This window comes from Macrosteles quadrilineatus, unplaced genomic scaffold (genome assembly GCF_028750875.1).
Source record: "Macrosteles quadrilineatus isolate MER2022 unplaced genomic scaffold, UCM_ALF_1.0 Scaffold_1__1_contigs__length_201487025, whole genome shotgun sequence".
Classification (NCBI taxonomy): Eukaryota; Metazoa; Arthropoda; class Insecta; order Hemiptera; family Cicadellidae; genus Macrosteles; species Macrosteles quadrilineatus.
Genome location: NW_026542594.1, coordinates 195,336,024 through 195,408,112, shown reverse-complemented (window position 1 = coordinate 195,408,112; position 72,089 = coordinate 195,336,024). Strand labels below are relative to the sequence as shown.

At 30.5% G+C, this 72,089-nt stretch overlaps 1 protein-coding gene across 1 annotated transcript; it reads right to left on the bottom strand.

The window, feature by feature from the left end:
- Positions 1-39,711: 39,711 nt before the first annotated feature.
- Positions 39,712-45,673, bottom strand: LOC128983459 (uncharacterized). The gene is made up of 5 exons (XM_054402756.1): positions 45,570-45,673; positions 42,426-42,492; positions 41,560-42,026; positions 40,476-40,497; positions 39,712-40,237 (listed from the first exon to the last, which is right to left on the bottom strand). Exons 1-5 carry the CDS (start codon positions 45,606-45,608, stop codon positions 39,762-39,764), a joined length of 1,071 nt encoding a protein of 356 aa, XP_054258731.1. The 5' UTR covers positions 45,609-45,673; the 3' UTR covers positions 39,712-39,761.
- Between the last annotated feature and the right edge of the window lie 26,416 nt (positions 45,674-72,089).

Here is a 72,089-nt window from a genome sequence, read left to right as displayed (position 1 = left end):
TATATCAACGATTTCCAAAATGTGGCCATAATTGTGTAACTTTTAAATACGATTGACATCTGTAATTTCCCTAAAGGTATTGTTAATGATGTCCGATCCTTAAATATTACTTACTTATCATAGAGTTTCTACTTAATCTATAGTGATGTCCTCAATAGTATTACAACATATTAGGAAGAAGTTATTGGTAGTTAAATTATTAGGTTGAATAAAACTAAAGATAATAGGTTAAAATGGATATAAAAAGTAAAAGGTAAACAGTGCGTAAAAAAGGTATATTTCAGTTTTCTATAAGAATACCCATCATAACTTTTTTTATTAATCTATATTTTCGGACGAATATTTTTCAAGTATAAATTGTTTGACAGCATAATGATTCATTATAATTGATTGAAAATAAGGCAAAGGTGAATAAAAACTGAAATAGAAAGTTACAGAGAAAGAAATGTAAAACCAAGGACCCGAAGTAACGGAATCCACTAAGGGAGGGCAATAACATTTTAGCTATTCTGGACTATCTCGATGCGTTTTACACCAAGGCCTCTGGCAACGCTTTCTTGAATTGCTATCACTTGGTTGCTATACTCATTATTACATTACATCTACAAAACTAAAACATTATTTTGTAGCAAATATATCTGCTGATAAATTGAACTGTTGGTTTTAATTTGGACTCAGTTGTAACATTCGATAGTAGGCCTGCAAAATATATTATATACATTTTAAGATTCCTAAATACAATACGTACGAAATACATTATTACAAACAATGAAATAATGAAGTGAATAAGCAAAACAATATTATTTTATAAGGAGTTAATAAAATAAAATAAAATACATTTGTTTTCATCAAAACGACCCAGAGGTTAACCCCAATGGAATTAATACAATATTTGTAAAGTAAACATTTTTTTACCATTCTATAAAGAAATAACAGTTCGACAATCGTATAGGATGTATTAATAACATGATTATTTTGTAAGACTCATAATCAAACTGTATAATAAACATTACCACTGACTTATCTTTAGGAAGAGTGTATGCATTCAAAAGCACATAGGCTACCTAACTACTTGTAAGTAACTACCGTTTCAATAAAACTAGTTAAGGTTACGAATAGGGAGACAATTGTATAAAGGGGTTTCCTATAATCCACAAGAAGTTCCCTATTTCGCTTTCATAGAATGTGGAATGCACTATAAGCGTTTCTCTTTTTATTAAGAGGAAATATTACAAGATGTGTCCTCGTGGAATCGGGAAGAAAACTTTCCTATTCCATATTAATTTTGTTGGCCCACCATACATTTTTTTTAACAAAATATACATATACTTCATGTATTGATTGCAACTCTTTGCATTTGATCATAATCGCATCGATGATATTTGTTGTGCCTATTATAGGAAATGTTTTAAGATTAATTTATGTAAATTAAACAATGTACTCAACTAACTAATGTCCTAATTTTTTCTTAAATTATACTTCAAAATCAAGTATAATTGTTTTGTAGAGCTAGTCCAGATATTAGCACCTATCTGAAAGGATAGCAGCATACAAAAATTATAAATTGGAATATTTATTGAATATTTTATACTTTGTAGTTTTTTTTTTTTTACTATTGACTAAAAAAAATAAATAAAGTGTTTTTTTGTAAATGAGTGAAATATAAGAGCAGATTTTAAGTTGTGTAAAGAGTGTTTTCTTCATCAAAATTTGTAGTTTAAAAGTCACTTAAAAAAAGTCTTATTAATTTTAAGCAAATTGGTAGTAAGTTTTAGTACTTCTTTAACCTACTAATTAACAGTATTGCTAGTAAATAAAAATTTTATTTAAATTTTAAAACAGTTAAAACCTAAGTGTTTAAAAAATCTAGCAGAATGTGTTAACATTATACACGTTCACTCACATTATCCTACTTGTTATAGTGGCACTAAACACAAATGCTGAACAATATGTTCAGCGCTATCTGACCAACGTCATGATTTTATTGTGAATGGCAGTTAATACAATCAACAGCACCTGTTCATGGCATATGTAGCTCATAATGGTAGGTTTAATTATGACCATGTTGTCGTAAATAGTCTGTCGTAAATATACAAACAATTCCACATTGTTAACACGAACAAATTTAACTTTAAAAGGAGTATTGAGTTTCATTTTTAGTATACACAATTTTAATTAGATTGCACAACCATCACTAATATATTATAAAAGGTTTGCAATATATTTTTTTGTTTTGTTATCAGTCCACTTTTATAAATTACAATTTATTTTGTATTCTTTTAACGTATTTTTTAATTAATTGATAGGCAATTTAATTAATCTTAATGAACGAACAAAATCTATGTTTGAAAAATAAACAAATTTTTTGACGAGTTAAGAAAATTTTATAACAATAATGATGTTGTTTTATAAAATGCATTATTTGTCTTAAGGTAGGCTAAAATGTTTGTGCTAATAGGTACATTATTGTAGTTAGGGAATATTTTTAAATAATTAGTAACACAATTTATAAATGTTAAGTATTGTTAATGAGAATAAACTCAATTATATTAGCAGTATAATTTAAAGTATTTAACGATACAATGTTAACATTATAAGACAAAATTTAGAAAAGTTTTAAAATTATTTGGATTTCATTTTGTGTTTTTTTTTTTATTATAAAAATAGACACAAAGCAAGTTCAAAATTGTTTGTTTATATTAGACCAGCATATCAAAATTTACCAAATCTTTTAACTTAATATAATATTAAAATCTTAAATATGATACAACATGTTTTTTGAGTGATAGTTTTAATTCTACACTTAGCAAGTCAATATCAAACAACGTTAGGTAGTAATTATATAAATTAAAATAATGAAATTAAAATATCAGTTTTAAAATAAATATTTTCTGCAAGAAAATATAACCATTGGCCTTAAATATGATAATAATTTCGTACAGTTGTCATTGAGTAAATTATTGAAAACAGTCTAAGAGTACTATAAAAAGAACGAAAGAAACAATCTTGATTTTTTTATGTATTGAATATTCAATTGGTTTTTAAACCATAACAAGCCATTCCTTTAGACAATTTACTGAATAATCTCCCCAGTGTAGCATTGTTGAAAGCTTCTGAAACAAAAAAATTGTTTAAATTAACAGACAACCTTAATTGTATGAATGCTTTCATGTATCATTAAATAACATTAATAGCAGTCCAAAATATAATATTATTCATAAACTGTTTAAATGCAAGAACTACTTTCGGCAGATTATTATTTTACAAATTGTTTGTACGGATGATACTTTAAATGCTTTAATAATACAATGATAACTGATTAAACTTTCTTTATTATTGTTTTTAAACATAAGTACAAAATGTTTCAAGAAACTGTGTGAGTTTTAAAGGTCCAAAAGTAACACCAGCCACCGAAGTTACGAAATCCACTAAGGGATGCAATAACACTTTCGCCGTTCTGGACTTTTATTCAACGGGTTTTATTCTTCTTTGCAGGAAAAGCCTGAGGTGACGATTCAGTAAGTTCTTGTTTATTTTTGGCAAACAAAAGTATGTCACAAAAGATAAAAATACAAAACTCCTGCTTCCTTAAGTTAAGGTTTTGGTCCAAATCAATGAATCAAAAGGAAACATTTAAGATTATTTAAAATATTACATTTCGAAAGTTAATAATATTAAAATATTGATTAGTGCTTTAAGGTATAAGAAAAATAGATATTTAATTCCGTTTATGTTATTTTTATATTAATTTCGTATTCATTTTTCCTTATGCATTTTTTATTGTTGCTATATTTTTAAGTGGTTTTGTGCTGAAAAGGTCTTGTCAGTTTTTTGCAAGTATTTTTATTTAGTAAGGCATTAAATTTTTTCCCCATGTGAAATTTATTTTTAATTTCTTACAATACAGTTTTATTGGTTTACATAATAAATGCGTTTTAGTTATATAACTTTTAGAATGGTAACACCTCGGTATTTATTATAAAATATTATTATAAAATAGGTACAACTTTTCCAATTGGATAATAAGACTATTATTTTATAATATCTATATATTAACACTTTTAATATCATTGGTATTAATATAAACGTAATTTAATAAAGCAATCTATTTCACCAGGTTTTGAATTAATAATTACAGAAATAAATGGCTATATTATTCAGCTGTATAGAACAAATTTCCTTTTCTAGGAGAATAGAAAGTCAGCTATTCTGATTTTTTTTACTAAGTTCTTGCAAGGCACTTAATATTCGTACATTGTATGCAAAATATTTGAATAGTTTTAAAACTGAAACACAATATTATATTTAATTATGGTAGAAAATAATTAGTTGGGTCTAAATCTTAGAACTATATCGTTTGTATATACTGCTATATAAAACAATTCCGACTTTTACTAAAATTGGCTTTGCAAAAATTTTTTTTTTGTGAATACCACGTCCCTATTTAAAACACATTTTTCATTTGAACCATTATTTCCTGCAAAAGATTTAAGGAGCTTTATTTATTTATTTATTTATTTAATGAATATAAATATAAAATACGCCAATTTAATTAATTTAGTTATTTTACTCTTAAATGAACCAAACTGCATCAAAATAAAACAATAGATGTGTTACAATTTAACTTCGTTATAAAACATGAAAAATATATTAATTATGCATATCATGTTAAATGGAACTATACTCCATACAAACATAACTTATAAGTTAAGATTTTGGACTTTTTTTATTGACGAGTTTTCCTAGGGTTTCATAATTGAATTCAGGACGTGGTAAAGATAATTAATAATTAATGAGAAAGGCCAAGCCTTCAGAGAAATTTAAAGAGCAAAATGTCGTTTAAATATGTCCTAGAAACTTTGCGGGAATTGGTATTATTTAAGAATCCTATACTTTTAAAACAATATTTGTGTTTCACACCAAGTTTTATATTACTGTTAAATTGTTATTATTGTGTACTACTTTATTTTATTGTCATCAATGAATGTATATAATTGAATATAGAATTTTGTTGTTAATATATGTTACATTGGAAATAACAAAAAATATATTAGTATACAAAGACGTATAAACTTAAACTCACTTTCTAAATGGGAACCACATACATGTTTAATTAAAAAAATATACATTTATGTTTACAGTGGTTAAGGATTAAAAGTTTCATTAAATTTAAGAAGGGAAATATGTTAACTGTTGAAAATGCATCATTGATTAATGAAATGTTCATTGTAATCATAACACTTTTTTTTACAAGCTTTAATTGTGTTTCCTTTTATTTTGTCCACACCATTCTGAAATTAGTGTCCGAACATTTTCTATTGCTCGAAACTAGATATCTAGTCTAAGCTTTGAGACCCTCCAAGAAGAATGAAACGTGCTCAGACTTGTATGTTCAGAAAGGGTGGTAGTTTATCACTAAAGTAAGTACATATTTCTCTGCGTGATCCTTTTAGAAATAGTACTAAGGAGTTCGAAAGGGTATTTGTTGTTTTAGCTTTAGTTACTATAGATATTACATGTGTTATCATTACACTTATTTTATTGACAAAAATAGGAAGATTATAAAATGACGATATGTCTTTGAGTTAACATGTTTGTACATTGAGCATATAAAGTTCATATTCACACGTTAAGCGTTGTAATGAAAACCAACTTTCATAGGATGGATTCTTTGGGAGATAAATCAATTAATAGTGTATGAGACTCTCATTAGAAAAGAGATAAGTCAGAATCAAGACGGAATTTTCTTTTCAATCTTCTTAGTTTACTTATAAGCTTGTCGTGGCCTCTTAGCATGTATTTATATATATAATCAACTTTTTAACGCAAATGATGAATATAAATAAACCAAGCATCGAAGTAATTAACAATAAACCGAGTAAAAAAAATTAAGTTTACAAAAAATATCTTACAATGTCAGATTGATTATTATTTAAACTTAAAGTTAATGATTGAGTAAAAGACTCTTTGTTGCATTACAGTGTAAAACAAAACGAAAAATGGTGTAGTGAATTTTAGTATACATTTACAAGGGTATACATATACATCTTCATTTGACGCATGAACATTTAACATTTAACATTTAACTATGAAAGTTTTACTCTAAATATAAAACCATAAATAAATAAATTATTGCATAACCGTAATATTATCAGCTTTGTAAATTATTGTGATTTAATATGAAAATGCAATGGATTAATTTTTAATAATTTATGATAAATAAATAAATTATTATAGATAAACCAGAAGGCGTCCGTGGAGACGTCTACAAAATTGAGTGAAGTTACCAGAGAATCATATCGTCACTGACACTCACCATCAAGCTGAATAATTATTTTTATCGTTAAATGGACACACAATTTCTGGATATGAAATATTAGAGTGATTGAAATTGTCACAAATTGATTCCAAATTAAGGGAAGTCACAAAGATGACATTACATGTCTTTCCAGAGACCTGAATTTGTATAAGCATAAAACCTCCAGGGTGATCCATCAAATTTTGTAGAACTACGTGGTACAGTGATAAACTCAGCTAGTGATAAACTGGAATTCAAAACAGTTTCGGCTTTTACCAGTAGTATGCTATGGTAGGCTCAATTAGTATGTGGATTTATTTATTAAAATGACTATTACAATTTTTTATTTAAGATAACATTGTTTGAAACAGTTTAACTGTCAAAATATTTAATGAATTATTAAATACAAAATTAATTATTGAATAGAGCTCGTAAGGACCCAAGGAACCCCCCCTCCATGTTTTTCCTTGCTGGAAACTTGTATCATAAATTTGTATTACTATTTAACAAGTTTGGCGTTGGAGTTGAAATTGGCCAGTAAAATATAAGGCTAACTTAAGCTTTCATAATAATAGCATTACTTATTTTTATTATAATAAAACTAATGCTTTCAGCTTATTTATGAATTTTACGTTAATTTTATAAAATATTGATATATTACAAAATGATTGGTATACTTAAATTAAAATGGTTAAAATTAGTTTACGTGTATATTAATGAAAAGGAAACTATGATATAAAGAAGAATTAAATTTCCGGAGACTGACCTGGAATCACTGTTCGGATCAAAAATTTGATATTGAAACAATAAAATCTAAAATGTTTTTTTTCTCTTTTTGAACCAGAAGGTTTGACGTGCTCAAAATTGTGACTGGGGGTCGTAGCTAAGGATCATCTAACAAACTTAAGACAAGCGATTGGCAGCATTTAAACACAGGAATTTATAAAGGAAATTACGTTACATAACTACATGATCATTTTAGGCTTTAATTATAACAACTGATAAAATATCAAAGGGGAAATATTTACCACAAATAGTAACGCTTTGATGATAAAATATGGTATTTGCTAGAATAGTTATTTGTGTAACTAGTGGTGAAAGTGGCACTTTGCTGCACACGAGAGCAATGTTTACGCACGAGCCGCAGGCGAGTGTGGAATGATCTCGAGTTCAGCAAAGGCCTTTTTCACTCATGTTACACATTATATTTTTCCTACAGTCACTATAAAGCATATAAATAATTAGTCTTTTAAACACTATGCAACACGTTTTTAGGTTCAGCTGGCAACACAAATGGTGCCCTAGAGAAAGTAGTACCCGCGGTCCATATCACTCCGCTATTTTTCCTCGGCAAGAAATGTGCTCCGCGTTTTGAGAATATAGTTCCGTATGTTTTTGTAATTTGAAGTGGTTTCCGCGCCTAAAAGAAATGCTTAAAAGGTGTTTTCTTGTTTATTAAGATCGTAGGAAGGTTTTAAAAACTTTTAAAAGAAAAGTCCAGAAAGTTCAGAAATACCGAAACTATAAACACGAAATGACAGGTTAAATCGTAGTTATAATAGCCAATCAGCTGCTCATAGTATAATTATCCTTAAGTGTTGCCAACCTATTTCCAAGCGTACACGGATTACGTGCATAATGGAACCACGCTGTTTTGTGTTGTTTCGTTGGAATCCTGATTTGCGGCAAAGTATAAACCGTACGGCAAAGTATAAACCGTACGGCAAAGTATAAATATGCAGCAATTAGCAGCTTTCTGTACTATAAACAGTACAAGGAAGCCAACTTTGTCGGGTAACTGTAGGAAAAAAAATGTTTTGTTCAAACAAAACAAAAATACGTAGACAAACAAAATGGTTGAAGGTTAATTGTAACCTTGATTTAATATTACTAATATTGACAGATGGTGCATGTATATGATTAAAAAGAAAATAAACTGTCAGAATTTAAACGGCCAGCTGAATAAATTATTCTAACTAAATGAAACAGTAACGAAATTGTATAGTCCTTGTAATCATTGGATGATTAAAGTACCTAACATTGCATTCTATCAACCAAGTAAATTTATTAGACGGCAAACATTTGTGCAGTTAATTTGTTGTTCATTAGTTTTACTGACAAAACAGTGTCACAGGGGCAGTGTTCAATAAAATAGTTATTTTTAAATATTTTTGAAGCTATAGCCATTAAGACTCCACAGAACCCATGTTAAAACGTTATTATTCTTCAGTGCGATGGCTGACTTTTAGTTTTAAAATATTTTATCTTTTGTTTTGTATCAATTACCAGATATAGTGTTAAGATCCTTTGGAGGGAAATGTGAATATTGATTTCACGTTGGGATGTCTTAAGCCCCGGGAAATTACTTAAGTCATCAACTTATCTGGTTTAGGTCAAGCTCTACACTTATATTGGTTATCTTCTTACTAAGTACACCATCTTCGCAAATGAGGTTATTCACACTTCGTGGTGTTTTTTGTGTAATAACGGCGTTTTTAAACTCTCAACACAACATCACTAGCTATCAGGTGCTTCATGATAAAAAGTACGACCAGGAGTCCTGTTTTATTTTTTACGAACAATTAGCTAATTGTAAGACATGAACAGCTATGACTATTAGCTATTTTTACAACCTATTAATGCACCAAAATATCCACTGCAATATAAGTTTTTTTCTATATTTTATTTCCAAATCGATATCATTTACGAATAACAACTACGTTAATTAAATACACATTTTAAATGAATTTTGTAAATATTACAAAAAAAGTTGAATATAACGACTTTAAGTCAGTCAATTAGTTGAATTCCATTAGACTTTGATCATAACAAAAACCCTGGGAATTTCTCATGAAACAGGAGGAATGTTCTTGCTTCGTTTGTAAAATTCCCTCTTTTTTTATTTGTCATTGGAAATTGTATTATATTCCCATTAACATTTCATAAATGGGTTTTTAACGATTGCAGCCATCAAATTTGAATTAAAAAACAATATTCAATATTACCAACTTGTAAAGTACAAATATTTAAGAATATTATATGGCCTGATCTAAGGTTAGTCTTACTACCCCCAGATTTGCTATGATAAATTTGAACAAATTAACTTATAGTGAGGTATTGGTCAAATGAAGCCCTTCATGCAACATTGGACTATTCGAAAAGGGGTTAAATGTTGTCAGGTCACTAATGCTACCCCTGGTTACGATGATGTCTAGATAGCACGTTGTAGTATTATTTTAAACAACAAAACATTAATAAAGGTGTTGTGTGTATTCGTGTGTTTTAAGACGATTATAATTCAGGTTCAGTCCCTAAATTCGTTATAATCTTACATTAACATTTTGTAGATAGTATCATTAATTGATACCCAAGCTATGAATACGTCTAATTCCAAAGTAATCCCAGTTATGGTTTAACAAACAACCCCTTTATGAAAGACTAGCACCAAAAACACTTGCCTACCTAGGAACTATGAACTAAAAACCGTCTGAAGAACAAACTGTACAGATTTCCTTGTGACACTTATATTACGTTGAATTAAACAATTATGTTTAGATAGTTAAATACATCTGTACCCACATAGCATGAATATGAAATTTTGTCCCAATTTGGTCGGATATTTTTCCAGAGACACTTAAAGTCACGTTAGTGCTTGCATGTGATCGTCAAGAGAAAATGGCGTATCGACGAGAGACGTCTCTTATCTCTTGGTTTTCCGTTCACTTGTCACCACCACCAATACCTTCATTTAACTGTAAAGATTGCTTGAAAACATCGTGGAGGAAAATGTTTTTCTATAAAGAGGAACATAGAGAATTATTTTTAGGAAAATACAAATAATAAAAACATGTATTTTACTTTTGTTATAATGACTTATCTAGTACAATTATTAAAGAAGAAACTTTAAATACGCTTGCAGAATAAGCTTGAGAGTAAAGGTGTAAAAGCTGGCATTGATTTTAGATACCTCAGAATCCTTAACTGACCCAAAAAAATGTAACATGTAAAAAAATGGAACTGTTAAGTTTTAGTATTAGTAGTCTTTTCCTACATAAGAGCAAAATACTTTGTAAATATTATATATTAAATAACACAATGAAATAGTAAAATAAAAGCATAAATTTTGAACATTAGTACTTTTTTAAGTATGAATATCGATTAATTATACACATACTAACATTAAACTAAACCATAAAGGATCTTACAGGTACTTCCACCTAAATAACTGCACTCACGTCCTAACAACATACTTAATTATTATTAACAGTTATATTAATCAATGTTTTGTTTATAAGTCCTAATTTAATTCATTGATCATGTTTTTCACTCATAGCTAATCAAATTATTATTTTATGAAAGTTTTTTTTCTAATTTAATCAGAGTAAAATTGTACGCAGAAGATCAAAACCAAGACGTAATTAGTTCAATGACACAATTAATTTATAATGAGGAGTGCAGCTTTTGATATTGGCCTCTAAAGGAAATCTCTGCTGATTGGAAAGTCGTACAGATTTTCTGTGAAGCACTGTTACCATCGCAAGTGACAAATCATGGTTGATATGGACATTAAATCATTTGGTTATCTGACCAGTCTCTTTCCATTATCAATCACAGCCTATCCTCATTGTCATAAATTGACAATGCGTATGAATGTGTCGCAGTAGCATTCGTTTATGAACAACAGTACTAATTTTATGTGTTTGGTTGTTATTGTTGTGGTGTAGGCCGATAAATTTTTATAACAATTCATTGTTTCTTCTGGAATTTAGTACAAAAAACTAACTTTACACATAAATTATCATAAGTTTAAGATATCATAGGTAATATCATAAGTTTTGAGACCCTGAATATAGGTGAAATATCACAACTATATGTAACAAAAGGTAGACTATCCAACTACTTTACATGAAGAAATTATTACACAAGCTCCTAAGTGCGAATGCAGACTTAAATTTTTATTTTGGTTTAATGATCATAAATAGTTTAGGTTAGGTTAGGTTATGTTCGCATCATAGAAAATTTCTGTTGTAAAGAATATTTTTTTTAGAAATATCAATAGGAGATTTTTTTGCCCTCTCTGTAGAATGAGTTGATGACGTTTTAGAAAATTACTCAATTAAATAAAGTACACGTTTTTTATGCAGAATTTATTGTAATCAATCATTATCATCAAATCATTTATTCCTGATTTCCCCTAATAATTATTTACTGTTTAAAATTATTAATGGTGAATAAATTAAACTGGAACTTAACTGGGATAATGTATAAATTGGATGTACAAACCAATGCAGAAATACAGTAAATACAAAAAATACTGTTGCGAGATGGAGTAAGCAGTAACTCTTTGGTAAATGTGGTCATCGATTTTGTGTCAGACCGTCTTGGCCCAGGAAATTACTTCTCTTGTCATCTTAATGGGTTTGGCCAAGCTTGACACTTAATTTAGTTTATGTTCACAATTAATGATATTACAGTGAAGGGTATGGGTAACTATATAATCTGTTAAATAATATGAACCACTAGATGAAAAATTGAATAAATGGATATTTGAAACTTCTCAAAAAGGTGTTAACATATAATGATAAAAATATAACGCTTTTATAGTTTTCAGGGAATTTATTTTTATATAAATAAATAATACTGAACAAGACCATCTGGTATGACACCTTGAGCTATTGTGACATGTATCGTATAGCATTATTTCAAAAGGAAAATTAAGCATTTTTGTTTACTTGCTGGACTTAAAAAAGTCTTTGTGACCGGAGTTAGTCAAAATATATATATGTACAATTAACGTATTTGTATTAATTCATAACCGTTGATAAATGTACATTTCCTTCCACAGACAAAATTATGAGATGAGAATTCTGTAAAAAAAGAGCCAATTATTGACCTGGATGACGATTAGGGTTGTTATATCAATCTATAATGCAATCTAAAAGTATTCAACTTTACATTGTAACACAAAAAAATATAATTCCGTCAAAAACATACATTTAATTAAAATTATGTTATAATCATTCGGGTTTTGTTATTGATAAGCATCAACAGTATACTAGTTGCATATCATAGTGGGAGTAATCAGTGGTAGCATTAGTGACCTGACAACATATAAACCCATGTCAGATGTCTACGGAAGCATGATGAGCTCCATATGATCAATACCTCACTATAGGCCAGTTGTATCACAGTATCATAGTTAATCTTGAAACACTATAAGTGACCTTATAGCAGATAATGTAATCAACGACAGAACTGACAAAACTTAAACTTTAAACTTTAAATTTTACACTAGTGGTATTATTTCACATTATTAATCAATTGAAATGTACTACATGTTTACCTGTTAAGATGCAAATTGAAATGGTGTAAACGTAATATAAATGAGCTACAAAACTCATCAATGAATTTGTTATTCAGATTATTGCAAAACACGCGTAGGCTACTGCACGTATCTACATATTCTTAAAATTTAATAACATTCGTAAATGATATACTCGACATATTTCGTTAACAAGCAAAAGACGAATTTACCCTATCCATCTTCCTTCCATATAATCTCCAGCCATGGTCATTTATCTTTAAATAATAAAAGTAAAAGATAAATAAGTAGATTTTGATTTATCTTTGTATAACTACACATACAATGTCCTATCAAGAGTTAGTTTTTTTCTGGTAAACATGTTCTGATGAGCTATAAGCTATCCTTCGTAGCTAAATAGCTTAACCAATATTCCATCAAGATTCAATAATGATATTTTTATATCTTTAACTTTTTTTAGTGTGGTAATTTACGAGCAAGATATATTTAACATAAATATTATAGAAGGTAAATCATTTCAATTTTTAAGCATATCATAAATGCAATACCAACGGAAAGGGTGAAAGTCATAACATTTCCAATTACATTTAAAGAGCGAAGTTCGCAAACGACGCAAGAGCTACCTTCGAATTATCAGAGAGCTTAGCAGATTTATTTTTAAAATTCGTAAGTAATTTTATTTAACTAATTGACCATTTTCCAGTCATTGTTGTTTCTTTTTTGCTCGTTTAAATTTTTCACTATTTCGTATTTAAATTGTTTAGTTTATAGTTTTTGTGAATTGAAAGTTCTTAGTTATAGTTTTATATTTTTATAAGCCATTCATCCATTAGTTATTATAATCATTATAACATTATCCTAACTTATTCTGCTGTTTTCAAATATAATTTTGAACGATGACTACTCCTTTTAACTATGACACCAAATAATATTATTGGAAGCCTGAATACTCTTGTAGAAAGTAATAACACATTTTTTTTCAGTGACCTACTTGTAGTTTATACGTTATAGTTTTCCATTATTTAAATGTGGTTTAATCAAGTTAAATCGAACAACAAGCATTTACAGCCAGTGATGACGTAGATTTAATATTCCCGTGGAGTTATAATGCTCACAGACTATTGAGCACTCCTTTATATACAACGTGAAGATCAAGTCAAAGGAGAGGGTAAAAAGATAACATAGGAAGGGTTAAGAGAGAATGTCTAAAAGGTCTTATCGTTTCGGGTCATCATAAGGTCCTCAACTTTACCTAGTCCTAAACTACAAACTTTTATGGTAAGGGAAGCAAATAGTTCAGGAGCATGTTTGTACAGCATTCAATATATGGAAATGTATTATTTGTAAATATAAATTTCTTAAATAAAGAGATGGCACTTATAGTATTGGCGAATTATCGCATTTAAGATATATCTAATATCTGTTTGACAAGCTGGTCTAGTGGTAGAGCATGGGACTTCGGTTCGTGAGGCCCCAGGTTCAATTCCACCAAATCACCAATGGATTTTATTCAAGAGATAGTTCCACAACCCCTAGACCTAGCCTGAAGGAATGTGAAAAACAATTCTTAGGAAGCCTGCCTAGCGTCCTAGGACAATAAAGACAATCCGTTTTTAGGGGTTTTCCCAAGCCACCTAGATATAAGTCTCGTTCTAAATACAGACCAATAAGTTATCGTCAAATCTAGCTACACATGAAACAATTACTATGCTGTAAGTTTAAAGTTAACTTGCAAAGATAAAGCTACGGAAAGGTTGATGAAATTCAATAATGATAATAGCTTTCCTAAAATTAGATTAAATTATTCAATCTCGATTTGGTATCAATAGCTGAGTTCTATTACGTAGTAAAGGTTTTGGCAAATCACTCAGATCTCAAATGAATCAGATTTTTGAAATTTAACTCTTACTCACCACATAAATCACAGGATGTAATAATGTTAACGAATTAATTAATTATAATGAGGACTGCAGCTTTTGATTTGCAGACAAAAAGAAGACTTTGCTGATTAGCACTGCACTGATTTCCTGTGGAGCTTTATAATTGGATGAAACAGTTGACAAATCATAGATGTCATAGTCATTACATCATTTTATTCTCCAGTGGATCCCACTCAATAGTATTACATTTGTTGCACATTGTTAACGTGTGTTTATATGCGTCAATGTGTTGAAAAAGCATTAACTAAATGAGAAGTTTTTTTACTGTATTGATCACTGTATTGATACTGTATTGAAGCCCACAAGCTGATCAATACAATAATAAACCTCACCTAAAAACATGTCTTTAAAAATAGAAGTTTTTTGTCACGATTTGATAGACAATGATTATATTACTTTTTAGTTAAACCATATAGTAATGCTTTTCCTCTTCTATTTCAGTAGAAATACAAATAGGCTATTAGCATAGTAAATTTTAGCTCTTACAATTATAATTTTACATTTAACCAATTATAAATCAGGAAACCTAGTGACTTTGTACACTAATGTTACACTTTATATACTGTATATTAATAAACTACAATGAAGTTAGGCATTTTGCACAGTATAAAACTATCACAGGATTATTAATTGTACTGTTATAGATTGATATTTATCGTTGATTCACTTTTAATTTTGATAAATATGGATTTCAATGAATACTGAGCATTATTACAAAGAAAATGCTAGAAAATACTACGTCTATATATTAATAAAAGTACTTCTAGCATGTCATGAACAAATTAAAACTGAAGTAAAAAACCTATAAGCATGACATGCAAATAGTAAACCAAAAGGTGCCGTGAGTGAAAAGTGTTTATTGCAGAAACTATTAAATTGCATAAGCAAAGTAAATGGCTACAAATCCTACTAATATTATAAATGAGAACGTTTGGGATGTTTGTGACAAGTAAACGCAAAAATACTGGTCGGATTGGGCTGAAATTTAGGGTGATGATAATTTATAACGTTCACAAAATGTATTTGCACAGCTTGATCAGGTTAAACACACGTAAATATCAATATAAACTTAAGTAGTTAAAACAATGATTGTCAAAGTGTAAGTATATAACATTAATTGAAAAATATACATATTAAAATATTGTCATAGACAGTGATACGTAATAATAAAGCACTTAAGCACCTAAGCACTCATTTCGCATTTATTATCACATAAGATTGAAGGAGGATTTTTTTTTTGGGCATAAGGAACTTATGCTTATATAAACTTAAGTATTTAAGTATAAGCTTATGTTTATACTAAACTAAATATGATCAAAATATAAGAATAATTATTTTTTATGCTTTAGCTGACTTATTAATTACGTTTTGAATGATTAATTGTACAATCAACTGGATTTTTGCAATAGTATATAGTATATATATATATATATATATATGTATATATATATATATATATTTCTAAAGAACTAAATACACAAATATAAAGTAAGCTGGTAGCTGGTGTAAGCAGTAACTCTTTGGTAAATGTGGTCATCGATTTTGTGTCAGAACGTCTTAGCCCAGGAAATTACTTCTCTTGTCATCTTAATGGGTTTGGCCAAGCATGACACTTAATTTAATTTATTTACACAATAAATATTTAACTAATCTGTGTGTCGTTTAACTGTGGATATGGATAAGATGAAAACCTGTTAATCATAAATGTCATAAATAAATAAAGATTAGTTATAGTATTTAAATCTTTTTGAACTCAAATACAAGCTGATGTTAAAATGTTTAATGTTTTTATATTAATTTGGGTAATAAAAAAATATTAACAAAATCAGTCAAAAGTTCTACTAACTACAAGGGGTGGATGTGAAAGAAAACATGGCTTAATATTGAATTATTCATAGTAAAAAATTAAGCAAAATTTGGAAAAAAGTTACTTCATCCATGAATTACGGATTCTAAATTGTTTGTTTCGTTGAGAGTTGGTTTCCAATTCAAAATAAAAACTGAGTTTTTTATTGGCTGAAGAAGGATTTCGATGGTTAATGATGCTTAATGAATGATTTTTTTTTCGTGTCGTTTGGCTTACCAACGAACTGAAGCATGGTTATATAAAGTTGTAAAAAAATCTAAATATTTACAAAATTACTATATATTTGCAATGTACATACAAAAAACGCGTTGTTTTGCTTTCATATATACATTTTTATGTTTATGTTATGTAAATGGGTTTTTATGTGTAGTTCAATGCATACTGAAATCTTACACCTTCAAATTGTTATTTTCAGTATTTTTTTGTATGTTAGGCTAGAAGATAAATGTTAAACTATGTAAAAATTTGATAATTTTTACATTTAATATAACTGTTTGGTAGATTGTTGAGAATCTACCAACCCATTTTAGTAACAACTTCCATAAAATAAAAACTAAAACATAAATTTAAAAATAAACTCACTATACGTACGCACTTTTTCTAATTCAAAGCAAAAGTGGTACGTGAATTCTTATATGTACTTAATGTGCGTATTTTACTAGGATAAGTAAGCGTTTATACTTAGTGTTTGTAAATACTTTCATTGTTTAAATACCAATATTTATCTCGTTCTTGAAGCAGGTCTATCAGATGTTTGACAATGATGAGTTACATTACAAAGTACATTACGTTTTTCAACAAGTTTATAATTTTTTTATCTAAATCGAAAAAGATATTGGTGTGAATGATTTTTTCAAAACTAATAATCCACACACCATTTTGTATATGATACATATCTTCTTTGAAAATATTACAGAATCTCAGGAGCAGGTGATGTAGATATATTGATGGTGACAAGTGAACTGAATACCAAGAGATAAGAGTCATGTGACTTGATGACGTCATTTTCTCTTTACAATTACGTAAGTGAACTAAAGTTCCTTCAAAACATTGTCTTCGTACTTCATATAAATAAGGAATATTAAACAATAAAGTAAAAAATCATTTAACGTAATTTATCGTTACTTTTAAGGCAAGAATGGCAAAGAAATATTAAAGTTGGCAATTTGTTAGAAGCATTTGCCGTAATGTATTGTTTCATAATTTGGTGTACATTATGCAAATTATAAATAACCAGAATTTAACCTAATTTTTTTTTTACTGATTTTACTATTTTTATTCTGTTGTTGGTTGTTCTATATTTAAGATTAAAATTGTGCGTTTGTATTTTTTTGAGGTAGTATGAAAGAAATCTTACGTGAGCTGGCAATAATCTTACCCATAATACACAGTTTATATACTTGAAAATAACCAATTCTGAAATACATGTTTATGATTTCAAATTTTATGTTTTCGATAATATTTTATTTTAATCTTGACGGCTGAGACATTACTACACTTTCATCATTACTAAGTCTATCATTTAATATCATTTATAAATGATTGAATGAATTAATGCATGTATAATTTATTCCATAATATTGGCTACAGAATTTAGTGTTTCTAATCAACACAGAGTAAGACAGAGTTATACACTATTCTACATTAAAAATACATACATTTCCTAAATATTTCAATAATGTCTGAAACTTTGATTACTCTATGATTTCTTGATTTTTTAGAGATCAATCAGTATAGGCTTGATTTGTTGATAGATTCTGATCTTCTTTAACAATCTTAACTCTAAAATTATAAACAGTTTGTAACAATTTTATTAGTCTGATTTCATTGGTTCAATCTTTTTTGAGAGATTTTAAACCTAAATTTCACTGATATCTTCTTAATGTAGTCACTTAAAACCGTATTGAAAAATAACTTACATTTTGATTTATTTATTGATTTTATCATGTTTCATTCAGTTGTGGGTAGGTATACCGTATATTTAAAGGAGAAAAAGTGCGATGGTATTAAACAAATTATTATTGATTAAACTATACATAAGCCAGCAACAATCTTATACTTAATTCACAGGCTATATACTTGAAAATAAACAATTGTGGAAATAATACTTGCAAACGTGCTGATTATTTTATATTATTTCGAAAATATTTTATTTTACTCTTGACTTCTGAGACATATAGTTTCCAATTAAAATTAAAGAGGTAAGTTCCAAAACGACAGCCAGTTTCCCTCCAGTTTTCAGAAAACTTAGCTGGCGATTTATTTTTATGACTCATGTCCAACACAATTTAACTAATTGACTCTTTTAGAGTCGTTGTATTCTCCCGTATATTTTAATATTTATTCATCGTTTTTGACTTAGGTAAATAATCCGATATTTACAGTAGAACCTTGATAAATAGACTTTCATGGGGATTAACAAATAATACCTGTTATCAAGGTTGACTTCTACTATATCGAGGGTCTTGTTATCAAGGTTCCACTGTATTTATTATTTGTGAGAATACAATGAACCATGTGTTGGAGAATTTAATTCATGCGTTAAAAAGTAAAAAAAAAAAAAACAAAGTGAAATCGTTTCAAGCCGTTATGATTAGTACTAAACACTAATCATAATTCTCTATTGTATTGTGTTCAATAAAAAATAATTGCTAAAAAATAGGTAAGTAATAGAACCAGGGCATTTTATTTTCGTAACAAATTATATACATGTTAAAATCTTCGGTGTATCAATAACTAATACACAAAATGAACAATAAGTTATTTGAAAAAAAGTTCAAATAAAAAAATAAATTGAAACTATAACTTTTTCAACAAATCTGCCAAAAAATATATACCCAGTTGTATTTTAATGTTCCAAAAATGTTATCTTAGGTGAAAACACCATAATATATCATATTGGTTGCATTTTAAAAGCCTACTCTTTCAATAAATATATTTAAATAGATGTTGTGGAAACCGTATCATAAACGTATATTCAGGAATATTCTCTAGACCTTTATTGCCTTCATACACATGTATAAAAATATTTAAACGAACAGTCTTTTTTGCTTTAGAGGATATTCCGAAAATACGTGTTCCTGTAACTATATTTACTTGACAGTTACAGTTCCTTGACAGTTTGGCAAAACTACGCCTACATCGAAAGCCTTAGCAAAAACCCCCTTTCGTCTTTCTTATCAATCATAAATAGAATATTAAATATAAAATGTTTCCTGCGCGTTAACCAAATGTCGGGCTTGACCCAAACCTGTTAAGCCGATAGCCGAAGTAATTTCCTGGGATTTAAGACATCCTGACATAAAATCAATATTGACATTTCCTCCAAAATACAATATAATCCACAACAGTATAAAGGTTGAGTAGTTTTTTTATACAAAATTTTTTTAGATTTTATTTAAAACTGAAATGAAGTTGTATAGTAAAAACGTAAAGTAAAGACACGTAGCTTTTAAAGTTTTTGTTAAGTTTATTAACAATTATTGACTACGTTGGTTTAAAATTATTACAAGAATTGTTTATTAATTTAATCAGTGTATATTTTACATAAAAATAGTAAATTTTTGTAAATTTATGAACACATATACAGGGTGTTCATTTGAAAACTTTCCATATCTGTTGTGTGCAAAGGTAAGGCTTTTAACACTTGTTTGTTCTAATTTCCCCCTAATTTGGACATGCCAAATCCAATAAAATTATTTTCAATTTTGAAAAATGCCCCAAAAGGGCCCAATTTGGGGGGTAGGGGTGCTTTTTGAGAAATTTTCAAATGTAAACATGGGTTGTGTGATACATCAATTTAAAGGTCTAATCACCCCGATCATTTTGGTGCAAAAAAGTTTAATTATCTTTAACCGTATTTACAGGGTGGGTCAAAACGTTTTAAAAAAGGACTTTGAAGTTAAGTACCGTATTACCCTAACTACTGAACGGAACAGCGCCAAATTTCTTTCCAAGCTTATTCTTGAGCTACTCTTTAAGATAACTTGTAGTAAGGGCATTTTCCAAGTTATTTTCTAATTTTTAAAAAATCTCAAATTTTAAGAATAAAAGAAAGCTGAAAACTCAAAATTCTTAAATAGCAAGGTATAACAAATTTCATACCACGTGAAAGGTCCTTTTTTAACAAACATTTTACGTATTTAAGTTTTCTTTCTATCTCTTACCGTTTAAATATTGCAGTAGAAAAACATAATTTTCTATGGTAAAATTGTAACTAGTTTTCTAATAAAACAGCCAAAATTCGTCTCTAGACACATTAAATGGTGCAATATCTGAAGGAAACAATTCATAATTATTTTTAGGCAGATAGGCAAACAAGTCATTACGTTTTACTTTGTGAAAAACAAGTTTTATAGCTGATGAGAAAAACCCAAGCGTGGGCCGCTTTCTGTAGTACCATTGTCTAGTCAATGGTAGTACTAATTTCAAAAGTACCATTTCCTGTAGTACCTAATCAAATATGGTGGAAACTTAAAAAAATAGACTTTATTTTACTTATTGGTCATAACAAAAGTGTTCCAGGATAACTGCAAAGTGTTTAACAATAGATATCCAGGTATAACCTTGAGTCATATGGCTGTAAATGATTTAGTTAGGAAGTTTTCTGAAACTGGCTCAGTTACCAATGAGAAAAGAACAGGATGAAGGGTCCAAGATGAATTCTGACACACGTAAAAGTAGTCGATCAATTTGTTATGAATCCTACTACATCGTTGAACAAAGTGCAATGTGTTTTATTAGAAAACTAGTTATAATTTTACCATGGAAAATTATGTTTTTCCACTGCAATTTTTAAACGGTAAGAGATAGAAAGGAAACTTAAATACGTAAAATGTTTGTTAAAAAAGGACCTTTCTCGTGGTATGAAATTTGTTATACATTGCTATTTAAGAATTTAGAGTTTTCAGCTTTCTTTTATTCTTAAAATTTGAGATTTTTTAAAAATTAGAAAATAACTTGGAAAATGCCCTTACTACAAGTTATCTTAAAGAGTAGCTCAAGAATAAGCTTGGAAAGAAATTTGGCGCTGTTCCGTTCAGTAGTTAGGGTAATACGGTACTTAACTTCAAAGTCCTTTTTTAAAACGTTTTGACCCACCCTGTAAATACGGTTAAAGATATTTAAACTTTTTTTTCACCAAAATGATCGGGGTGATTAAACCTTTAAATTGATGTATCACACAACCCATGTTTACATTTGAAAATTTCTCAAAAAGCACCCCTACCCCCCAAATTGGGCCCTTTTGGGGCATTTTTCAAAATTGAAAATAATTTTATTGGATTTGGCATGTCCAAATTAGGTGGAAATGAGAACAAACAAGTGTTAAAAGCCTTACCTTTGCACACAACAGATATGGAAAGTTTTCAAATGAACACCCTGTATAAATGAATTTCCCCAATTTGTCCTTTATCATACAGCTTTAAAATATAACTTATTAAAACGACAAGCTATAAAATATTTAAATAAAAACACTCAATTAAGGAACATCTCTTTTGTCCTAAGACGCTAGGCGAGCCTGGAAAAAATGTACTATATGTTAAATAATTTCCTAACCTATAAGGAAGTACAAACAATCTAGGAATATGTTTTATGATTTAAGATACAACGAAGCTCAATAACAAAGTTCTTAAGAAACCCTTTTTATTTAAGTTTGATTTATCGTAATTAATATGTAAATTTATAACATATTAAAGACATATTCATGCAATTTTATATGCAATTCATTAAACCAATAGAAAATTTGTGAAACTTAATAAGTGAAAATATCGTATGGTTTCAAAATGTTGTTAATTTTAATTTTAATAATCTAAATTACAAAAAAGTTTAGTAAGCACATTATAACTAATTTGAAATGTGAATTAATAGAAAAATAAAATTTTAATTAATAGCAAACATAGTTATGAGTAACTTAGTAAAATTAAATGTTAGGGATTTAATATATTTTTTAAGTGCAAAAAATATGTTTATGATTTCACTTAATGCAATGTTTCTTTAAAAACCCAACCATATGATTAAAATTGTTAAATGTTTGAACTTTTGTTATTTAACCAAGCTTTGGACGTTGATGGAGAACGAAACAAACACTACAGAGACACTTATTCTCTCAACAAATAAACAATATCGTTCATATTTACCGCAAATATTATTTTAGTTGTTGAATCCCCAATATCCACTCTAACATCTGTCTTTATTCTAAAACTTTTTTATTAAAATATAATTTTTTTATATTTTTTATATTTGTTGTATAAGAAGTACTTTTTTCTAATAATGAGATTCAATCAAGCTTTTTATCAGTTGCTCATATAGGAGTTATTCAATAATTTTGTAAACATAGTTTTTTTTTAAATCCACACTAGATACCTCACTATTAATAAGAAGAATCAATATATGTTTCAAATCGTCCTATTAGTTCTCGTAATTATTTTATATTAGGCAAGTTAATTTAGAATGTTATATTAAGAAAAAGTAATCACGTAATATTAATAAACATTACTAAAAAAAAAATTAATCATAGATAGAGCAGTATATTGGAAAATTAGCTTTTTTAATTTGCAATTATCAATTGATTGACTCAATAGGTAAAGTTAACTCAAAACTCTAGTGTTTCTTTAAATTTAATTAACCAATCCCGTCCCTCCAAAGCCGAAGTGTCCCTCTAAAGCCTCTAATATAGCATTACCATGCCATAAATCGAAATCAGTGATTTTTTTACTCAGAAACATCAGAACATCAGTGTGTTTTTTTTTTCAAAATTGCACTAATTACCTTATTATACTGTCATAAATTTGAAATGGCTATTTCTCAAGCTCCTACTTATTGAATAAATAACAACTTGAATATATAAAAAATATATTTGTAAAATATTTTAGAGTCTTTAAACTTAAAAAATAATAAATTTTTTTCAATACTACAACAATAGTGTTGTTGATAAAAAAATTTATATAGTGTAGGTCCAAAGTTAATAGTTGACCAAAATAAGCTGTGTAAATAATAAAATAATGACTCTCTTTTTAGGTACATTGGACGTGGTTTTAGTAGCTTGTTTTATATATTTTATTTCCAAAAACCAAATCATAAGATATTTAAAAACCCATTAGAGTTTGATCGCAAAGCTATAATGTCGTAGCGACAACTGACACTACTCTTATCTAGTCCTCTTTGCTTGACGTCATCGTTATCTTTATCGCTAAATCACAAAACTGTGATGTTGTGACAAAACCTTAAATAAAATGACATAAATAGCTAATAGCATAATAACTTCTCAATAAAACTCAAATAATGACGTACACTTGTCTAATTCATAAATGTATGACAAAATTTTCTTGAAAAATTATTTTCATATTTTTATTTATTTATTTTTTTTTTACAGGTACTATGTTACTTAAAAGAAACACGTTGCTATTCTACCAAAAAAAATAATTAATTCAAATAAGTCAAATTTGTTTCATTTTCATAAATGATTTTGTCACTGGAGTAAGAAAAGAACGTAGCACAATAGATAACCAAAAACATTTTTATACGTATTATGTTTTTATTATAGAAAATATTTCCTTCCGCAAATTCAGCGTACGAACTACAATGTTAGAAACATGCGTAGCTATAAACCCCGAATCTAGCTGATTCTTTTTCACTCTAGGGTGATAAAGAGTTCTTGTAGACCAGCAACGCAAGGCATATATTTAAAACAGCTGTTTTGCATTAGAATAACGAAATAGTATACGACTAGGCTATCGACGTTGCTTTAAAAAAATCTGTAATGGTATGAAAATATGAAAATAAATTTAAATATTCTATTTTTCTCTTATGATGAACAAAGTATTTTTTCACCCGCACCATTATTTTAGCTAAATAATACTTACATAGTGCATTGTTTACCCATTCAAATTAGTTTCACTAAAACTATTACAATAGAAGTACCGGGTTGGACAGCTCCACGTACAAAGGATGTACTAAACTATTATAAGTGTATGAGAATTTAGTTTAATATGTAATGTATTCTTAATGACTGTGTTTACAAGCAGTTTATACTGTCTTAGAAATCAAACTTATTTATCACATTCGACGCTAATTAAGTTTAAAAAATACTTCTTACCATAAATTTTTGTTAGGAACTTCAACAGACCTAGGGGTTTTTAAAACTGCAAAAATAAAAAATAAGAATATATAATTTTAATATTTACATGCACAGCTGGGATTTGTAGAACCAAGTTCTCTAAACTAACTTCTGTCCTGATACAAAACTTGTTAAACAACAATACCAATTAACGACAAAAGTTCTTCCACAAATACCTACTGAGCTTGTTTGGCTTTATAAGGAATGAAAGAACTTTATACTTTAATAACAAAGTATACGGTATTATAATAATACATTCTAAATACAACAAATTTTTAATCATCACCTTACCCTTATCACTTCTAGTGCTAGGTAATTAATTTTACAGTAATTCTTTTAAGCTATCAGTGTTTACATGGTTATTTACATATTAAGAATGATTGTTATGTAAATAGCATAACAGTTTTCAATGGAACTGCTATAAACATTAAATGTAGATAAGCTTAGGATTAATCATTTAATTAATAGTTGTGTATATACAGTGTATATGGTTGGTATATTGATATAGATATTGAACAACCAACCAATCAAGTCAAAACATTATTATTCATGTTCAGTTTAAGTGTTAACCAAAATATACTAGATTTTAAAGAACCTATATCCTTGTATATTTAGTAAAATGTAATATTATTTAGTATATTTATCATCATTTAGAGCTGACACAGTTAGTTTTGTATTTTAGCTTTATTGTTGTATTGAGGCTTTTAATTTCGTAAAAATTTGTATTGTAAAATAGTTAATACCTGACTTTATTTGTCCTTTCGATTGCATTAGACAACTATAATTTTGGGTTTACAACAGTGAAGCATACTTAACCATAGACTACTTTACCTAAATTTTTAATATTAACAATAAGTATGCTAATTTACTCAATGAGTATACCAATTTAGTACAAAAACTAGTTTCATGATAAATTCTAATTTATTGCCATAAGTACCGGTAGCTATGTAGGCCTACGTGATTTTAAATATTTATTGGTAATCCAGGACCTTTCACACCATCATGAAAACAAACTTTAATAAGTAGTAATATAGATATCTTGACCATTTAAGTTGATAAAATCTTGCTGGTTTGTTTACCTAATCAAGTTCGTTGCAAATGATTCATTACCAAAAGATAAGAGGTGTAAACCACTTTCCTTAATAAGTGTTTAAGGTTCTTTAATTCTTTAAAAAAACTACTTACATTAGAACCTCAATATAAACGCCTGAAATTGCTTTTGAATTATTCAAGCTCACAAAAGAAATAAAGCTTATTCGTTGAAATCAATGGTATTGTTGAAAAGTTTAAATAACTAGCTTACGGATTAACGAGCTCAAGATAAGCCACATGTAGGCCTAGGTCAATACCAATGTCGAATTCATGAACTCGTAAAGTATCCGATAACAAGCAAAGTTTCTGCAAACATTTTTGGGTTACGACTTTAGTTTATAAAGCACAGCCAACAGTTTGTACATTTTTCACTTTCATTGACGTAAATTTCTTTAAAAATGATGATAGCCAAACCAAGTTGTTAGTAAAGGTATTGGTATTTATCTATTCCCACCTTTACATCCTTGGGCGTCAGTTTTGTCATATGTTTGTTGTTCTTTAATATTTATTTAGTTATTATTAAGATCATCTGGAGATTGTTTTAGTTTTGTATTTACAAATAATTCAGTTGGTAACATTTTATTCCTAAAATAAAAATTGTTAATCAATATAAAACTTCTTTATTTGACATGGTGGCAGCGGTTTAGTTTTTTAAAATGCCAAAAAACAATAGATTATCAATCAGAGGAAACAAATCAAATCAATCATCAGAAACACATACTGTTCTAGAACCAAGACAGCAGCAAAATAGGACTACATCAGTCATGTTTCAACCTCCTGAACCTTTTGATTCCAAATATCCAGAGTTATGGGAAAAGTGGTTTAAGCGATTTGAAAGGTATAGAATTGCATCAGGACTGGACAATGAACCTCAAGTAAAACAAGTAAGCTGCTTGATTTACTGTATGGGGCCTGATTCTGAGGACATCTTATCAACAGCACACCTCTCAGAAGATGACAAAGCCTCATATGAATCTGTAACAGAAGCCTTTGATAACATATTTACTGGCAAAAGAAATGTCATATACGAACGAGCAAAGTTCAATTCAAGATCACAACAACCAGATGAATTATTTGATACATTTCTGGCAGACATAAGCTCAATGGCCGAACACTGTTCATTCAAGAACCTTAAAGCAGAACTAATACGTGATAGAATTGTAGTGGGTATAACTGACAAACGTTTATCGGCCCAATTACAAGAAGATTCAAATCTTACATTGGAAAAAGCAGTCCAAAAATGCAAACAAAAAGAGTCTATCAGCAAACAAGCAGCTGAACTAGAAATGATATGCCAAGGAAAACATGCAGAAGTTGACCGAATCAAATCAGACCAAAAACAAAGTGCAAGACTTAACAAAACCCATGATTTAAAGACAACTAGGAAAGAATGTTGTTGGAACTGTGGAGGTCCAATGCACCCCAGGCACTTATGCCCTGCTAAAGATTTAGCATGCCATTACTGCCAAAAAATCGGCCACTTTGCCAAACATTGCAGAAGCAGATTATTAGAGACTAAAACAACGGGCAACACGAAAGGACTTAACGAAATAAGACGTTTGGACAAGCCTGACAACACTGAAGCTTCAGTTGCATATTTAGGACCTGTGAATGCTTCATGCTATGACTCCAGTTCTTGGTATGTAGAAATATTTATCCATAATCAGTTAGTTAAAGCAAAACTTGATTCAGGTGCAGAAGTTACAGCCATTCCTACAAATGTAATTCATGCAAAACTTATGAAATCTGACCGTATACTTAGGAATGCTGATCAGAGGGAACTAGATGTAAGAGGTATGTTTATAGCAGACATAGCTTACGATGGGAAAATGGTGAAAGAAAAGGTGTATGTTGTTGCAGGATTAAACGAACCTTTACTTGGAATTCCTGCGATTAAATCTTTAAATCTCATAACCCTCAGAAAACCTGATACTGCAGGACTTAACTCAATTACCTTAGACTCTGTATTAACTAGCCACCCTGAGCTTTTCATTGGTCTGGGTAGCATTCCAGGAGAATATAAGATTGAATTGAACGAAAACGCTCAACCGTACTCGGTTCGAGCTCCAAGAAACATATCAATTCCTTTACGTTCAAAAGTGGAGACAGAATTGAACAGAATGTTGGACTTAGGAGTGATAGAAAAAGTAGAGTCTCCAACTGACTGGTGTGCACCAATAGTACCAGTACTTAAGCCCAATGGTAGTCTACGTTTGTGTGTCGATTACACTGAACTTAATAGGAATGTTAAACGGCCAAAGATAATACTACCAGATGTAGAAGAAACACTAGGACAAATTGGACGCTCTAAAATATTTTCAAAACTAGATGCCCAGTCAGGGTTTTGGCAGATAAAAATATCACCTGACACAGCTAAACTAACTTCTTTTATTACTCCATTTGGAAGATTTTATTTCAAGAGATTACCCTTTGGCATTACAAGCGCACCAGAGTTTTTCACTACACAGATGTTTAAACTTTTAAATGGTATCGATGGGGTATTATGTCACATGGATGACATACTTATACATGGCCGAACACAAGAGGAACATGATTACCGGCTCACTCAAGTATTAGATCGCTTAAAAAAAGCCAAGGTTGTACTGAACAAAGAAAAATGTTCTATTTCCCAAACATCTGTGAAGTTTCTTGGAAACCTGATCGACTGTGATGGTATCAAGGTCGATCCTGATCGTATACGAGCACTCGAGGAACTTCCCCCTCCTAAAGATATTGCGGGAGTTCGACGATTAAATGGTATGTTGAATCAACTGAACAAGTTCATTCCAAACTTAGCTGATAAAACTGAATCATTCCGTGAGCTTACTAGAAAGAATAGACAATTTTGTTGGACAAATCAACACCAAGAAGCCCTTTCAGACACTATACAGGCCGTCAATGAATCAATATCTTTAACTAAGTATGATGTAAATGCTGAAGCTATTGTTATAGCCGATTCATCAGCATATGGATTGGGTGCAATGTTACTTCAGGTTGAAGATAAATCTCCCAAAGTAGTGATGTTTGCTTCAAGGACCTTACAGGACTGTGAAAGACGATATGCCCAGATAGAAAAGGAAGCTCTTGCATGTGCATGGGCCGCAGAAAAGTTTTCTAAGTTTTTAGTTGGAAAAAAATTTAGAATCCTAACAGACCACAAACCATTAGTTTCGCTCCTTGGAAGCAAAGACCTAGACACAATACCAGCTAGGATTCAGAGATTCAAAATGCGATTGATGAAATTTGACTACTCCATCGAACACATTCCCGGAAAAGAAATGTTTACAGCAGACACATTAAGCCGAGCGCCGATCCCAGATTCTACAGATGAGTTCACAAAAGAGGTAGAGGCACACATTAAGGTAATATCTTTAAACTTTCCAGCAACACAGTCAAGATTGGAACAAATAAAGAATGCCCAGATCCTGTGTGAAGAATGTCAGATGTTGGTGAAATACACAGAAAATGGATGGCCTAAATATAAGAAGGATGTGCCAGAGAGTATGAGAAAGTGGTATACCTTTAAAGACGACCTATCTATAATAGAAGACTTGATATGTTATAAAGAAAGAATTATTATCCCATTTGAACTTAGAAAAGATATCATGAATAAACTGCACGATGGTCATTTCGGGTCTACACGCACAGTCCTCCGAGCAAAACAATCTGTGTTTTGGCCAGGAATTACAACAGAGATACATAACTTGATTGAAAATTGTGACACTTGTGCTAAACACCAAAACCAAAAGTCAGAAGAAATGATTCAATCAGACACTCCTGACTATCCATGGCAAAGAATAGCAGTTGATTACTTTGACTTTGTGAAAGGCAAATACTTGGCTGTTGTGGACTATTATTCACGGTACTTGGAAATGATAAATGTGTCCACAATGACTGTAGATGAACTAATCAAGAAGATGAAAGCCTGTTTTGCTCGACATGGGATCCCTGAAATCGTAATTTCTGATTCTGGCTCACAGTTTACAAGCTCAGAATGGAGAGCCTTTGCAGCCGATTTTGGGTTTAAAACTATTTGTTGTAGTCCCTTACACCATCAGGCAAACGGTGAAGCTGAAAGAGCAGTCCAAACGCTTAAAAAGATGCTTACAAAGAACAAAGACCCCACTCTTGCATTACTGGAGTACAGGTCAACACCAGGTCCATCAGGGTACAGCCCTTCGGAATTGTTGATGGGAAGAAGACTAAGAACACGACTACCGTCATTGACGAAAGATCTCAAGCCTAAAATGGTAGATCACAAGACATTTAGAGAATTGGACAAACTATATAGAACAACTCAAGCAGATTACTTCAATAAACGGCATGGAGTGAGAGATGAAAAGCTATTCACTATTGGGTGCAACGTGTATATTCCAGATAGGAGAGAAGATGGGAAGATAGTTAATAAGGTAGCTCCAAGATCATACACAGTTAAGACAAACGAAGGCATGTTACGTCGCAACGGGGTAATGCTAAGACAACTACAATCCAAAACATCTGATGACCCTGGAACTGAGCCTAATTGTTTTTCCTCATTTGGTAGACAAATAAATCCACCAAGAAGAACATGTCTTTAAAAAAAAAGGGAAGAGAAGATGTCATATGTTTGTTGTTCTTTAATATTTATTTAGTTATTATTAAGATCATCTGGAGATTGTTTTAGTTTTGTATTTACAAATAATTCAGTTGGTAACATTTTATTCCTAAAATAAAAATTGTTAATCAATATAAAACTTCTTTATTTGACAAGTTTCTTACCCAGAACAGTTTTACACATTACTTTAGGCTAGTCCTAAATGGTTGTGGAATTACTATATGTCGAACCCATTGGTGATTTGCGGTATTTAAACCCGGAACCTTGGGCTCTCTAGCCCTGTGCTCTACCACTAGTAGCGCCTCGCACCTCCTCCCTCTTAGGCATTGGCCTTAGGTTTTATTAAGCCAAAATTAATAGCACAGTTCCTTATTCTATAAACAGATGTTTAAATTACAATGTAATGTTTTGCTAATCAAGATTAAGAACCTGTGATTTCTCTAATTTTTACTAGAACGATTATTTCTATGTCATCAATGAAGATTGAATTGAACTTAGCGATTATTCTCAAATGTAAGTTAAATATTAATACATTATGTAATATGTTCTATGTTTGTTGCTATTATACCTAGTGGTTTTTTTTCTCGAACCATTTCCCAAAAGCCCAACAAACAAGGGCAGTTGAGTCTATTTTTTAAGTATCAAACCCCTATTATTGCATTTTATCATAATCGAAATAGAAACTTTCAGATGTGAACATTGTAAACACTAAAGTATTCTGCTTCCAAATCAGTTTATACTTAATGGCCAAGAAACTGTGTATTAGGGATACAATGAATGTCTTAATATTTCTGAAATAAAAGTGTTTTTTTTTTTAGATAGACGGTTTATCAGGAAATGTATGAGGTGTGAAAAAGATTAAGGTTTTACTGGAGAGATCATTTTCCTAGAAACGCAAGTTAACCCTTTACCCTGCTCGCAAAATAATTTCATTAGAATTAGAGTATAAAAGTATAAACCTTTATAATATTGGAATGTATAGCCTATAAATTTTGAACAAGTTTACAATATTTTATAACAGAAATTTAAAATTCTCAGTTACAAAAATACAAAAATTCCTACACCTAGTACATTAATGTATTTTGTTACGCTTTAATGTGTTTACGAAACAAATTAATGTTATAACTACATAAGTTTTTGAACCTTAAAATTCCTTACATTAAGGAATGTATCCGTTTAAAGTATAACATTTTCAAATTACTGAAATTTTTACACACTTGAATAAGGTGAAAGTAAAACATTTATTTACGTACTTGTATTATTTTGTTTGATAATTGATGTAATTTTAAATCTTGGCGATGACTATGTCTTTAAGCCAATTCATTTTTTATAAATTACTTTTCATTAATTTTATAATAAAAATCATCTATAATAAATTTTTCAGCTTTAAGAATTGTTAACGAATGTAAAGAAGGAGTTGTTTACAACATTTTTGTAGTAAACAATATAACACTTTGTCTTTGTTATTTCCATACAATGGAGCTTAAAGAAACAAAATTTCTTTACAAGGAAAGGAAAACAAATCGTTGTTATATAATGAGTTACATCTTTGGTAAAAACAAAACGTCGGTTAAGAAAAACATTGTACAAACATTTCTTGGTTTTACAAAATTATATTCTTAAACATTAACCTGCATTTTAAACTAATAATTTTTTTGTTTTAACTAATATACATACTTTCTGATACCTTTGTAAAATGAAAGTAAAATGGTGTAAAGATGTTTGTAAACATATTATAACAACTTTGACAGAAAAATATTTTGAAAAGGTTATAAGCGATAGAATGTCAATTCCAAGCTTTTCAAACAACACTCAATTCCCTTTTGGGACAAAAACAATATTCCAGATATTTTATCGAATTGAAATATATAAGTTTACATTTATTTTTATATTTATAAACGTAAAGGTTGATTTTATAATATTAGTATAGTGAACAAAATAAAAACACCTCGATTGTATTCCACATTACCAATTGCTACGTTAAACTTCACATACCGTATTTTCTGTAATATTCAATACTATTTGCGTTTGTTGCATTGTTAAAATTTAAATGATAATAAAGTAACAAGTAAAGTAACAGTTTAAAGTAACAAATGAAATGATAGTAATAATATAATAAGTACTTTACTTATCGTTGAAACGTTTTTAACTCTGTACACGGTAATTCTTTTGTGTTGATAACTAAGTTTTTTCTAACTACTTAAACAAAATAATCAAAAGATGCATCAATAGACACTGCTGGTTAAATGTTACAGTTAGTTCAGACACTAGAAAAAGCATGACGTTTAAACATAATTCGATATCTAGAGATAAACATTGATGAAGCAATTATATACCTAAAAGCAATGTTCAAATCGTTTGCACATTATGAAACAATGCCTATACTGACGAATGGAAGTTCAGCATAAGTATTAATGTACCAGTTACATACTTTTTTGCTTGAAATGATATAAAGTAAACTATGTTCACAGTCTCAGTGTAGAATTCCATATATATCTGTTGGCAAAAAAACAACCAAATGAAAATATCGATCGATATATCGATTATCCTATATTTCGTTTGATTAGCTAGCCTAACCTAACCAACTAAACTATATATCGAATGAAACAATCGAATAATCGATTTTTTCATTCGGTTGTTTGTGCCAACAGATACGGAAGTCTACTTGTTTTATATACTCTGACATACATGTAGATAGATACTCTAAGCAGAAGAGTGGACTGCTGACGACGTGGAATAATATCATCCGATTTTTCTCTACGATTTCTCTCACACTTTGTTATGCTTACAGCCAAAATTTTCTTTATGCCTTGGTCCGTGTGGTTTTTCATGAAAATAAAAACACTAACGTGTTTAATTATTAAATAGTTGTTAGCACAGTTAAAACGTAGTATTAATAGTAGAATATACATGATGGTCATAAATGATTGTACACATTTAAAGATCAAATAAATAAATAACCAACAACATAGAAATATTTGAATTGTTTCATTAAAATAGCAAATTTGAAATAGTTTTATACAGTCAATACAAAAGTTATTAAAAAATTGTCAGCAATTATGAAAAGTAGTTATAAAAAGACTGTAAAAATCACCTAAACTCTTATTGTAAGTTAAGTTCTTCTGGAATGAGGACCCTTTAGACTATGTGTTGGACACATCCCAGTCGTTTGAACTGTATGTACCAACATTTTATAGAATTGTTACACGGAGAATTACGGCCATACTCTAAACAAAGCCTTCTTTCAACAGTTATTACAGATTTGCTTTAATGAAACCAAATACTTCTTTGCTTGAGTAATGTTGTTACTCAAGTCAGTTTGGTTTGATTCACCAAATGTCATACACAGCTAGTGTAGAAAGGTTTATTGTTGGTTTTGCAATGCTAACTATGCCACAACACATTTCATTTAGATCGAACATAGCTTACACTCACTATTTGAGTGATTTTTCCACACTTTGTATAACCAGTATATTCAACTACTGATACTTTTATAATTATTGTCTTACAGTTACTGTATAAATCTGTTTTAAATTTGCTATTCAATGAAACAGTTCCCATGTTTCCAATTTGTTTGGTTATTTGTTTATATGCTCTTAAAACGTGACAAATAATTAATTACCACCACATGTAAATATTTTATATTCATGGAGTTGTGACAATGTGGACACGAGAAACTCAAAAAGGAAAACATAATTGTGAAATCAGTAATTACATTGCTTATAAACTAATATATTATATTTCTGCGATTATAAATTTTTTTGGTTATCAGTTTTATTTAAACATGCAATCTATCTTCACTCTATTATTAATGTTGCACATTGTGGTAAGGTTTAGGTTTTATATTCCTGTAAATTTAAACCCAAGAGTAAAATTTATCATAGCTGTGGAGTGAACAGCAAAGTCCTGTATGAATTGTATTACGTATCAAGAACTGATTCTTGTACGTGGTTTGATTCAAGACTCTCATACTTCCATCATTTATCTTCACTGACATTCAAAGAGATAGACACTTTATGAATAGGAACGGGCTGCGTAGTGCATATGATATTAAAAGGATAAAAACATTTTCTAAATTATTTATCGAACTTTAAGCTTCACATACACTCATAATAAGCAATTCATTGTTGACCATTTATATATATTTTGCCTGGTACAAAATTTATACTTCGAGACACATTTGTGTAATAGCTTGAAAGTAAGAAAATATAAATAGTATGATAGGTGGGTGGAGATTTTTCCCATGCAACATCACAATTAAATATAACCCAATTTTAAGAATAGTTTGTGTAATTTATTTATTTGTTTATATTTTCTTCTTGATACAGTTTTTGTTAGTGTTTCTCTTATTAAAACAATTAAACCGGTAAAGCGAATAAAATAGTTTTAACCGTAAACGATTGCATAACATGTTTACCAACTGTGCAAAATAAAATTGTGATATTCATAATAAGTACTAACCAACACGTGTTATTATTATTTAAAGTGCAAGTTTCAATTCCCGGTAAGGAAGATGTGGAAGAAAACAATGCTGTGACGGTTATGCTTCCCTAGAGTAAGCATGTCAAGTCTTAACCTCAGCACTACAATGTAAAATGTATATTGAAACCACTACATTATACGTTTTGTCGAAGTACTGTTGTAGTTCTGTAATATTCTGTAAATATCTATAAAGATTGTCTGGTAGTAGAGGTTGTTTGTAATTAATTAACTTACGACAAATCAGCTGTTCTACTTGCAGCTGAAATTTTATGACGTCATTGTCGATGTCATCTCCAGTTTTGTTACGATAACAGTTTCTTACACATTGTTGACACATATCTTGGTAACTGTAAGAGATTGTCTTCACAAGTCACAAACAGACTTGCTGTGGCTTACACGCTCATTAGTTCTGTATTAATTTGATTATGTTCATCTTGAGTTAAATTTATCAAATAAACACTTTATGTTTCATTTCATTTCTATGTACTTGTAACCTAATACTTGAGTATACTAAATATCTAACGGGGTCTAAGGTTCATACTAAGATTACTGAATTCATAGAAATATTATGTTTTAGTACTTTTTTAGCATGTTTTAGCACCAACCGTAATTTATAAAACAAAATAAGAAAGTTGCTTATGCCATTCATAATCAACTGTAAATATTTTTTTATATTTAATGGGGAACGAAATTCCAACTGTTTGGTATTTCATTTTGTAATGAAAAAACCATACTAAAACCATACTAAATATCTACTTCATCCAACAAAAAAACTAAGTGTACTAAACGTACTTAGTTAGAAATAACTACAAATATATTTTTCTTATTTTTTTATACAGGGTGAGTTTTAATTGTCCCCCCCCCCAACTTTTTTCTACATTTTTTCAAATATCAATCCCAGACAATGCCGCAATCCATTTTTTGTTATCAAGTTTTATTTATGAAATATTGAAATTTGTTTGTTAAAAATGTCAATATTTCAAAATCAAAAAATGAAAATGAAAAACGGATCATGGAATTAAGTTCAGCTTAAAAAAGTAGTTCGAAATGATGGGTCACAACGCCCCCTTCATATTTAAAATAATTTATCACATTTCAAAATGGCGGATCCAAGATGGCGGCCGAAAAAAATACATCAGTCATAACCAAGTGAAAATAGGTCGACAATTACTGGTAGTGTATACTTATCTTTATTTAGCACTATTTTGAGATTATGGTCTTAGTTTGTAAATGCACAATGTTAAAATGGGCTAAAAATAAAGTTTTAAAAAGCCCTCATAACTTTAGAATGAATCAAGATTTTTTTAAACGGTTTGCGGCATTGTAATCAGGGTAAAAATTTAGTTCGAAATAATGGGTCACAACCCCACCTTTACATTTGAAAAATTTTGCATCCAATATGGCGGATCCAAGATGGCTGCCGGAAATGGCCACCTTGTCAAAATGAAGTACTTACTACCCAACAATGTTTGGAAGTGGTCTGGGATTGATATTTGAAAAAATGTAGAAAAAAGTTGGGGGGGGGGGGACAATTAAAACTCACCCTGTATAAAAAAATAAAACGGATTCTCAAAATAAACAATATTGGGCTTGTATTTTTACCACAGTTGATAGTTGTATCGACGAAGAAGTCGATTATAAAAGTAACGTTGATTTTTATCTATTCTCCTTTACTTCCAACGATGTAGTCATATTTTCAAAAAATCTTTATAAAATCTAATTACAAAAGGAGTATAACAACGTTCAACCCATTGTAGTTTTTGTTAAAGCCACGATGTCTTTTGTGCCAAAGAAAGATTTGACTTTATAAAATGATTTGAGTATAAAAAAATAAACATACATAGCTAGAAACTTGGAATAAACATTTACTGATTCTACTAAGAAAAGGATGTTGTTCCTAAGTGTCTGTTGTAAAATATTTGTAAACAATATTGTTTTAGGCTAGTCTAGTTTGGTGCCTTAATTCTGTAGTCCGAGGTCCAAAAATCCTCGATCACAAATATCTTTTATGTCCATAATAAATATGACATCCCTCAGTTATTGAGTCCATCTTAAGCTGTAGATTAGTCTACCTATTTAAAATATACAGGGTGTTCGAAAATCGTGGGGAAATTTATACAGTTGTTCCTTGGGTAAAAATAAAGAGAAAATCAAGAATAGATATCCGTCATTTTCAATTTTTTACATGACAATTTTTATCTTTGAATTCGTTCAACCGACATTTATGAAATATGGTACAGTATGTATGTTAAGGTCATGTTAAGTGCATAAGGTGACAATGTTAAAAAAAAAGGTAACTTGATTAAACTAAAAATTAATAATGGCGGCCATTTAAGTTTTTCAATGTTAAATTACTAAAATATGGCTGATTTTATGAATCACTTTTATTTAGCCTTTTTCATTCCCTATCAAACGATACCAAGTTCAAAATGATCGAATAAAAATAACAGAGATATAACGATATTTATATGTCAAATGGGGTAGAATAAGGCTAAGCTAGTCAGGTTTTCCACATTTTACAACTGAAAATCATGCAATTCATTATTTCAGCAAATTTTTAATTTTATCTTTTTTATCTTTACATCGTTTGATAGGGAATGAAGAATGGTTAGTAAAAGTGTTTTAGAATTTATTTCATAAATTTATCCATTTTTAGCAATTTCAATTAAAAGAATTCAAATTATCGCCATATTGATACTGCATTTTACATTTAATTAGGATAATTTCTTTTACTGACGCGGGTCTGTTTTATTTCAACATACATACCAAGTTTCTTAATGATCGTAAAAAATATCCAGAGATAAAAATGTTTATGTGAAAAATTTTAATCTTGATTTTATCTCTATTTTACCCATAGAACCATTTTCCGGAGTTTTGCTGTTTACTAACGGGACACTCTGTATATTTTAGACGAGTTAACATTACTCTGTATCACAGATGTTACATTACTATAAACTATGCAACAGAGTACTAGTTTTGATATTAATCACAGTAAAAATCACGATGGTTAAAACTTATGTGAACACCAAGCCTGAACTACTAAAACAAGAGATTGATCATGTGTTTGGTTATCATTTGTTACGCGTCAAATTAGGTGACGTAATGAAATGATCAGCTGTCGATGAATCATTGTTGGTGACAAAAGTCATTGTTTTATCTCTGTGACAGGCGACAGTGTGGCTTCTAATGTTTTGGTTTCAGTTTGTGCAAAACATTTAGATGGAAAGCTTTTATGGATTTAGGATTTTGTATAGCTCTTATACTTGATATTGAGTATGTTTGGTATTTGTAGTATTTGTTCAACATTATGTAGGAAGATTATTGTTTTTCTTACTTTTACACCTATAGCTTTATTTACCTTTTTATTTGTATAAAAAAATAAAGCCGTATAACAGAATGATTTTTTGGTAAAAGCAAAACAAGATAAATAAGTTGATCTTAGTAATTTTGATTAAAATTAACGAATTGTGTACAATGTAATGTTTAATGATGATACATAATTATTCACAAATGACTAGCAAACGTAGGACGGAGGACTCTTTTTGAACTAAGATTGTAAAATATATATATATATATTTTTGCTATCTAAATAATATATTATGTATATACAACATTGACTTAAATTAATAATTTAATCTGGATTAAAGGCACGGGACTATATTGTTATGTCATCTCAAACATATTTACAAAACTTTGTCTATTACTACCATAATTAGTTTAGTCCTATAATTGTCCATTTAGATACCTTTAAATGGTAATGATTTGGGTTGAGAACCATTAAATTTATATTTTAATCCTCAAAGTTTTCAAGTTTAAGTATTTATGTACATCTAATACACAAAATAAATAGCCCATTACAGGATTTAAATAGCTCAATGATTTTACTATTGGAAATTTGAAAGGTGTAAACTCTAGAAAAGTATAAATACTCTGGATGTGGGATGTGTTGCTTGAGGTAGAACTAGTCTCCAAAATACAGTTGTAATATCCGGTGTCTGGGGTTGACTGTTATTTCACGTTCTGTATACAACACTCTTGTGTGTATTTTGTAACGATTTTTATCAGTTTCAAAAATAAATGTGTCTAAAATCCCCTTCAAATTTCTTAATAATATTGTTATAGCTATCAAAAATCAGTTTTACAAAACGATTCTCCTAGCAATACATGGCAACTGGCTATAACATCCATGCTATTATAAATAAGAGGTCATTTCTGTCTGTCTGTGTGTTTGTATAAGATACACAAAAAAATATTGAACCAAAAATGGGCTCGAATTAATTATAAAAAGCTGCACCTCCGAGGATACACAACTATCCTTCCTTCAAAATTGACCTAGAATTCTGCCCCGCGGGCTTTCAAAGTTCTGAGGTGAGAGTTTTAAAATTAAATATTTATTGATCTCCACGGTAACAAAGAACAAACGCACAATGTTTAAATGTAAACAATCAGAATTGTAAACTTAATTTTGATTTCACATTTCCATGCAGCTGGTCCAAAAATATTAAATACTGCAAACAGTTTTGAAATAGTATTTTGCAGTGTCTTACCCAGGGTTCTAATTAGACGAAAAAAATCATAACATAAAAGAGATAACATAAACCAACAACTCGGTTCATTATGACTCAAACTTTACCTTCCAAATCTAAATTAACTTCAAAACACTTAATACAGTCCCAAATCAACATAAAGAACGACCTCCCATCCTAACATGCCTAAATAAGGACTAAATTCATCCCTTTAACAATTTTCTAAATTTTTTTATGTTATCTTGTTGGTTATTATCATATTCCAAAGTAAGTAGAATGCAACCTAACCTAACCTTACCGCAGTGTAGTGTGTGAAAATCAGTGTGTGAGTCATGAAAATCATACATTCGATATTTATGACTCACGAAAAGTACACCTGAGTCGATAAAATATCTAACTTATATTTAATCTAAAATATCGTTGAATCTCTTCGAACTTTACCTAACTACGCTATGGTTGTAAATAAGCCAATAATATGTCAACATGATTTTATTTAGTTGATAAATCTTTTCCATCAGATGAGTCTATCCGAAAACCCCAGTAAGTCTTTTGTACCAAGGCGCTTGGACGTCCATTGCAGCGTCACTAGTCCAATCACTTGGACAACTGACTTCACCAGGAGCGTACCGACGAATATTAACCACATCTTTTACACTGTCCACAAACTGAAACCAAATGTCCATTTTATAACAGTATCCATTAGTTAGTTGGAACACCAGTGTAAATTCTTTGTCTGCATCAGGGTATTTCTTTACTTTCTTTATGTTGATGTACATTCCTTCATCTCCATGTTTACACGAGTCTAGAGTTAACCTTTCCAAGATTATTTCTTCATACATTATAAATCCTACTGATATTTTATATCCGGCCGGGATCGTGTTGTATCGTTGGCAAATGAGTTTGAGGCCAGTTTTGAAAGTGTTGATGACAGGTGTTTCAAAAGGATCACCATCTAGGTGAAATTTGATGATTTCGTTATCTCCCCGTGGTAATAAGTATGCTATAAAACACAGTAAATTCATTATAATAAAATAAGTAAATATATTTTTTTAATTTTAGTTTTTTTTTTATTTATTGTAAAAGAAAATCTATAGAACAGTTTTTTTAGAAAGAGAATACATTTAATACACATAGAGCACGGTTCTATCAAATGCTAGTTTTCAACTATATTCTAACAACTGTTGTAGATAATAAATCTAGTTCGAGAAAAGGGTGTTATTTTAATCGTGAATACTTACCCCTTTCAGAATTTTCAGTACCCTGAAAAAAATGAAATGACAATTTTTAGTAAGAGGTAGGCTGCTGTAATAAATGTTTATCTAAACGTGATTTAAATCATAGGGAGTTACCTAAAGATATAAGATATAAGTATAGTAATACCTAAACCTAAAGATAAGTATTGTAATAGTATATTTAATCCATAGAATATGCCGATCTTGGTCACTAACAAGACTACACGATCGTGCCACTATTTTTACACTACCATTAATTCTAGATTAAAATACCTACATTGGTAGGTGTTATTGGATGTATCTTTTATTTACTTTCTGTAATTCAATAACAATTACAATGCTAATCAAGAAGTTATTCATAAATTTGAGCTTTGATAAATTTTTCGTCCCCTTTAGGGTAAATAAGTGCAATAACAATGGTAAAAAACCACATTACTGTTATGCCTATATAACAGCATAGACTAACCAACACAAGTAGACTTCTCATCCCATTGTAAATTGTGAAGCTCGTTTTTCATGTCTAGTTCATGTCTGGTGAAACTGATCGCTAGTGTTGACGAAATATTTTTTCTATTATTTTAGGGTTCATTTCATGATTGGTGCTTTACCGTTTAGTTATATAAATAGTGGACGAGTTATTGTTTATAATTAGATCGTTTTATTTAGTAAAACGTGGTTTTAAATTACTGAAATTATAAGAAACAAATTGTAAACAAGACAAAAATTGGCTTCAGTCGTTTCATAAGGATGATGAATCTACTAAGGGCGTATATTTATCTGTGTATGGTTTTATCTATGAACAGTTGCCGATATATTTATTACTAGTGGCTTGTGGGGACATTAGTTACAATTATCATACTACAATCCTTATATTAATTACAATTTGGTGTAACAGTTCGCAACGCAGAAATGTTATACTATAAATAAAGTGCAGTTGAAGCCTCATGGGTTTCTTTTAATATAAAATTTGTCTAACAATAAAATTACAGCCACATTCAAGACATTCCTGGCTTTTGCAAGACCATATGGGTTGGTTGAGATGTATTTTGTCACATTGACGTACGTATTACAGTAGGCAGTTTAAACTTACAGTCTCAGCCCCATTGCAATCCGTCATTTTTCCGGCTCCTCTCTCCAATGTGGGATAGTGAAGATAGATGACTACCGTGTATGTTCTGGTGAGACAATTATATGTCCGACCTTTCCTCCCCACAGTAAACTTGTAGATGATGTTGAATTCAAACTTAGTACGTTCGGGTGTTAAACTCCAAGTCGGATCGTCCCGTACAGAAATGTTTTCCAACAATTGATTGCAACCAAACTTTTTGCTTTTGTCTACCTTCAATCTATCTATGAAGTATCCTTCTGAGCCGTATACAAACATTATCAATTCATTGTTCACTTCTACGCATTTAAGAAGCAAAGTCTTTCCAAGTACGAATTTAATGTTTTTCTCAGCGATTCCACCACTTTTCATATTATCCTCTGGGTCGTTCTGCTTCGGCAAGGTTTGGCGTGACTCATAAAACGCATGTTTTTGTAGAGGAAAGTCCACAACTGAAAGATAAATATACGGCTTCATTAAAAATAATAATAACATTATCAAAGAAAGATTGATGCTTTAATATTGTTACGAAAAAAAACTGTAAACACCTTTGTAATGGTAAAAGTAAAAGTAAATAGACTTGTTTTGTTTGTAATAATAATAAATTTACAAACGTTTTTATGTAGCTTAGGGTTTTTGATTTGGTAGAAAATTTCAATGTATGTTAGTTGTTTTTGATAACATAAAAAAAATATATTTAATTTTGCATTTTTATAAAAATGTTTTAAAAGTCACACTCGAACAAACAAACCCACACACATGCGCGCGCACACACACATACACGCTGTGACCTAAGTTTTAAAATAACCGTATAGATAAAGAAATTTTGATTTAATAAATATCAGTGTTACCATGGCCTTTGGTTTCCGTCCCCTTCGAAAATAATCCAAATCCAAATTCAGCTAGGCTCTGAGGTATCTGCAACAGTATAATCACATTTCAGTTTGAACACAATCTTACACGTAAACATGTTGATCCTAAACATTGAAGGTAGAAAGATAAAACATCATAGTATGATCTAATGTATGACATGATGTCATGCTGACGTGATGCGACAAACACATGATCGAAGAAAAATACACAACATAACAAACGTTTGGTGCCGTTACATAGAACTAATTAGATTAACATATTTATTTTAGCAAACTTCTCCACTGAAAAGAATAAATTACCGACGAGACCTAAAACTGGGCGGTAGAAAATCGTACATGGATGTTTTTAAAATAAAGACAACGGAGGAAAACACTGTACATTCTTAATTTCCTTGCTATTTTTATACACGTTGGGGAAAAAGTCCCAGGACAATTAAATTTTTTTTAAATAAATAAAGATAGAACTATAAAACTTGGTACACATTTACTGGGTATCGTCATAATTTTAACACATGATCCAGTGATACACTACCTCTTCAGGGGGACGGCCCACTAGGAGTCAGAAGTTCGTGTTTAATGTAAACATAGGTTGATAAGAAAATCACGTTAAAGACCTTTACACTTAGAATACTATGCCACAAACTTGAACTCAAACGGACTACCGAGTCAAAAATGGTAGCCGTTCAAAGATTTCTCGAATCTCCCATTTTAAATATTTGAACGGCTACCACAACTTCTAGCGGGTGCCGCCCTGCGGAGGAAGAATACAATAGCAATGCAAATTTAATGCATCTTTGAATAGCTATGATTTTTTACTCCGTCGTACGATTGAGTTTGGATATGCCGCATTGTATTTTACTAACAAAGACAATTTAATTTAATATTCATATCAACCTATGCTTACATTTAAAATGCTCTTCTGACTCCTAGAGGACCTTCCCCCTAAAGAGGCTGGGCTTCTTTGAATAATGTGTTAAATGATCTTGATGTCCAGTAACTGTGTACCAAGTTCTGATGCTCTATCTATATTACTTTTTGAAATATTATCCTTCCTGGGCCTTTTTTCCCACCCTGTATTAGTGCAGCATAATTGTTTAACAAAGTAAAACAAAATTAACCATCTGCCTGTTATACGAATCCACTGTATAATGAATCCCCAACTGATACACATGCCGTACAACACTTAACAAGAAATACCCATGGATTACAAATGCACAGTATTCTTGGCTTGTACAGAATCTCAAGCTTTGCTTACACTATTGAACAGGTGACATTTTAACCCTTCAAGCTCCAAGCTGTGGAAGTGCACGTTGTAACATTTACTTATATGGCAGTCTTTTACACTACGGTGGCTGGTGACGTGTCTGGTAACGTGGATGGTGACGTGGCTGGTGACATGGCTGGCGACGAGGCTGGTGACGTGGATGACGACATTGATGGTGACGTGGCCTGCTACGTGGCTGGTGACATGGATGGTGAAATGTTTAGTGACATGGATGGTAACGTTGATAGTGACGTGTCTGACGACGTAGATGGTGACGTGTCTGGTGACGTGGCTGGCGACGTGGCTGACGACGAGGCTGGTGACGTGGATGGAGACATTGATGGTGACGTGACCTGCTACGTGGCTGGTGACATGGATGGTGACGTGGCTGGTGACGTGGATGACGACATTGATGGTGACGTGGCCTGCTACGTGGCTGGTGACATGGATGGTGAAATGTTTAGTGACGTGGATGGTAACGTTGATAGTGACGTGGCTGACGACGTATATGGTGACGTAGCTGGTGACGTGGATGGAGACATTGATGGTGACGTGACCTGCTACGTGGCTGGTGACATGGATGGTGACGTGGCTGGTGACGTGGATGGTGACGTGGCTGATGACGCGGTCTGCTACACGATGGTTTTGCTACGTGGATGGTGACGTGACTGGTGACGTGGCTTGTGACGCGGCTGACGACGTGGATGGTGATGTGGCTGATGACGCAGCCTGCTACACGACGGTTTTGATACGAGGCTGACGACGTGGCTGACGACGTGGCGGACAACGTAGCTGACGACATGGCTGACGACGTAAATGACGACGTGGATGGTGATGTGGCTGATGACGCAGCCTGCTACACGACGGTTTTGATACGAGGCTGACGACGTGGCTGACGACGTGGCGGACAACGTAGCTGACGACATGGCTGACGACGTAAATGACGACGTGGATGGTGATGTGGCTGATGACGCAGCCTGCTACACGACGGTTTTGATACGAGGCTGACGACGTGGCTGACGACGTGGCGGACAACGTAGCTGACGACATGGCTGACGACGTAAATGACGACGTGGATGGTGATGTGGCTGATGACGCAGCCTGCTACACGACGGTTTTGATACGAGGCTAACGACGTGGCTGGCGACGTGGCTGACGAACCGGCTTCCATACGTGGCTAGCTACCGTAATGTAATAGGGTCCTTACATAATACTGCACTGTGACGAAAAATATTGTTCATCACACGGACAAAATGTCTCTTTTTAACACTCGCTCATCATCCAACCTCGGCTTCACCTCGATCGTAAAACTTGAACTCGGATAGAAAAGAGTCACGTTTCACCCTAGTGAAGAAATAACATATTTTTAGGTTTTAATTGGGTCTTGTGATTGAAGAACAGCTGAACCTTCAGTTAAATGTCCATCTACAATCAGACAGTAATGTAATGGCGAACTATATTTTTTTTAATGGATTGTTAAATAGCTTTATTGTATGATAAAACCCATATAGTATAGCCTCTGCAATCAGACACTAACTAATACGACTATTATAGGTGCTTTGCCAATTGAATGGATCAAAAGTTATTTAAAAAACGACAACTATCATAGGTTAATATTTATTACGAAGTGACATTATATAATCTTAAAAATTATATAATCTTTGAAGAAAAAAAATGTGTGTGTTAAAAGTTTGGATCTTAAATCGAAAAGTATATGAAACTGAAATAATAAACTCGAATCACACGTGTAATGCATGCTATTCGATATCAAAAAAACTACTCATAAAAACTAAATGTTTTTTTATTAAATAAAAAAAATAAAATGCAAATAAGTAAATAGAATACAGGTACAATCTTACCAGAAATGCCCCCAAAACCACAGTTGATATAAGTTTCATAGTACAGGCATACGGGTCGAACTAAACTTGCACATGTTTCTATCTCTGGATGTATGTAGTCAAATTACTATTAATTGCCTATTAAGTGGCATAATCGATCTGACAAAAATATGGCGCCAATAAGCTTCATCAACCTGAACACCTGAATTCAAAAATACCAATCTGAAAGTTTAAACATGAACAAATAAAAACAAGTTGCATTACTTTTTTTCTTTTCTTCACTACAATGATGAGTTTACACCCACATTAATGTTTAGTCCAAGCAAACTAAAAAAACTTACACAGGGATCGTTAAAATTGCAAGAAAACGTTTTATGGTTTTATTTTGTAGCGTTGGGTATGCAGAATGTCATACTAAAAGTTTCCAAAAATCAAGGCACTAAAATCACAATTTAAAATGGCGACTTTTCCCAATATTGGAAAATAAAAATAATTTAACATGCATTTGTTATGTACATTTTTCGAGATATTGACTTGGAACCACCAAGTCAATATATTTATTGTCTATATTTATTGGGTGGTTAGTAATTCATTTTAATAGGGAACAAGGTTTTCGCCGCCAACTTGGATCCACCATATTGGACATGGATAATTTTTTTTTTATGTAATGATAGTGTTGTGACACATCATTACAAACTAGATTTTTACACTGATTTCAAAGCCGAAATCCGTTTTTCAATATCTTTTTCATTTAGAAGATAAACCCAAATAAAAACTCTCACCCATACATTTCTTACGGACATTTTGTAGTTCGATAAATTTTTATTTTTCTTTAAAAAAATACAAAGAAAACAAATACTTTTGGTGGTGAAACTTTTTTAACCGTATTCACAACACACAACACAAAGAATGGTTGGGCAGCGTTAAATAAAAATGCAATCCATCGCATATTAGTTATTTGTAAAAAATGTTTTTTTTTGTTTATGAAAGATAGAAGGAAAGTCCAAAGATAGGAGTTAAAAAAGTTTGTTCTTAAATGTACTATCTTTAGTATTTAAATCAATTAAACTATGTATACTTTTATGTAACACGTTGAGTTAAGTGAACATAATTTTACTATTTTTTTTAAATAAAAATGTTACATATCAAACATTTTACTTGTTTAACGTGATCAAGCAATCCTAAACATCAAGCTGAAGACCTGCCTAAGAATTGGATGAAGTAAACACATTTTGTGAAGTTACAATCAGGTTTCCTTCAATTTTCCGAGGCATTGTGTTGTTTAACCTCAGTATCGTTTTTATACTTCCATTATAGGTTTCTCAATGTAAGTGATTGTTAATATTTAGGAGAAAAAACAAGAGTCTGCTTCCAGTTCTGGCCGTGGCAATGTAAATAGCTACTCACACTTCCCAGAATCGAACCTTTTGACTGAATAGTGAACTATAACCACTTAGATACACAGTCAGTTGAAACTCATCAGTAAAACAATTAATTTTACAGATATAAATATTGATTTAATACAATCCCATCCCTGGTTAATTAAACTCAATCAAACATATCAGGTAATGTTTACTGTTCGTTATTGTTTGTCAATCTTAATTAAAATTCGACTATTCTCATATAGCTAGCTTATTGAAGCTCGTGTTATTTAATTGAGATAAAGTGTATTTATACGATAAAACGTGGGGTTGTGATCCCAAAAAAAAAACTCATCACAAGTATATTGCATGTATACTTTTAATGTATACCGAAACTATTTATTCATGAAATTGTATAACATGCACTTTCTGCACCCTACGTTACGTGGTCTTTTATAGGTTCAAAACCTTAGGATATATAAAGCTACACAAATTAACACCTTAACAGTATACATCGAATTAAAACATGTGATTGGGGTTGTTGAGATATATTTATTGCAATATTACTAATTACAAACAGTATGTGATTATTGAAATAACACAAAAAGCTAAACTTGAATTAGTAAGGCAACAATAAAATCCTAGCGTCTATATACAAACATACCTAGGGAGTCAGACTTTACTGTATATATGCTGTTTATATACTCTGTGATGGTGTTTATATCAGTATGTCCACTTCATCTCTAATAACTGTGTGAAATTGTTATATTATTTATGTGAATTTCGTATTAGGTGGTACGGACACATATCTTGTCTCCATGCAATGTGGGGTCGTTCTAAATAAGGATATTCCTCCATAGGCTAAATGCACAGAGAATGTCCGTTTAAGCTTCAGTTTCCACTGGTATCTGAGATGGGAAAATAAGATATAATTCTACAGAAGGGAATAGTTTAATGTATTACCCGTTTCCTTTCTGATAAAAGTTAATGTAGTTATGTGTTGAAGCATGAAGCTTTTTGATATTAAACCCCCCAATATATAACCGCATGTTATGCAATATAATATATGTTTACAATATATATGTTGAACATGTTTGATTGCATTTAACACCCCCTTTTTGACCAAGTAACAAATTCATGATTATCACGTCGGATCTTGACACAAAGTATTTTATAAAATTAATAATTTCAGGGTCGTAAAAATAAAGAGTCTAGTGAATTACTACCTATTTAGTGAAATACTGTAAACTTGAACACGTGATCAAATTCTGGTTCAATTATATGTACAAGATTCATGAGATTTTATGTTTCTAACCAACACATTGTTCATGAACTTTTTTTCGAAACTATAATTCAACTACGTCACAAAAAATACAAACATAAAATGAAAGAATGTCATACTTTTTGAAACTACTAATAAAAACTAAAATGACATCATATTTGAATACATACATAGTTGCTGTACATTATTTACACTTTACATTATTATTTTATATACACTTTATTAAAAAAACATTTTAAACATAAAATGTAAGAGAAATAGATTCAAAGATACATCTCCTTTTAAACGAGTTTAAAGTGGCTATTACAAACAAAATAAATCTAATTGTTCGCTTCTTGTGCCAAAGTCCCAACACAATGTAGTACTTAGACGCGTAATTGTACTCCCAATGTTGTAGTACTTAACTTTATTGTCTTTAGTTTACTCTAGCTCCATTACTTCAGGAATTTGAATGATATATGTGTATGGTTTAAGTTTAAGCAATTTGCGTTAAGTGGGTTTCAAAAGTGTTTTTAATTTTGTGGTACAGATAATAAATGTCGTTATAAAGTGGAAATATGTATGTAACTGTTCCGTTGTGTCGAGTTTATGTTTAAAAGAGCTTGGGTGGAATTTTGATGAATATCTGACTTTCTTACGAACTATTGAGAAAAGATAAAGTCCTCAAGAACAAATTTAAATTTTGCTCATATTGTTTAAAATCTTGTTCATTCAAAGTATTAAACTATTGTTTTAGGTAACTCTTTTATTGATTTTAACACATAAAAATATGTCCTTAAAGGTAATTTGGAATATTGAAGGTTTATGCATTGTACTTAATCATTAATATAAGTTTATAATTTATCAAATGACAAAGTTATATTAAATAAGATTGCACCTGGTAAAAATATTTTTTAAAGCCTCTATTATAATCATTTATTAATATTCTACAGCAATACAATCGATTTGATTAGACCCCTTAGCAAGGTCTCAAATTTGTCTCTAATCTATCTATATATTAATAGGCAAGCATGTTTCTTTAAAACCTGTTTTCTCAGCTCGTGTGTATCGTAGGGAAAATCTACGCATACCGTTGGAAAGCTATTTTCCTGTAGGTGTGCAGAATCCCTTTATAAATTTAAATAGGCTCAAAGATAAGCACAAAAAATAAGTTTAAAATTTGAAAAAATTAACATGGATCTTATGCGTTGCTATGCTGGTTACGAAATAACAACGAAATATAAACAGAAAATCAAAACAAATGGAAGAAACTCCAATCACATGTTTTATTTACAGTGTGGGGTGAAAATAGATAAGTGAGTACATTACATATTTTTGGTCGAGTTTCGACCACTGGACGACCTCTCGTTAAGTATTAATAAATGTTGTGGTTAAGACGAAATAAGCAATGCCCCTGGAAAAATATTTTTAAAGTGTGGGAAATTTGATTAGACCATCCGTTGTCATGCTCAATAGAATGATCTAACATACACAGGTCAATATAATATGTGTGCGTTGATTTAACGTGATGGACGTAAGTGTCCTTGTCGGATGTATTATGGATACCAACGAAGACTTAGTGTATTGTAGATGCTTCTCAGCTAAGAGACAGGTGCTGTTCTATGGTCAGATTGATAATACATATTGAATATATATCCAGTATGTGTATCGCCACGTTGACTGTGGTAACATTCAGAATTAACGCGTATTGAATATTCAATCCCACTGCACTTGAAGCGTGCATGCGAATTGAATATAAAATCATATTCCCTCAAGAAGTTACTTGAAATTGACTTTAAAGTGTATAAAATGTTATTTTGGATCGCGGCCAACTGGATTAGAGAGTGTATGCATTTTTTAATTCTTTACTCATATATAATTGACATAAATTTAAAACAAAGCAAAGAATAAAAAAAACTCTTAGAATTTAATAGGTTTACTTTGCCATAAAATCTTTTTTGTTTCCCAAACAACTTTCATTGTTGTTTATTTTGTCCCTAAATAACAAACAAGTGTAACAAACAAAACACAAACAACACAAACAAAACAAAGTGTACTAAACAAGTGTAAGCTGGTTTACCTTATAATTACACTCCAAGGGCTTTTAATTATCAAAATGGATACGTAAATATAGAATGAACAACATTGATTTCAAATACTTATTATACGATTTTATATCTACAATATATCTTTGAACAGTGCAGCTTGTTGCAGTGCATAAATTGATTTTAAAACCAATAGTTTAAGGTTTTAACAGTAAAAAACTCTATGCAGGTTTCGTACTACAAATATATACCTGTTCCTTAACTAGCTACCTTTAATACAATAGAAATACATTGTCAGAGTCAACATAGTGCAATCTGGATCCCTGGCGGAGATTTGACCCATTAACTATGAGTCTTTCTTTGGCGCAAGAGCATTTGGAAACTCTTGGGATTCAAATAATTACGTTTACATCTTACCTTAATCTATATCACAGTTTTACGTCGACAATACAAAAATAAAATTAGGAAAGATAACTGAAAATTTGTTTACAATATTAAGTTATAAAACACAAAACATCTAAAGGGAATTGAGAAAAAACCATTTCAGGTAAATGTGATCGATATTTTTATTTGCTAACAGGGTAAGTGTCCTGGTAGTGTTGGTTTTGTTATCCGTCAAAGTTAAATGCATGGTTCGGTAAAAAACGGACTGATGAGAATTGCATCAGGTTTTGTTGATTTAAATCCGTATTAGAATGGTAACAATATTGAAAAATCTTTACTAAGCCTTTAATTCAAAAGTTGACCTAGTATATTCAAAATTTGGCCTTGCCTACAATTTCCTTCTTATTTAAAATAAATATTAGGATTGAAATAAGTATTTTTTTAGAATGGAACTATTTTTCTTAAATGATTTCTAGGAGGTGATACCTTTTGAAGAATATTAATTATAGTATTATTACAAATTTACAAATAAAATCTTTCGTTAAATTGGTCGTTGATTTTCTGCCAGGACGTCTTAAACCAATGAAATTAATTTTATAGTCATTTTACAAGCCCGGTCAAGCTTGACACTTAATTTGGTTATGCATGAGAAAGTTGTAATTATAACTAAGTTAGATCTGTAAATCAAACTCTATATTCTATACTGATAATTATAAATGACTGTTAAATAAAGGGTCAATGCTTCATATCGATTTGGGGGAACTTTGTTTACTTATATAATTAATGATAGTAGGGCTATGGTTTATCCTGAAGTAGAATGGGGACCATGTTTAGTTTGAATGAACATTTTACTTTATTGGTATTTCTTCAAACTACCTAAACTACAGAATTACAATTTTACTTTTCGTTTGAATAGTTTAATTTATCATATCACATAAGCCTGAAGGTACGAAGACCAAAAGTTTAAAATAAAATTTTTAACACTTTTTAATATAATTATCAAACTTTGAAGGTGAACAAATCAAAGACTTAAATGCTTCAACCTGATGATAAATACAAGAATAGTAAAAATAAACGTAAATGCAAGATTTGTTTGTGATATTCCATCATAATCTTTTTATTATTTTTGGGTTGTCATCTTTTAACTTAATTTGATATAAATACACAAGCTTGTCTATATGTTCTCCTTATGATGTTTGTAATTGAATTACCTATTGGTTATTATTTGTTGATGTTTGGAGGTTTAAGCGTGTATAGTGGTTTTTACAACTCATTAACGTAAATTTTAACTTGGATTCGTTAACACAAAATATTGTTATCATATAGTTTGCATGGCTACATGTTCTAATTGTAAAGCCTTAAGGCTAAACCTTTTTATTGAAATGTCTAAATGGATAAATATTTTCTGATATAGAGTATGTGTGGCTACATTTTCCTTAAAAATTATATCGGGGATTACGAATAAGCAACATATACGGGTTAGATAACAATATACATAATATCGAATTTAATCACGAATCTATAAATATTTTGTATGCATGAATTAAACTGTATGAAACGAAAACTTGAAATTTGTATAGGTACAGGAAAGGGTATTAAGGCTATTCTTTGAGGCAATAAAACCATTCCGAATGAAAGGCGCCACGTAATAGGTATTGTTATTGAGGCTATCGAACCTCACAGGAATTTTAAACTTAGCTCTGTGGTCTTTCTTTTGACCATTCGAAATATGTGTACAATGTTTATAGTTAATTATTGGTATTTCATTTGTTACTGAAGCATTGCTTTGCATTGTTCTAACATAAAACTGCAGTTCAAAATTCAAATAGCTTTTGAAAACTTTACAATCGTATATTGTTTTGTTGAATCCTCAGCTTATTAAAAAGGAAAATGATAAGTTCATGGTGATAAAATGTTATATGAAAGTGATACTTGAGAGTTACTTGAGTTACTTGAGAGTACTAAAAGTTCAAATAAGTTCAACATGGCCTAAAATTGTGTTTGTTTTGACGGTAAACAATCAAGAAATAATCATCGCTCAATGAAGGGAGGAGTAGTGTTCACAAAAACGGCTTCACGTATTATAGATATAGATTTGTTCTTTATCCATGGAAACCTTACTAGAGTTATAGGTATTTTAAATCATAGAAACCATAAATAGTCATAAACATAAAAGTTATTTTATGCACATCAAAAATATAATATTTTTATGCTCATCAAGGCCTATTAGAACCAAATTCTCCGTAAAATCGAATCGACCAACTTTCGTCTTAACACAAAACTTGCACCAATACCACTTTACGATGAAAGTTCCTCCAGAAATACCAAATGAGGCTTATTTGGTTTTATAGAGGAACAAAATTACTTTCCAAACATACTTAATTAGTAAAAGGCATAGCTTAAGTGCATGGGTCCTTTCTTTACCATTAAACAATTGGTACAGTTTTAAATAGTTTCACGGTAACAAACTTAACCAATATACTTAGGTTATTTTAGGATAAAGCAGTTGTGTATATTGTATACACAGTAGAACAATGCTTTTCGTAGATACACTGTCATTGTTCGTCAAACAATAGCTATTGTATTATTCCAATCCTTATATATATATATCAGAGTTGACTTTCTAATGTTTAATGACATGTGATTTGTCTGTCTGAATAATGCATCCGAACAGAATTGATCATCAATAGTAATATAAATAATTTGTTAGTAAATTGGGAGAATATGCATACAGATAAAATAAGAGAATATGTAGCCTACATTTATTAATTATTTAACCGATATAAATGTTTAAGTAGGTACCCTACGGTTGGACCTTTTAACCCTTAAAGAAAACAAATACGCTCATAAAGGCAATACGTTGTGTAAACTATACATCTGTCTAATCATATTGTTGACTAAAATAAAAAATAGAAGTATTATAGAGGTTTTCAGATGGTGGTCCCTACCTAAATAATCAAAATCTTAGATGCTCCCTTAATCTCTTAATCAATATCATCCAGCATTTAGTGTTCCAGTGATAAAAGGAAAACACTTTGGTAAAGTGGGAACTGTAAGAGTGTAGGAAGTAGGAAGGTAAACTGTACATCCGGACACAAAAACCTTCCGGTAATATCCTATGTAAGTGTAGTCAGCTTACACTTACAACTGGCTAAACACAAAAAACTAAAACCTTTAAAAGTTGTAAAAGTTGAAAGTTACTCTATCGAGGGCAAGTAATTATAACTTGAAAACTCGAATGATTTATTTCACGTTTGTGAATGACAGAAAGTCAATAAGTCGTTTGAAGATTTGTCAAAAGGTTGAAAATATTTCTGCCAAAATATGTAAAAAACATTTCAAGAAATAATAGTCACCAAATGCGTAGGGGAAGTGATTTAACTTTTCCGTAAACAAAATATGATTATATGTTCAGGTTTAGCTCTTACCAAAACATACTAGATCTATTTACAAAGTATTCTTTACTATTCGATTAACTTTAATCTGCATTGAGTGTTTTCTCTGTCGTATATATCCAACGAATTTGGTTTGGAATTGAATGAATGTAGGTATTTACTTTAAAACAAATATTATCAATCATGCCATACAAACAAACCAAATATTATCAAATATGCCATACAAACAAACTAAATATTATCAATCATGCCATACAAACAAAACAAATATTATCAATCATTCCATACAAACAAAACAAATGTTATCAATCATGCCATACAAACAAAACAAATATTATCAATCATGCCATACAAACAAAACAAATATTATCAACCATGCCGTACACACAAAACAAATATTATCAATCATGTCGTACAAACAAACCAAATATTATCAATCATGGCATACAAACAAACCAAATATTATCAATCATGCCATACAAACAAACCAAATATTATCAATCATGCCATACAAACAAGACAAATATTATCAATCATGACATACAAAGAAACCAAATATTATCAATCATGCCATACAAACAAAACAAATATTATCAATCATGTCATACAAACAAAACAAATATTATTATCATGCCATACAAAATTTTTTCGTATCTAATTATCTGGGTTTCTTAAAAATTAACTTTCAATCAGCATAGATTGTATTTTCTTCTCCATTATTTACTCTACACAATGTAGTTTGAGTAATGATTAATTTCTACCTTCCTCAAAGCCCTATAGAGTTGAAGTTTTCATAAATTAAGCACTATGAACATCGAAATCCTGCATAAACCGTATTAAGTCACAAGAACATATTCTTGTACGTGATAAGTTATATTCAAGACTACATTGATATTCACTGACATTCAAAGAGATAGAAACTTTATGAATAGGAATGGGCTGCATACGATGTGAAACGGGTAAGCAAATTTTCTAAATGATTTCTCTAACTTCAAGCTCCACGTTCAACATTCAAATTGAATACAGTAATATCTTTTCGTACATCAATACCATTTACATATCTTTTATATCTTAAATTTTTTGTGTACTAGTTTGAAAGTAAGAAAATTTAGGAAATATGCTGCGATCAATAAAAAATATACTGTTTTCACAATGTCGCACATAAACATAAAATAACTTATGAATCTTTTTCCCAAATATAAATCCTTCTAGATTTACTCCAAGATTTAACTCAAAACTTATGTTTATTTTCCAGTATGAAAAAAATAAATTTATTTTGCAAATGTATGCTTTAAGCCATCACAGTTTATCTTCATGTCATACACATCTGTGCATAATAAATTCGTGACAAATTCTTATTAACAAACAAGACTTTATACGATGTATATTGTTTGAACTGTAATATCCTGTAAGGAAGTAGGAAGGAAATCTGGTGGTGATGGTTGTGTTTCCCCAGAATAAACTACCTGTCAAGTAGCTACGAAACCTTACGTCACTAAATACACCAATAGGTTAAAGTGCATCTTTACTATTATTCATTGTCGTGTTGGTTAGTTCAGCAATATCCCTAAAATATGTAGGAAGGAATTCTGGTGTTGATGGTTGTGTTTTCCCAGAGTTTCATTTCGTGTTGAATAGCTACCAAGTTTTAAGCTACAAAATAAAACAAAGTAGGCTTCTATATATGAGTTCACTGCTAGCTGAGTACCCGTCCTTCGTACGGGATTGGCACATAAGTATAAAATGCTTATTGCATTTATACTCAAGCTTTGCGGTTGCAATGGGGGGAGGACACGGCTTGATAAAATTTGCTTCTTTAAATTTACGATATACTACGGTATTCCACATCTACCATAGCCATAACGTTCTACCTCTCAAACTAAACAATTAGAGAAAAATAAATTATTATAGATTTGCAAAATATCACAAATTATTCATGAAATTAAAAGCATAAACATAAATGTAAACAATCCAAATTTGACAGTTCTCATTGTGTATCATGGTTTTTTGTTGCTACTTGGTTAAAATTAACTGTTTTCATAAATAAATACAAAATAGTGTTGCACCCTGTTGGTATAGCTTATAAATTTTAATGCTTTTGCATATCATAGAACAAATTTTGTTAGTCAAAAGGTCCCGAAAGGTTTTTTGAGATAAGGATATGCCTATATGTTAATCAGGAATGTGAGCTATCATCATGCCAAATTTCAGCCCAATCAATCCAGTAGTTAATGTGTGATTGAACAAACAAACAAACAAACAAACAAACACACAAACTTTCACATTTATAATATTAGTAAGGTTTCTCTACTACCCTGTACATGTTGGTGAGATGGCTCAACAATATCCCTAAGTAAGATTTAGTTAAAGTTTTGTGGTGATACTTTTTTTTATAAACGACATGTAAAGTAGTTATCAAACTTTACTTTACAAAATACACCAATGTTTGATGAATAAGTTGTAGACTCAACTAAAATGTACTTTTTTGATGAATTGGGGATGTCATTTTCGGTGGGAAAGAAAGATGCATAAGTAACTATTGTTTTAATGATTGTTCTTTCCACTTAGAGTATACGAAATAGCAGCTCTACCTTACAAAATCCCTTGAAGTGCAAATTATAAGATGTAGACAATAACAGATTGTGCAAGTTTGTGTTATTAAGCTGTAATATCTCATAAGTAAGATTAAGAGGGGTAGTTTTTCTGTGACAGTGTGTTCTCGAAGACTTAAGCTCTTAAGGAAATCCTTAGTGGGATTCAAGAGCGCTTAGTGTGTTTTGATTGTTTTGGAAAATTTATTAAGAACAATTAATGTGTTTACAATTTCGAGTTTATTTGGCAGTGCAATTATTATTTCTGGTGCAAATCTTACCAACATTGTTTCCTAAATATAGTAAAAAATATTATTGCATTTAAATGTAAACTTCTCGTGGAATAGGTTGTATTTACATTTTTAAAACCTTGTGTTTAATAATCGTATTTTTCTCAATATCTAAATCCAAAAAGACTAAAAACCCTGCCTTACTGTGAAAACTGTTAACTATACAACTTATAATGAGTTATTTTTAATCTCTTAGTTGCGTTTTTACAGTTTAAGAAAATATGTAGTTTTTTGTATATACAACTTTTCATCAATTGAATAAGATTATAATTACAAAGATTTTAGTGTGGTTGTGTTTTAAAAGTTCCTGCAAGAATCCCTTTTAAAGACACAGTTTTAAGAGCTGAAAATCAATTAACAACGTTTAACAATAAATTCACAACAACAAAATACATTATAAAGTTTGCAAAAGCTTTACCTTTGTGAGGATAAGTGATTGTTTACCACCGGATGTGGCCTTACATTTCCTGTTGGGATTTCCACAACACACTTTTGCAATTCCGTGAAATAAGGAATATCCCGGTTAAGAAAATATCAATTAAAAATTAATTTTACTATAGCCAATTACAAAAATATTAATTTACACACTGAATCATTCTTTTACCAAACGATTATTTCTATTTTTTTAATGTTAGTGTTCCTATCAAAATGTATCACTTATTATTCAAAGTAATAGGTAAAAAATACAATACTTATTATATGCAATCACAAAAACTTTTACATTGTTAACGAGTAAGGTGATCCTAGCAAAATAATTTCGACAAATACAGTTACTTGAATACTTTATACGTTTGATAGCTGATTTCAAAGTGGTAACGTAATTTATTTGCCATTACTACTTTCATTTTCGAATTCCTTGTTCTACAAACTAAATTACTAAGACCTTTAACTAATTGGTTATACTGAAAGCAAAGCAACGTTTTTGAGAACTTTTGCATTGTATTCTATATGAAAAAGCTGGCAAATAAGTGTATTCTTTGAATAGTAAATGAAATGTATTTTGACAGTTTTTAAAAGGTATTGGTGAGCTCTTACTATTGTTTAGTGTGTGGGAACAAGCTGGTCTTGTAAGAAAGCATATGACTTCGGGTTTCGAGATCCTGGCTTCAAATCCTGTTAATACCCATGGATTTTATCCAAGCAATACTGCAGCAATCCGTCGAGAATGCAGATGTAATTTAGAAAACAAATTCTGGTCAGAACCTAGAAAAACATAAAAGACATTATTTCATGTACCCAGCGTATTTATAGGGGTTTGAACAATGCAATTTAAACTATGTAAATCAAAGTACATCTACATTCTTAATTGAATTTTCAGACCCGTTTATAGAAAAAATTTCATCCTTCCCCAAGAATGTCTTTCAACTAGCATATGCTCATTTTATCATCTACATATTTATCATTAGAACAGTGGAAGCCTGATATACATCTGAATACTTTGTAGCCACTGCCTTCATAATTAACTTAATGTAATTAACTTACGACAAAGCAGCTGTTCTACTTGCAGCTGTAAGTTTATGACGTCATTGTCGCTGTCATCTCCAGTGTTGTTACGTTAACAGCTTCTTACACATTGTTGTCACATGTCTTGGTAACTGTAAGAGATTGTTGTCTTGACAAGTCACAAACATACTTGCTGTGGCTTACATGTTTATAATTAATTGGTCTTTAAATTTTATTTTATTCACCTTGTGAATGATAAAATAAGCACTGTATGTTCCTTATGTTATTTTGTTAGGTTTACAGTTGTCGTTATTGCTTTTACATTTTACAACATAATTATATGGTTATTATATTGTAATTAATTTATTCTGTACTAGCAGAGTACCCGTCCTTTAAAATGCTTACCTATTGCAGTTCTACTCGATCTTTGCGTTTGCAATGTGAGAAGACACGGTTTGAGAAAATTAGCTTCCTAAAAATTTACGGTATGCTATAGAATTACAAAAGTATTACACATCTACCATAGCCATTATGTTCTTTCATTTCACCTACACAATAGAGAAAGATAGATTATTAAAAATTCGCAAAATATCACAAATTATTCATGAAATAAAAAAAACTGTAAAAAACTGTAAACTTTGACAGTTCTTATTGCGTATCACAGTTTTTTGTTGCTGCTTAGTTCAAATTAGCTATGTTTATAAATAATGAAAAAAATAATAATAGGGCTGCACCATGTTGGTAAATCTTATAACTTTTTAATGCTTTTGCATTATCATAGAACCATCTCTTTTAGTTGAAACAGCTGGCTAAGTTTCTTTAATTTCCTTTAAATAGGAATAATAATAAGGTTAACATGGAAAACTGCACAGCCACTGGGGCGGAGCCCGAAAGGATTTTTGAAATAAGAATATGCCTATATGTTAATCGGGAATGTGAGCTATCATCATGCCAAATTTCAGCCCAATCCAACCAGTATTTTTTGCGTTTACTTGTCACAAACATACATCCATCCATACATCCATACATCCAAACTTTTTCATTTATAATATTAGTAGGATATTAGTAGGATCAATTAAATTTGTTAGGTAATCACTGTATATTTAGTATTCACCATTTTACATAATCCATTTTATTCACTCGATGAGTTTAAAATATCCTTATTCAATTAAACGTGTTAACCTAATGTACATCGATTTAGAAAATTTAAGTTTCACGCATTAGACGGTAGTAAATGTTGACTTTTCCTACCTCTGCTACATAGATCAATCGAATAACACTTTTGAATAAAGAAAATATGTGATAGAACACAAAAAATTCTATAAATTAAAGTGTTTTTCATACCAAAGGAAAACAAAATTAAAAGCAATGGCAAATCGGTTTGTACATATTTAAGTATTTTGTGATGTATTAAAGAAACATTAATTTATCACGGATCTATTTAGTTGTGTCACTTGATACTCTGAATTAATTAAAAAATTTTACTTCATTGTGGGGTTCCTTAAAACAGATTACAAAAGACAAAAAAAACCTTGACGGAAATCCAATAAGAAAATCTTCTGATTCAACTTATTTCCGGTTCTTTGTGTAATATTTTCTTCTTTGAAGCGTTATAAAGCTTAGAAAAGGTTTTAATTAAGCTCCAATTTTAACTTATGAGTTGTGATAATGTCACATTTTATCAAATTTGCCAAATTATATAGATTGTATAAAAGTTTGTAAAACGAATTGTAAACATAAAATAAAATATTTCCTCAATTGTAAAATTACGTATAGGATTTGTTCAAATATACATATATTAATTTCATTCAAGTATACATGTTATACAAATTAAATTGTTAAAACTACAAACGACGTTAAAACAGCTCTCTGTCAAAAATGAAAATGATGCACTCAAAATATTTTATATTTCAATATTTATTGGTTTTTATCATACAAAAATCGGGAAAAACTTAAATATAGCGATTAAACAAATTAGATTTTTTTTTTAATTAGTTGGTGTTGCGTTGAAAGGGTGGAAGCATGTGTAACTTAAGTATTTAATCCGTGGCCTGAGACTTTGGAGCCCACTCAAAGTTGTAGGTCTATTTATTTCAGTTGTGTTATGTGCCGGAACTATGCTCTGTATTATATTGTTACCACACAACTCATTCACCTAAAATCTAACCAATATTTTTCTTTCTTATAATTTAAAAATGAACAAATCATTTTTGTCAACAAATGATGTTTGTTATGTAAAAAACTACGAAATATTTATATATGGCCTCTCATTCTGTAAATATTCACCACAGTACAATGACTGTGAAATAAATCCAGAAGTAATCCATCGCCTTCAGCGGGGTTTATTCAATGACACAAAGTTCAATGTTTTAGAAAGTTGTTTCCCAGAAATGCTGATTTTTTCACCATGTCCCCAAGCGATTCTTGGATTTTCATGATATTTTACTCTTTTATTTCAAATACCGCATCGCTTCCTTGTAAAATCGTATTCCAAAAATAGAATATATTATCACACTCAATATACAAATCTTGTTTTATTTTCGTATACTTACTTGAATATGTATGTTATTTCATGTACAATACTGTTTCAAAAGTATTTTAGTAATAATTTTGTAAAAAAACAAATATATATTTCCCAATAATTTGTATTTGTTTGTCGCTCGATATTTGGAATTAATTAAAACAACAAAAAATAAGCTAACACTCAAAACACAATTCAAAAAGAACTGATAACATTTATTATTCACTTACAATTCATTGCTTCCCCAACAACGTTATCAATAACTAACAACATTTTAATGTACAGTGTTTTACATTTACTAAAATTATTTAACAAGTAGTATTTTAACTAAATTATTGCACGGAATTCTTTTCCCATTGATTTAGGAAAGGCTTGGAGGTAGCGGCATTATCCCTTGAATTTGTCCATTTATGTTTGGCGGGATTTGACCCCAGGAGTCGGTGACCAAAGGCCCTACGCTCAACCACTAGATACGTTCTATCCTATTACCTAATATGACTACTACCCTGATATTTTACATGTTAATAGGCTACAATAGTAAATGATAACTAACAATCTAAAAAATATAATAACTCAATTTAATATGTACCAAAAATATTAAAATAAACAGTCATCTTTTACATGCCGTAACAATATTGAACAAGAAATTAATAACTTTTATCATTGATCCAATACTAAACTTGTAACTACATTATTTAACAAAAGTGAACGTTCTTTAAGAAACTGAATGTTATTTAAATATATTTATATAGATGCGATATTTGCAAAATGTATCAACGGAGGGTTTACAAATAAGACGTTCCAAGACGTCAGTTTTCATCTAATACTAGAATGTGCTTTTGTCATTTATGAAAAAATATGAATCATCACATTATTGTTTTGCTATTTATTCATTTTCCATCTCTTACACCAATGAAGATACAGCACATAGCAACATATAATACTATACGTGTAGTGTGTTTTGTCACTATAAGCTACCTGGAAGATACTGTCTGTAATTAACAACAAAATCACAGAACTGTGATGTTCGTAAATTAATACAAGACAATAGCTTGTCAGTTCGTTTAGACTAAGCCCTAATCCATATTCCGTGACAAAGACATTGTTTCTTACGGGTAATTAATATTTTACTATCGTGCAACAAGCCTATTCATAACAGTAAAATTAAAATTACATTTATTATTTAGGGTGGGGCAAAGAGGACTATACAATTTATAAATAACACAACAACCTATAATTTTTGCATCACAGGTGTAAAAACACACCAAAACAAAGGTAATCTTATAAATTTTTTTCCTAGATAAGCTGTTTCATATTATCTTAAAACAACATTTGTCAAGTAAAGTCCTTGAAAATATTTACGTTCTTTGAGTTGGTTGAAAAAATAAACCGTTAAAACGGCTTTCAATCTTTTATTAAAGAAACGCTTGAACCTCTTTGGCGATTCTCTTTCGCGCAGACATCTCGTATCTTTCAAAGGGTGAAAATAAGGATCTTGATGAAGGAACCTTCCAAGAGATCTCCTAGAAATTTTAAGTGCCAAAAACTGCTTCCTGGAGGATATCTTTGGACATTGAGTGACTGCGACTCGTACCCTCTCCACGGTGTGCAAACAATTTTATGGCTTCCACTAATCTGTTTTTGAGTTGACTCCGTTCTCATAAATATTGATACCCATTTATCTGTCGTTTACTAACTTGGAACAGCTTGCTTCCTAAACAATATCTATGTTTTTATAAAAGAATCATTCTTAAAAAACCCGTTTCCACAGCAAAAGCACTGAGTTCAGGGTTCCAAAAACGCCGTGTTTACTAAAATTATCGTTCAGTTTTGTTCTTGAGCAAATTTGTTTACTCATTGTTGCAATATTTATTATTTAGCAGCCAAAATAAATGTTATAGTTCTCATAGCCCCACCCTAACTTTATTTCAAAATACTACATCCAGTATAAAAATCAATGCTTTAAAACTAATTGATTAATAAATACACCTTTTTTTATAACCATTAGAATATTAAAGCTTACGAAACCTTTATAAGATCACTCTACGAAAGATTTATTCACTCGTATTAAGTGAATAAATCAAAACAATTGAATGGAATTGTGAAAAATAATATGTTTTTTTATATAAAGAGGATCATCATTAATAGGAAGTGCTATTTTAAAATACCTTTGTTTTCATACAATCCTTCATTGTATTTTATTGTAAAGTGGATAAGAATTCGACCTTGATAAGAAGTCTTATTTGAACATGCCCATGAGAGACTTTCTATCGAGGGTTTTCTGTAACTATTTTATTTTGCGTGTAATGTAAATATTTTCCTCAAATAAAAAAACTATTTTATTGTGTATTATTAGAGAAAGGTTTAAATGATGATCTGTGATAGTGATAAACACATTTTTACCAAGGTAAAATACGGCTGTGATGCCTGCGATTCGATAGTTAAATAATATTATTTCCAAATATCCATACACTGAAATTAGTATATTTCTTTATAATATTTTACTATAACTTGTAAAATAGCTGTATACAAGGTAATATAAATATGAATTGCTGAGCGTATAAATATGTATTAATAATATTATTTATAAGTACACTTATATTTAACAAGAATCTAATAAACGATATTACATACAGGTAATGTGATAATGCAATAATTAAATCACAGTAACGATATTATGTTAATAATGTTGGATTTGACGTTCGGATATTTAATTAAAATCACTACCTACCCAGAGAACCTTTTATAAATTTTAGGGTTTTTTAAATATTATTTTGTGGATATTTTTTGTTCATTAAAAGTTGTTTACCACTAAGATTAAGGTTGTTTGGTGATAAACTTGGAGGCAAAGTACCTAGATTTGCTGCTACTATTTGACAAAACAAGCTATTTCATGCAACAGGCAAATTCAAATAGCAACTTCCAAACTATTAGGTTTTTAAAATATTTACCATAATTGGGGGTCGTTAGAGTAATTGGTGGCATTTTGGTGGCAACGTAGAAGAGAGGAAAAATCCATTTATTAACAATACTTATAACCCTTGTTATTTACTCATATCTCTTTATTTAGAAGCCTAAGCAAAGCCGGATTCATTTAATTCACTTGGTTCGACAGAAGGACTTAAACTATCTTAAAGTTAAATAGGTAATACATAATTAATTTAAACAACTGTATATCAGAAGTCTTCCAACATACTACAAAAAATACTCTTTGAAATAGAAGAACATAATCCAAAATGTAATATTGAGTGATCTTAAGAGCTGTTGATGTTATTTTAGCTTTAAGGGGTGAAAGTGCAAGACATTAAAGTCAGGTGTCGGCGCTTGCCCAGTTAGTGTTCACATAAAAGTAAATTGAGATAGTCATCTTGAAGCTGAACTTTACCAGGTTGATAACGTGTCTTTACTGCTTGCAATTCGCACAAAATTCCAAGGAAGAAGAATGATCTTTTCATGAAGAACTATTTTAAAACCCTAAAAATATATATGAGTTTAATACAAATTTTATCATTATGTACAACTTATAATTAAGATCATAAAAACCACAGTTCATTTTCTATAATTTCTTTCATTTTGTCCTGTTAGATTTGAGTTTAGTAAGTTTTTATGAGTGAAAAGCTTAGATTTTGTATTCTTGATACTTATAAGGTTATAGTTTATTAAAGTTTTAAATTATATTGTGAAAATAGACATCAATAAACTTTTTAAGCTGTATTGTTAATGCAAACAAATTAAGGGTTACCCTGTATAAAGTCTGTAACATCGACTAAGATGATACACAAAATGATGTATACACTGTGACTGTGATTTGTGACCATTGATTTCATACACTCGAGGTTGATTGTTTTTATAACAAACAGTTTTTCATTTTCAGAGGACGTTAATTAAAGGTAGACTTAATATTTACCTTACTTCATTCAATGTATTTTTCATTTATTTTTTAAACGTTACTCAAATAAAATGTTTAATAAAAGTTTCAATTAATGAATTCAATCAAGTAACACGAGATCAAATGTATCATCGCGTAGTTATTTTCCCAATCAGCCTTACAGATTTCACCATGTGGCCCCTAAATTCAATTTAAATGTTTTGACTTGGACAGATGTGTTTTCAGCAGATGATTTTAAACTCTGTGTCCGCCAGAGGGAAATAACTAAAATAATTGTAAATGTCTTTGTAGAATAATATTCAAATTTAAATTGTCTACTGTATGTAAATACTGTTTACATAAGAAAAATATGTTATTACTTTAACTTCGCTATACGAGTATTATCTACATATAAGTTTCTTAATAAAACAAAATGGCTTACTCAATGATAGAATTGTTTTACATGCATCGTTCATAAGCTGCCACACCAAGCTCTAGTCTAGGGCCACTTTACACATTACTTTGGACTGTGTTTAAGGTTTGCGGCATTACCAAAGTTCAAAAGTAATTAGTGATTTTCACAATTAGGATCCGGGTCCTTGAGGACCAAATTTACGAGCTATATATTAGACTAGCTCACTACCTATTTACAACATTACTGGTTGGCTCAAAAGACACATTTTTTGATAATAGTAGTAGGATCTGCACACCAATCTGGAAAGAAATTAAACCTTCCCAAAAGCCTATCTGTCAAAAAATCAAACTGTACCAAACGTAACATAAACACTCATGATTTAGCCAAGGTTTGTATTTCTCTAGTAAAATTTAAGCTTTTCTAACTTGTTTATAACTATACATTAATCTACAAATTTAATTATTAGTAATCGTGTAATATGTAATGTAATAAATTAAATCAATTTGTCAAAAACCTTATGATTGTAAAAATGACTGAGTACAAATTTAACTGGCCCCTAAATTGTATCATAGGTTTTAAGGACGTTAAACTGAGACTTTACAATTATGAAATAAACGATTAACTGTTTGGAATAAGATAAACTTACTATACACTGGTGCAATTACTATGCTAATTATTAATTAAGTATGGCTTAAACTAAAACCTAAGTCAAAACAAACGGAAAATGTATTTAATGATTACAAGGCCCTAATGAAAGTGGTTAGATTGGAAATTTGTGGCCTTTCAATGACCAATTAGCTTCGTTCAATACAATGCTTAGTAATTATTGAAACCACAACAGCCACCAACCGCCACTGGGCATTTCATCTTGGTTTGAGGTTAGGCTATGTGCAAACCTGAATTAAGTGTATTGATTGTGCTATATATATATATATATGCTAAACATATTTGTTTTCAAATTAGTTATTTGTTACTAGCAACAATTGGAAGAAGTTAATATCGCACAAAAGCAATACAGTTCACTTAAGTTTGTTTTTAATTTCTTCCCATATACATATCAAATGAGTAAAATATTGTTTTCTTCATGATTTTCAAGTTTGAATTTCGGTTGAAAAAATATCAGTTTTCAAAGAAAACAAAATACATTAATAGCTTTTAAGTAATGTGTAATCTCGATGCCAAACACACAAAAAATAGTTTTTTTAGATGACCACTTTGAGCAATATATAATTACAAAAAAATATATAACAACTGTAATCTCTATATTGTTAAATTTATAATTATTGTTCAGTAGATTTATTTTCATAGCGTGTTAAAATAAGATACCACTCTCCTACCACCATTTGATCATAGTTAAATGTTAATTTAAATAAAACTATATGAATACTTTCCCACCCCTAATTGTGACTTATATCTCTAAAAAAAAAGGTAAAAGTCAAAGTTGAGTTGTTTAAAACAAAGTTTTAATCTTTATTTGACCATGATTATAAAAACTTTGTGCTGCATGCATAAAACAACCCTAAGCACTCTTTTTCACAATTGTACAGCCAGAAGGTGAGAAGTTATTGCAAGTGCAAGCTGTGGTTTTTACTTACAAAGTCAATTCAACTTTGATATTACTTTACTCGCCTTGAATGTTTCTAACAACATTTTAACCGTATTCTGTTGATGGTATCTGCCATAGTTAGACATTTCAAAGTTAAATATTTTCAAGAATTCGATAAAAATATTAAATTTTGAAAACACAACACATATATCTAAAATTATGTACAGCTACAGAAATAATTTACCGAAGTAAAGCAGTACGTTAATAATTGTATATTTATAATTGTAGTAGATAGTTCAACAATTCCAATCCATGGTCCAGGCCAATATGAGTTAGCTTTACAAAAGTAATGACAAGGATGAGTTAGCTTTCCCAAGATCAAACCGAGTATGACTTAACTTTCCCCAAGGTCAAAGCGAGTATGAGTTAGCTTTCCCCAAGGTGCAAGCGAGTATGAGTTAGCTTTCCCCAAGGTCAAGGAGGGTATGACTTTGCTTTCCCCAACGACAATGAGAGTATGAACTTGATTTCCCCAAGGTCAAAGCGAGTATGACTTAGCTTTCCCCAAGGCTAAAGAGAGTATTACTTAGCATTCCCCAAGGTCAAAGCGAGTATAAGTTAGCTTTCCCCAAGGTCAAAGTGAGTATGACTTAGCTTACCCCGAGGTCAACTTGAGTATGACTTAACTTTCCCCAAGGTCAAAGCGAGCATGAGTTAGTTATCCCCAACGTCAAAGCGAGTATGACTAAGCTTTCCCCAAAGTCATAGCGAGTACGACTTAGCTTTCCCAAAGAGCTTTTCCAAAAGGGCAAAGCAAATATGACTTAGTTTTCTCCAAGGTCAAAGCGAGTATGACTTAGCTTTTCCAAGGTCAAAGCGAGAATAAGATAGCTTTCCCAAGGTCAAAGCAAATATGACTTAGCTTTCCCTAAGGTCAAAGCGAGTAAGAGTTTGCTTTCCCCAAGGTCAAAGCAAATATGACTTAACTTTCCCCAAGGTCAAAGCGAGTATGAGTTAGCTTTCCCCAAGGTAAAAACGACTATGAGTTAGCTTTCCCAAGGTGAAAGCGAGTATGAGTTAGCTTTCCGCAAGGTGAAAGCCAGTATGAGTTAGCTTTTCCCAAGGTTAAAGAGAGTATGAACTTGCTTTCCCCAAGGTCAAAGAGAGTATGACTTAGCTTTTCCCGAGGTCAAAGCGAGTATGAGTTAGCTTTCCCCAAGGTAAAAACGACTATGAGTTAGCTTTCCCAAGGTGAAAGCGAGTATGAGTTAGCTTTCCGCAAGGTGAAAGCCAGTATGAGTTAGCTCTTCCCAAGGTCAAAGCGAGTATGAGTTAGCTTATCACAAGGTCAAAGCGAGTATGACTCAGCTTTCCCCAAGGTCTAGGAGGGTATGACTTAGCTTTCCCCAAGGTCAAAGCGAGTATGACTTAACTTTCCCCAAGGTCAAAGCGAGTATGACTTAGCTTTCCCCAAGGTCAAAGCGATGCGAGTATGAGTTAGCTTTCCCAAGGTAGCTTTCCGAATGCGAGTATGAGTAATTTACGCAATTAGTAAGGTTATGCGAATGTAAATCAGAAGCAGCTCGTTTTGATGTCACGGTGCAGTGAATTACTAACAAAGTTTCACGAGTTTAGTTCACTTGGTTGTGTAATTCCATGTATCATTGAATGAATATACAATTTTAATTTGTAGGTATTTATTAACTAGTCAATAAAGGATATTACTTTCTTACCTGTGTCTATTGTTATTAAAGATATAATTCGTCAAAATAGGATTGTCTTTGAAAATATTAATGATTTTCAACTACAATCTCAATAAATTCTGCACCAATGTAAGGGTCACTAACTCATTGGGAATCTGCCTGTGACGTATGCACAATTTTAATCCCTATAAAACACTGTCGTGTATACGTCATCCATTTAATCTATATGATGATATATTCTGATATATGATATATTCTGTATGTAGCTTCATCACTTAATATATGTGCAAAAGGAGGGTTAGGTCAGTAATTTGTGTACAGTTTAATTATTGCAGTTCTAGTTCACCGAAAGTGAATGATTTAAATAGCTGTTAGTTATTGTCAACCACAAACTCAGTAAATTAATTGTACCTTCTGTAACTAACATATTAGGCAGGATATACATTATGAGTTTGATTTAGGTATATTAAGAATTGAAAAATAAGTTAAACATATCTCATTTAAATGTTCAATTTTTTTAAAAGTGCATTATACATTTTATATTTATACTATGACTTATCTTCACATTATAGGAGTCTAAGCTCTAGACTGATTTTCACGTTACTTAGGTGGTCTAGAAGGTTGCAGCATTATCACTTAGATGAAATCCATTGGTGATTGTTAGGATTTGAACCAGACACCTGAGAGACATGTTCCGTGCTCAACAATTAGAGACCAGCTTGATTCCACATATTATGTCCATATTAAAGAGATGAGTATTAAAGTATGGACCACTCAACCAGTTGTAATCTATCTATGAAATATTAGCTATGTCAATGTTCCATAGACTAATGTAGAAAGAAACTTATCCCTAAGCCCCCCACCTGTTTTTTTTTCTATGGAACATAACAAGTTTAAAAGCCATCAAGCAGTTCGAAATTAAAGTTATCAGAGTAAGTTAAGGCAATTAATTTGAGCTAAGCACTGGTGTAAAATAATAGATTGTACAAAGGCACAATTGTATTAGCATGACAAGTCCCTAGTGGCATTGACTTTATATCTACTGTATAGATGTACTGTACTGGCGTAGATATAAAGTCAATGCCACTAGTGTGCTGTACTATTTGCCTAACAGGATAGCTAAGTGAATAGCTTCTAGGTATTGGTACAGGATAAGGCTTTTTGTATAGAAGACAAAAGCTTTTTGCTCATTCGACCCAACTATCGCAATATTAAAACAACCTTACTACAATTAGTTTTAATAGGTAGAGTTGATTATGTAAATTTATGCTCGTAAAGTATTCTTGATTTAATTTATTCAAGATTTTTCACGGTCACTTATATTAGATTATTAGGTTAATCATAAAAGAGTTAAAATTAAAATATTTTCCGGCTTTAAATGGGTTCCATAATTTAATAAAAATAATTTTCAAACCAGCTGTTCTCATTGAACTATCTGTTCTCATTGAACTATCTGTTCTCATTGAATTAGCTGTTCTCATTGAACCAGCTGTTCTCATTGGACCAGCTGTTCTCATTGGACCAGCTGTTCTCATTGAACCAGCTGTTCTCATTGAACCAGCTGTTCTTATTGAACCAGCTGTTCTCATTGAACCAGCTGTTCTAATTGAACCAGCTGTTCTAATTGAAACAGCTGTTCTTATTGAACCAGCTGTTCTAATTGAACCAGCTGTTCTAATTGAACCAGCTGTTCTAATTGAAACAGCTGTTCTTATTGAACCAGCTGTTCTAATTGAAACCACCATCTTATTGAACCAGCTGTTCTAATTGAAACCACCATTCTTATTGAACCAGCTGTTCTAATTGAAACCACCATTCTTATTGAACCAGCTGTTCTCATTGAAACAGCTGTTCTTATTGAACCAGCTGATCTCATTGCTACGAGTGATGTTTACTGTGCAGCCTCCGCACATTCTTCGTATTGTTATAGTTCCGCTACATAAATCAAGCTGTGATAGATAACAAGCAAGATGATTGATTGCGGATGAGTTGCGAGAAACTGAATAAATGTGGTTTGAGTTATGTCTGAAAATACTGTGAAACGTCAGGCCATTAATTAACAAACAATGTAATTAGATGATCTATAGTATTCATGGTGAAATTTGATAAAACTTACTCCATGTGTGTTTGCTACTCTATGGCAATAAGGACCCAAATCAAGTACCCTAGTTAAGATAAGTAATTTAAAAAAGTAAAATTAACTTATTATTTATTCTTTTGAATAATAAAATATAATCATTTTTATTTTTTTTTATTTGAAATAATCGTGAATAAAGGTAAAACGAAAATATACTAGGTGCAAGCTCAATTACCCGTTTCTCTTGAATATTTAAACAAATTATCATTGACCCTTGTTCACTTTAACATCACGTGGTTTTCAGAAAGACATATATATTTTGACTGTTAAACTATGATCTAACTACAGTGCATTCATTTTATAAAATGATAAAACACAACTTCTTGTATTTGATTTTTTAATATAAAACGTTGAAGCATAACAATCAAAAATTTTAATTAATCTCTGAGATATTTCTTTATTTGGAGTATAGTTGTAGATATATTTACTGTAACAGTTTTTACAAAGTTTCACTTCAGATTAGCTAATAAACGCTGTACTGTTGTTATTTTATTGAGAGAATACTTGAGTACTATAAATAGCTTTCCTTTAGCATAAACTGAAGAGGTCAATTAATAAATTACCATAAAATGATTTAAATCTTTATTTCTTTTTTTGTTATAGGGGAAAACCAAATATTTATACTGTTATATATCAGTGAGTTTGGCATCACTGGATTTTTACTAAGAACTTACCTATTATAAGATAAATAAATATATAAATACACAAACACTACCCAAGGATGTTAAGCTCCATAACGCTAGAATGATCTACTTTCTGCCAAACAGAATAAAGATTACGCTAGTTTACGCTGGATTCGACCTAATTCATGAAAATACCCAAGCTGACCTCATTCTACTAGCAGTTGTAATTAGACAATACATTTATCTTAGTGTCTTATTGTTCTCCTACATTGTTTACATTCCATTGTAGTGAAATGTGTTTGACTGTGATTGAATATTCGGATAGATAATTAATAAATTGTATAACTTGCAATGATCAGTTAGAATCGGTCATATAATCTAACTCTAGAATCTTATTTTCCTTTTAACTGCTAGATGAGATTATATTTCATTGTACATTTTAGTTTATAAACATTTTATTTGTTACCTTCACCATGTATTTAATTATTAATTCCTGATCTAGTATCCTGACAAAATATCTTAAACACCTGTTTTATGCCACCAAACGGTATAAATGAAATATTTATGCTGCTTTTCTTGTTCAGAAGAGTGTCTATCTCTCTTCGAATGAAAGAGAATATTCAATCAATCTGAGTAGCTTGAACAACAACACTAAGGTAAAAGTGATTGTATTCACTTTGATCAAACAACAAAGTGTTTTATCCACTGATAATATTTTTTACAAAATGTCTAACTATTTGGACCATTTCTAGATAATCTTAGATAAATATAAAATAAATATTCCAATGTTCAAAAAAATGACTCTTGGAAACAATATACCTAATGTTCGTCATTTTTTTATTTAATGAGACTGTTCAATATTCCCTGATAGTAAATTAAGTTCCACAAAAAAGGTCTTTTTAACACGAACGAACAACTTAAACGAACAAAAAATTAAACTATCTGCCTTTAATCCAAA

What these genes read in the sequence shown, in the direction of transcription:
- LOC128983459 (XM_054402756.1), bottom strand. Translation starts at nt 45,608, where the DNA reads ATGAAACTTATATCAACTGTGGTTTTGGGGGCATTTCTG. An exon ending in GACGGAAACCAAAGGCCATG is followed by an intron (nt 42,027 to 42,425) that starts GTAACACTGATA and finishes TTTATCTTTCAG; the next exon opens with TTGTGGACTTTCCTCTACAA. An exon ending in ATTGCAATGGGGCTGAGACT is followed by an intron (nt 40,498 to 41,559) that starts GTAAGTTTAAAC and finishes CATTTTTTTCAG; the next exon opens with GGTACTGAAAATTCTGAAAG.